The sequence below is a fragment of the Corythoichthys intestinalis genome, chromosome 12 (genome assembly GCF_030265065.1).
Source record: "Corythoichthys intestinalis isolate RoL2023-P3 chromosome 12, ASM3026506v1, whole genome shotgun sequence".
NCBI lineage: Eukaryota > Metazoa > Chordata > Actinopteri > Syngnathiformes > Syngnathidae > Corythoichthys > Corythoichthys intestinalis.
In genome coordinates this window covers 34,268,845-34,340,933 of record NC_080406.1, presented here as the reverse complement: position 1 = coordinate 34,340,933, position 72,089 = coordinate 34,268,845, and positions in this window count along the sequence as shown.

Below are 72,089 nucleotides of genomic sequence, written 5' to 3'. Positions count from 1 at the left end.
TAAAATTTGACAATAACAACAAATCTGCTTATCACTCAAAAGCAACTGGTGGTTGCGAGGAAAGCCCAATCACCAACTTGACGTCACATCCGTTCCTAATATGGCTTTGCCCATTAACATTAACCAAGGGGATAATTTTGTCGAATTCAAGACTAGATTCAAACATTTTAGCATCAGCTATTCATTAAACTGTATAAAATAGCTCTGGAAACCTTTTTTTTTTTTTTTTTTTTTTTTTTTTTTACCTCAGCTGACCGCAGGAGGTATGCTTTAAATCTGGTCGCTGGTCACAATTTCTGTTCGCTTGCTGTAGGTGTTTTTGTCTGAATACAAAACAAAATGCAAAGTTCCGCTTCAGAAGCACAGGTTGATGACATAGCTATCAGATAACGAGAGCGCAAACAACATAGAAAGATGGAAAACTAAAAAGTGTTGAACTGAACTGAAAACTTAAAATTTTAATGTGATGGCACATGACTCGGTGGTTTACGACGACATCACTACCAAAAAAAAAAAAAAAAAAAAAAAAGATATTTCATGTAAATTATGGGTCACTTACTCACTTTACACGATAACATTGCTGTATTTATGTGTGAAAGCAGGTTGTTTTCTTTCATGTGCCGTGCAATTGCTTGGCAACCAGCGCAGAATGTACCCTCTCTCTCACTGGATAGGCTCCATCTCCCCCACCACTCTAATGAGAACAAACACTATAGAAAATGGGTGGATGGAACAACGTGACTGTTGCACACAGTAGTATGGCAGCATAACATCAGCACTGAACTTCAACATTGTTGTTTCCACAGATGATCATTTTCAGCATTTAGATGGTAATAGTCATTGTTGTGAACAGTAAACAGCGAAAAACAGTGTTGTGTAAACGGCCCCCTAATGAGCACGCATTTATAGATAATTCTGTTGCTGTTTAAAGGAGATGTTGTCTTATTGTGGTAACTTAACACACAAACATATCCAATTAGGAATAAAAAGTTGCAAAACGAGGCGCCGAAGAGGGCGCCCGGGGTGTGCCAGAGCGCCTGAGTGGAGCTCGGAGATAGATTCATGTCGGGTGGGTGGGGGGCGTCGGCTCCGAGGCTGTTTTGTTTCTTTCAGTGTGCCGAGGGCAGGGGGAAGTGAGGGGGGATGGTGGGTGAGGAAACGGGGGGGTTAAGGGATTCAAATCTGCTAGTCGAGTCCTGCGGTGTTCAGAATGTTTTGGAGTGCGCTTTGTGATAGTGGACTCCATTAGGCAGCGAGTCTCAGGGTAGGCCGCCATTGTGCCAGCATGCGATGAGGTTAATCAGATGCCAGCTCCATTATGAACGCTGCTAAAAGGGTCTCTATGAATAGAACACTGTAAATTATGTTAAATGAAAGGAAAAGCAGCCTTGTGCTTTTACAGAAGAAGGGCTGGTGAAAGAATATTGTTGACGTGCAGTTGAAAGAATCCCAAACGAGTGTTTTAAGGCGCTCTAGTTATTAATTATCTGCGATTAAGAAATTTCTTTTAGGGCTTTACGGCGATGCTTTTCCGTGTCTCCTTTGTTTGTTTTAAATGGCAGATTAGCGTAATTGATTTTTTAAAATCCATTTTCATGTGGTGAGCAAATGACATCTGTTTGCTGAGATGCTATCAGTCGCTTCTCATTACCACACAACAATACAACAAGCTTACTCAGGGCTATTCTGTTAATGTTGCCTTTAATTAGTTTGGGTAAAGATTTCTTGTTGCGGTTCAGGTGCAGTTTTGGAAAGTGAAAGCACCCTTATTGGCTGCCATTGACAGCAATAGACGTGCAATCAAACTGAAAAAAGTTGGACTAAAACAACATTTAACTGTTTTCATTTTTTTTCCAACGCACAAATTTGCGAATATCTCATTTGTCTTTTTCCAAAGAGTTTTCCAAAGTCTGCTTTCATGGAGGACTACAATAATCACAGAATATTTTCTGTTTTCAACGATCACTGCCAGCCTCTCCCAGTTCAAATGGTTTGGAAGTCTATCAACGACAATGGCAGTCAATGATTTAAGAAGCTCAAGAGTATACACAATATACAGTTTTCCAATCAACAATGTCTCTAAAAGATTTATCAAATGTCAAAATAGCTTTTGATTAATTTGACAATTAATTTTCCGATTAAATGGTTTTCCACTTATTTGCCATTCATTTCAATTAAGAAGGTTTTATGGTCATGAAATAAAATTGAACCAGCATCTCAAGACAGAAAATAACTGCAAATATTTGTCTTTACAAGGCCGCTCAATACCGCTCCAGTGGTACAGTGGCAACCTTTTAGATCTTGTACTGGTATTGTGTGTGTTTGCGTTCGACAACTTATACTGTATTTTTTTAAGAGACGGACTAAAAAGTGAACCATTCAAGATTTGTCAAGTATTTTCACTGAAGAGATTGTTCGCTTAAATGAGACGTTGGCATTGGAGCCCAGCCTACCGCACCACTCCCCCAAAACGAAAATGCAAAATGTGTTTAAAGTTCTTGACAGTGACATAGAGAAAATGCTGCATCATCAATGGATTCTAACTTAAAATTATCTTGTCAAGGCCTGTAATTGTCAACATGGGTAAACATCAACCATGAGAGACAGAATGTGGAAAAAAAAACAGAAAATTGCATTGTTTGATTTTTAAAGAATTTATTTGCAAATCACGGTGGAAAATAAGGATTTGGTCAATACCAAAAGTTCATCTCAATACTTTGTTATGTACCCTTTGTTGGCAATAACGGAGGCCAAACGTTTTCTGTAACTCTTCACAAGCTTTTCACACACTGTTGCTGGTATTTGAGCCCATTCCTCCATGCAGATCTCCTCTAGAGCAGTGATGTTTTGGGGCTGTCGTTGGGCAACAAGGACTTTCAACTCCCTCCACAGATTTTTTAAGGGATTGAGATCTGGAGACTGGCTAGGCCACTCCAGGTGATTGAAATGCTTCTTATGAAGCCACTCCTTTGTTGCCTTGGCTGTGTGTTTGTCATCATTGTCATGCTAAAAGACCCAGCCACGTCTCATCTTCAGTGCCCTTGCTGATGGAAGGAGATTTTCACTCAAAATCTATCGATACATGGCCACAATCATTCTTTCCTTTACACCAGTGGTGTCCAAACTATTCCACATAGGGCCGCAGTGGGTGCTGGATTTCATTCCTACAAAACAAGATGACATATTTTCACCAATCTGGTGTCTCACAAGTGTAATCAGTTGATTGCAGTTTGGTGCTGCTTGTTTTAGCACAAACTTCTTTGGTTAAACTGTCTGTGCTCGATTGGTAGGAACAAAAATGAGGACCCGCAGCGGCCCTTGCGGACAGGTTTGGACACCCATGCTTTACACAGATCAGTTGTCCTGGTCCCTTTGCAGAAAAACAGCCCCAAAGCATGATGTTTCCACCCCCATGCTTCACAGTGTGTATGGTGTTCTTCGGATGCATTTCAGTATTCTTTCTCCTCCAAACACCAGAACCTGTGTTTCCGCAGACGGGCCTGGACGTGTACTGGCTTCATCAGCGGGACACGTCTGGCAGTGCAGGATTTGAGTCCCTGGGGGTGCATTGTGTTACTGATAGTAGCCTTTGTTACTGTGGTCCCAGCTTTCTGTAGGTCATTCACTAGGTTCCCCCGTGTGGTTCTGGGATTTTGCTCACCGTTCTTGTTATCATTTTGACACCACGGGGTGTGATCTTGCATGGAGCCCCGGATCGAGGGAGATTATCAGTGGTCTTGTATGTCTTCCATTTTCTAATAATTGCTCCCACAGTTGATTTCTTTACACCAAGTGTTTTACCTATTGCAGTATCAGTCTTCCCAGCCTGGTGCAGGTCTACAATTTTGTCTCTGGTGTCCTTCGACAGCTCTTTGGTCTTGGCCACAGTGGAGTTTGGAGTGTGACTGACTGACTGAGCTTGTGGACAGGTGTCTTTTATACCGATAATGAGTTAAAAGGTGCCATTAATACAGGTAACGGGTGGAGCCTCGTTAGACCTTGTTAGAAGAAGTTAGACCTTTTTGACAGCCAGAAATCTTTCTTGTTTGTCGGTGACCAAATGCTTATTTTCCTCTCTAATTTGGAAATGAATTCTTTAAATATCAAACAATGTGATTTTCTGTTTTTTTTCCACATTCTGTCTCTCATGGTTGAGGTTTACCCATGTTGACAATTACAGGCCTCTCCAATCTTTTCAAGTAGGAGAACTTGCACAATTGGTGGTTGACTAATTACTTATTTGCCCCACTGTATATACATTTTAAGCGCCTTAGTTTTACTATTACTGAGTATTACTAAAAAATTACCCAGTCTATAACAATGCATGTCATTTTCTCAATCGCATTTGTCCACATGGAGATTAGAATAAATGTCTTGATTTTTTTAGAGACTGTTTTTCTATTCCATGCAATGCATCAACATGCAAACACTGTATACATATTTACAAGTGGCCTGCAAGCAAGAGGGTGTGTGTTGTGCCTATGTGTGTTTGGGGTTACCAAGGAGGTGCCAAGTAAGGAAATGGAATTCAACCCCTGACTCACCGCTGGCTCGTGCCACAAGCATTACAATAACTATTATTTTGAGGGAAATTTTCGAAAAATGCTACAGTGTTTTTAAAAGTATGTGTTGAAATTGTGGGATCAATTGATTTCCACCAATTGGGATGTGGGTCTGAAATGTCTTCTATTGTGTTTGCAGGCATTCACTGTATTGATTGTTCAGCAATTTTGACAGTAATGACAGCAATCATACTGACTACTCATTTTCACAACAAAATAGTCCGAACAGGAGAATTTATTTCCAGGAGGAATTAGATTGTGCGTGTGCATGCTTTCACGTCAGTCGAGACACACGTTGGTCTCTCCCGATTGATTTTGGGTTACTTCATGTTGATTCAGGGGCACTTCTTTTTGTCTTTGGGGCAATTCCTGGTCAGTTATTTGGATTTCAGGTCAAATCGTGTTGATTAGGGGGCATTTTCAGGTCACTGTTGATTTGGGGTTAATTCCTGTTGATTTTGGAGCAAATGTGGTCAAAGTTAAAAGTGAACAAGAGTTAATGGGGATCATTTTTCGTGCGTTGCAAGTTGAAAACAGTCGTGAAAACGGTCGGTATAGCTTTGTTTTTGTTTTTTTGCTGGTCGCAGGTCTCGTTGACCAATTTTTTTGGGTCAAAATTACATGTTTTTGTTGGTCTCAGGACAACGTCACCAAAATATTTGTCAAATAATTCCAGGCTGGGTATTTAATCGTCAGCTAGATTTTGCGTCAGAGATGAACGTGAATGGCAGTAAATGGCAATCATTTTTTGGTGGGTTACAAGTTGAATGGCACTGAAATGTCAATTAATATGAATGAGCAAGACATTTTAAAGTCAGAAAGGTTGAAATCGACCAAAGAACAGTTTTTAGTTAGCTCCCGGTTCAAGGGCAACAAAAGTTTTGTCAAAAACACACATTTTTGGTGGTCCGGGGTTAATGTCACCAAATTTTGGTCAAAACACAGTTTTTTGAATGTCTCCCAGTTAAAAGAAAACTCATGTGGACCGTTTTCAAAAAGATTTAGATCTGTTGTCGACTTGTCACGTGATATTACTCATTTGTTGAATTGAATGTATACTTGGGACATCAGAAGTGTTTGTACCAACAGTGACTGATATGTAAAGTGCTGTGAAATCTCTCCACCTTAACTAAACCCAATTCCAGGCACGACGTTGTTTTTGAAACGTACAACACAGGAAGTTTTTGAATGATTTATAACACTCTGAATTCCCCCCCCAAAGGGTTGTTTATTTTCCGTATACACAGTAAATAACACGCTTTGTTGAATGCTGCACTGCAAGTCTGCTGGGGTTTGGCAGGTTAAACTCAACCAAACATCAGTAAAGAGGCACAGAAACGCACACACAAATGAAGCTGACAAAAGCTGTTCGTTGATTTAAAGGCAGCGTGAACTCGCGTGTAAACCATCTGAGAAATCCAATCAGTCACAATCCCGTATGGAAGATTGCCCCGGACACATTTCTATTAGGCTGTGTTTTATTCCTGCGTTCAAACTTTTATGGCTCCTTCTTGTGTTTTTTCCCCCCCTATTTTTTAACCTCTGCCAATGAGGCACTTTAAAATACAATTTGAAAAGGAGAACAATAAATACAAGAGCATTACTAGGAGGGGTGCAAAACATAATGTGCTATCATGTATGAGTGAATGGCGAGGATGATAAGATGTGACTGCGAGAATTAAAACGGATGTGCGGCTATCAAAACAACAAACAATAACTTTGATTTAGAGAGCAATAAACACGGGCCTAATAGGACAGTTCGCATTTCATACAATCTGCAGAAAATCTCATTTCTGGATGAAGGCGGACGAGTTTAAATTCGCCCAAGCTGTGCCCAACAACAAAGCCCCTCTACGGGAGGAAATGTGTTAACACACTAGACAGTCCAATTCGCTGCAAAGAGGTTTTTAAGTACTGAAGATAAAGTGAGATGGAAAATCTCATTTCCATAAAAGAACAGAGGAAACAGTCTGGCAGAAGGTGCTTTCTTTTTTTTCTTTCCTGTTGAATTATCAGAGTAATCATAGCTGAGACGCAGCCAGGGCGGCAGACTAAAGGGGAGTACGAGGGGTCCGGGCGGGGGGAAGGGTGTCGAAACCTATTTCCCCAAACACATACAAATGAAGTTGAACACGCACACACACGCGGATAAACACATAGATGCACAAACAGGGCTCAGTCTCTGAGGAGCAGACCGCGAGCACATTATGCAAACAGAGGCTTCTCGCATATGCCGCCGAACGTGCCTGCGTGCTGGCGAGAGAAATTAGGCTGATTAAAACTCAGGAAGGGAAAGGAGGGCGGGGGGACAACAAACTCTTAGTCGAATCTCCTAGGGGCTAATTAGTATGTTGAATCTGGAGCCAAAAACACTGTGTTTAACAAATCTACAAATGCAGCCATGTTTTGTTTTGGGTTCCTTCTTCAAAAAGAAGCGTCGGACAGCGCCAAGTCTTGATATGCAAAACAACGAGTGACTGAGGCGCAAATGTGTTATGCATGTCGCCGCCATGACATTTTGTTCCTCGCACGCAATCAAGTTTATTTGCCGTACTCCGGCTGAATTTGTAATGTGACACAGTTACAGGAGTGACAACAATACGGTGCAGAGGGAGAGACAGCCAGTTACTGAATGACAACATTCATAATGAAAAACAAGAACACTGCCAGAAATGAGGTTACAATGGGAGTTAGGAGTGCAGTACACAATTTGTTGGATTCCCCTTCCCTACACTCACCTTCAGATGCTACTTTTCGATCCTGACACTTGTTATATACTGCAAGTGTAAGTGAAAGTACTCCAAGTGGAAAGTGAAAGTATGAAATATGAAAACAATCAATTGTACTCTCTCAGAGAGAGATTTGACCGATTGCTTTGCTTTTTACTAAACATAGACCTGTTTTCGGTGGATGTTCAGTTAATCTGTCACTATTAAGCCCCTTTCAGACATAAACTGAACTCGGGTAAAATCCTGGGATTAAAACAGGTAGCCCTTATGTCTGAAAGCAATTTCCCAGGTCGCCTGACACGGACATTAACCGAAGCGTGTCCTAGTACGATGTCAGGGACTTACCCGGGAAGCGGTATGTGTGAAGGCAGCCGTTTAATTCCCGCATCACGGCGCAAAGGCTGATGACGCAAATATAATTGCGGGGCGATCGTCATTTCCTTTCTTCGCAGTAAGACAAAAAGTGGTAAATAAACATCTCAATTATCAACATGGCAAACTTGGAAGATAGCAAAATTAAACAGAAAACACAACTAAATTAATTTGCTAATGGATCTTAGAGCCGAGGAAGAGACAGTCCATCGTACATATTTTGGAAATATGTGGTTTATTTTGTTGCTGATGCTGACCAAAAATGAGGTAATGTCCGTGTTATAAAATCCGGCTCTCCCCGTGCAGGGAGCGCCGAGTCGCCAACACGGGACAAGTCTGAAAGTGTCCAACCAGGGTAATTCCAGGTACATCTCCCCACGTCTGAAAGGCATGACATGACATGACGCGTCACCTTACACAACACAGAATTTTATGGGAATATAAGTCTAAAAGGAGCCTTATTGAACTTTGCAGCCACAGGAGAGAACTTTTTGTACTACTTTGATAACAATGTCATTTGCCCACTCATTTGGAAAACAGTTCTTAAAGATAATGTCATAATAAATTTCAGCTATTTATTGTGATTTGTACTAACAATGTTCCCGATCCAATCATGTGATTTGAAATCACAGAGGCCCAATCAAGTCATTTTCAAAGTATTGAAATTGGATGAAAAAGATCAAGTTTTCAATAAGCACTTGTTTTACTAGCACGGTGTAAAATTGATGTATTTACCTTTAAAAAGATGGAATGTCCATCTCTATGTTGGACAAGTGATGTGGAATGAAAAGTGATTTGTGTATACAGTATCCCGTTTTCATTTTGTTTCCTTTGTTTTCCACTGGGCCTGAGTGCAGGGGCGTAGGTTTGGTCTCAATATTGGTAGGGACGATATAACAGCATAACCTGACCAAACAGATTGGGTGAATGGGGTTCAGGGCTACATTTCTCACAAATATGAACCTAATTAATAATAGGCAAAATGATCGATGCAAAATAAATCTTTATGGACTGAGACTAACGTTCATGTGTATTGGTTCAGGAGATACACCGTTCGAATGAAACCTTTGTTGTCAAAAAGTACTAAAGAAACATTTTGAAAACTTCCAGAATAAATGTCTGTATTTCATTAGTAAATTTATATTGCAATATTGGAATATAAATTATTGTATATTAACATACACAATGAATACAAACTTGTTATTAATGTCTTAACTATCCAGGAATGGGATTTTTTTTTTTTTTTTGTTAATTCTTAAGACCACTCAACTGTCTAAATAAATAAATTGAATGTAACTGAAAAAAACCTTCTTAGTCAAGGAATAATAAAAATGGAGCCTTCCTTCGGGCATAACACTCCTGCTTTTGTCCACAAGCATAGCCAAACTCAACAAAAAAATGAAAGATTCTTTGGGCTGCTTTAATAGCACATAGATAAAATAAAAATGAAAATTGGGGAGAAGGGGTAAACCTCCCTTCACTACATTTCTTACAGTTTAATTAATGTTAACAGTAGAAAATGCATACAGGAAGACAGTTCTCTCTAAGCAGCTTCCTACTCGAGTTTTGCAGGTTAGCAAGTTCACACACTTCAATGTTATGCTAACTCTGATGCAGGTCAGATTTTCAGTAGCAAAATTAGTGGTGTGTTCCCCACCTCCAAAACATTGACGTCTTTTTACATTTCTTACAGTGGCTGCTTTTGGCCGAGAAAAAAAAAAAAATCTAATATCCCTCCTCTTCGAAAGGGGCGGCGGAGGTGCCATGTTGTCGATGTGTTGTCTGTGTCGCGGCTGTATGCGTATGTGTCAAGTCATCAGCCAATTAAATGTACGTTTAAAGGGGGGCCGGCACATTCAGCAAGTGAAAAGGGGTAAATGTGAGTCTGAACATTATGAAAATTTAATTCACTTAATAATGTTAGGGTCAATTCTATTTTTACAACATATAAGAAGCAAATCTAAATGACCTATGTAACTGAAGTCATTATATAATGCAAATAAGGTTGCAAAAAAGCTGGTGAGCACAATTTGAGCTTCCTGAAAAGTTGGTAGTGTTATGTCCCAAACCTACGCCCTCGCATGAGTAGTTAGCACGTCCGCCTCACAGTTCTAAAATAAGTATCTGCACTTTTGTTCTAATAGCTTGTACTGTATATTGGCTGTACGGCTTTGCATGCTATGTCAGTGTCTAGATGCCGCCACCCTCCGTGCTCGTGGTAGGTTTCTGCATTGTCACCTCAGTGCGCTTTGCAGTTTGACGTAAAGGTGGCTAGACCACGCTCCAGTTGCACCAAAGACGAGCAGTGATCTGTAATCCGTTTTTTGTGGTCGGTAGGTGTTCCAGGAGCTGAAATCCATAAAATACTTTCATACAATACGTGAGTATAGCACCGGTGGATTGAACAGTTCGACGGGAAACGAGCAGGACGCCTAGCCACATCCACTACTCATGCAAACATTGAAGAAGTCCGTGCCCTGATTCTCAATAACCGACGACTGACTATTGATGATGTGGCAAAAAATATGCACATTAGTTCTTAGTTCATGGTTCTGCATATGAAATCGTGCACAACAAGCTTAACTTTCATAAAGTCTGTGAGAGATGGGTCCCAAAACAACGAACACAAGCAACATTTTTATTCAATTGCAAACCTTCTTAGAGACAAACTCCACCCTTGACAAGTTCCAATCAGGCTTCAGGTCCAGACACAGCACTGAGTCAGCATTGTTAAAAGTACATAATGACATTGCCCTTTCTGTGGATAATGGAAACCCGGCTATCCTTGTTTTACTGGACCTCATAGCAGCATTCGATACAGTTAAACATACAGTCCTCGTGTCTCGTTTAGAACATGTCATAGGTATCCGTGGTAACGCTCTAAAATGGTTTGAATCGTACCTACAACATAGAACATTATCGGTAATGATTGGGGAATTTTCCTCCTCACAAACTTCTCTGTCTTACGGGGTACCGCAAGGCTCTATTTTAGGGCCTGTTCTTTTTGCGCTTTATCTCCTACCTTTAGGATCAATGATAAAAAAAAACATAATATCGCTTTTCTTTTTTATGCTGATGACCTGCAGCTTTATCTGCCCCTGAAACCTAACAAAAAACTGCTGTTGCTAAATTGATGGAGTGCATATCTGATGTGAAGCAGTGGCTTGCACAAAACTTTTTACATCTTAACGAGAGCAAAACTGAATTCATTACTTTTGGCACACCTTCCATGATGAAAGCCCTTGAGCCCAACTCTGGCGCTCCGGCTGACATTTTTAAGACACACGTTACAAATCTCAGAGTGATATTCGATAACAGGCTTAACTTTGAAAAACAAATAAGTTCTGTTGTAAGAGCAAGTTTTTTCCAACTCTGTCTCTTAGCAAAAGTGAAGCCTTTTCTTAGTCGCCACGACCTTGAAAAAGCTATTCACGCTTTTATAAGCTCAAGGCTGGACTACTGCAATGCACTTTATGTTGGCCTCCTCAAGTCCTCGATTTCTCGGCTGCAACTTGTTCAAAATGCTGCTGCTCGATTTTTAACAGGTACACCTAGACGTGAGCATATTACGCCCGTGCTATCATCACTCCACAGGCTTCCAGTCCATTTTAGAATTCATTTTAAACTTTTACTGTTTGTTTTTAATTCTATTAATGGCCAGGCTCCATCTTATTTATCGGAAATTTTAACTTTTTGTAACTCTGGCAGGACTCTTCGCTCGACCGTCCAGCTTTTTTTAGATGTTCCGAGGTCAAAACTTAAACACTGGGGAGACCGATCCTTTGCGGTTGCTGCCCCCAGGCTGTGGAATAGCCTTCTCCCCGAAATCTGCACCACCACGGATGTAGGTCTTTTTAAGTCTCATCTAAAAACGCACCTTTTTAGACTCGCCTTTCACACAGATTAGGATAGCCTGGTTTTATTTGCTTAAGGGTCTTTTTAATGTCTTTGGATTTTATCGGTTTTATTGTTTTATTTGTTGGACCTTTATCGCTATGCGCCGTCTTTGTTTTATTTTTTGTTTTATTTCTTGTTTTATTTTTTAAAATGTCATTGTATAATATTTTCCTGCCTTTTATTTATCGCCTTTTATTTATCTTGAGCCATGTTTTGTTGTAAAGCACTTTGAGGGCCTTTTGGGTTTTGTAAAGGGCTATATAAATAAATTTGATTGATTGATTGTGTGAGAATCTGAAGAGGTGGTGAGTACGTGGCTTGCTGCTCAACCGAAAACTTTTTATTTTCTGAGGGTATCAAAAAGCTTGTGCAATGATGGACCAAGTGCATTGAAACTGTAACTTCATGTAACTTTTGTGTGGTTGTCATATCAAATAACAAAAATGGAGTGCAGATACTTATTGACTCACCTACATATTTAAGGAACTTAGTCATTGTTTTTTCATCTGCTTGTAATAAATACACCAGTACAAGTCAGAAATATTTAATATAACTCAAAAATCTTTTGGCAACTCAGTTGTTATTGTCAAGTAACAGCTCAACTGAATGAGCATTAATGACTTTGAATGACCATCCTCATTATCTCATGCTCAACTCTCTAACGTTTTTGCTAATTCATAATTTTGCACGCTAACTTGTTGTGCCAGAAAAGTGAACTCTACCTTGTCCTGCATGGATTTTCTGTCATCTCACAATTTTGAGCACCTTTGTTTGTTGAAAACTTTTTTGGGTCCAATAATAGTGTGGACTTGATAAGCTGAGGTCAAATGGGATGGCTTAACTATCATGTAATTGATCTGCACATTACGTAAAAGGTTGTGACAGTCAGAGGTGGGTAGTAACATATTAAATTTACTCCAGTACCTTTACTTGGCTAAATTTTGAGAAAAATGTACACTCAAAGAGTAGTTTTAACACATCATACTTTTTACTTGAGTAGATTTATGAAGAAGAGACGTGACTCTTACTCCGCTACTACATTTTCCGTCTTTACTCGACATATTAGATTTGACTTTATTTTTGCCACCGATGCCAACAGCGGCTCTACCGGTTTTACCAATGAGATATTGCAACAATAATCACATGACTCCATGATGCCAGTCAGATGTAACAACAGTCACATGACCACACACAAGCTTGCAGTCTGAGGTCCTTGGCGCTCTAAAAATCAAATTATTTTACAGACCCAACATTACCCGAAAGTGTATACTTTGACCTCTCTCCCCGTTTTTATTTTGCACTGATAGAGTATGGAAAACTGAAGATATGATCGTTTTAGTTTTATGGTGGGAAATATGTTTTTTCTCCACTGAAGGACACTCATGCTCTTTACATGGGTGATGTTTTATTTTTCTTGTCTGAATTCGATGGTTTTTATTTATTTATTTGTCCTAATATGGTCATGTCTTAGGTTATAATACAGTATAATAATAACAGTAGTTCATACAGATGATGGTGTGCTGAAAACAAAATATACCATTTAAAAATATATATATTTGACATTGTAAGCAGTTACAATGTTACTCATTTCCTGAGTATTGTTTTTTAACAAAAACTTTTTTACTTGTACTTGAGTAGATTGTTTGGGTGGCTACTTTTACTTTTTACTTGAATAATATTATTTTGAAGTAACACTACACTTACTTAAGTAAAGTTTTTGGCTAATCTACCCACCTCTGGTGACACTATACCGATATGCGGATACACTGCTGGCCAAAAGTATTGGCACCCCTGCAATTCTGTCAGATAATGCTCAATTTGTCCCATAAAATGATTGCAATTACAAATGCTTTGGTAGTGATATCTTCATTTACCTTTAGACAAAACAACTGCGAACAACCGCTTCCGGTATCCATCAATGAGTTTCTTACAATGATCTGCTGGAATTTAAGACCATTCTTCATTGGCCAACTGCTCCAGAGCTGTGAAATTTGAAAGGTGCCTTTTCCAAACTGCCATTTTCAGATCTCTCCATAGGTGTTCTATGGGATTCAGGTCTGGACTCATTGGTGGCCCTTTAGAAGTCTCCAGGGCTTTCTCGAAAACCATTTTCTAGTGCTTTTTGAAGTGTGTTTTGGGTCATTGTCCTGCTGGAAGACCCATGACCTCTGAGGAAGACCCAGCTTTCTCACACTGGGCCCTACATTGCACTGCAAAATTTGTTGGAAGTCTTCAGACTTCATAATGCAATGCACACGGTCAAGCAGTCCAGTGCCAGAGGCAGCAAAGCAACCTCAAAACATCAGGGAACCTCCGTCATGTTTGACTGTGGGGACCCATGACCTCTGAGGAAGACCCAGCTTTCTCACACTGGGCCCTACATTGCACTGCAAAATTTGTTGGGAGTCTTCAGACTTCATAATGCAATGCACACGGTCAAGCAGTCCAGTGCCAGAGGCAGCAAAGCAACCTCAAAACATCAGGGAACCTCCGTCATGTTTGACTGTGGGGACCGTGTTCTTTTCTTTGAAGGCCTCGTTTTTTTCACTCACACACAAACTCTATGTTGATGCCTTTTCCCCAAAAGCTCTACTTTTGCTTACGTTTTTGGCTTTTTCTCAGGTAAGTTTTGGCAAACTCCAGCCTGGCTTTGTTATGTCTCTGTGTCATAAGTGGGGTCTTCCTGGATACCTACCATAGAGTCCCTTTTCATTGAGACGCTGATGGATAGTACAGGTTGACACGTTGTACCCTCGGACTGCAGGGTAGCTTGAACTTGTTTGGATGTTAGTTGAGGTTCTTTATACACCATCTGCACACTCTTTCGTTGAAATCTCTCGTCAATGTTTCTTTTCCGTCCACATCTACGGAGGTTATCCACAGTGCCAAGGGTTTTACACTTTTGATGACACGGCGCACGGTAAACACAGGACCATTCAAGTCTTTGGAGATGGACTTGTAGCCTTGAGATTGCCCATGCTTCCTCACAATTTTGCTACTCAGGTCCTCAGACAGTTATTTGGTCTTCTTTCTTTTCTCCATACTCATGTGGTACACACAAGGACACAGAGGTTGAGTCAACTTTAATCCATTTTAACTGGCTGCAAGTGTGATTTAGTTATTGCCAACACATGTTATGTTCCACAGGCAAGTAACAGATGCTGTTAATTACACATGATTTTACACATGACATTATCACATGATTTTTCAAAGGGTGCCGATACTTTTGTTTGGCCCATTTTTGGAGTTTTGTGTAAAATGATAATGATTTAAAAAAAAATTTCTCCATTCTATTTTGTGTTTTTTAATTTCAAGCAAAATAAATGAAGCTATTACTATCAAAGCATTTGTAATTGCAATCATTTTCTGGGAGAAATTGAGCATTACCTGACAGAATTGCAGGGGTGCCAATACTTTTGGCCAGCAGTGTATATAAAAAATAATTTGTATCCTAATATGTTTACGATGAACTCCCACCAGGAATGTGTAATAAAGCTAATAAAACCAACAAGTTGCTTCTAAAATTTTCTACTAGAATAGTCCATGTTAACTCTTTGCGTGCCATTGACAGCCTCCAATTAATTCCGATCTGTTCCTTCGCCCCCTTCACAGTCAAAATGAATTAGACGTCATGCACCTTCAATGGCACACAAACATGAGCATTTCAAGCCAATCGTAGAATATCATAGATTGAGTTCCTAACCCTTATATCGATCATCGTTGTATCGCCATATTGTGGGAGAATAATTATCTTGACCCTTGTACTGCAAATTGTGTCAGAAGGTACACAGAGGTTCCCACCCCTGTTCCGTATTGGATGTGTCACTTATAATAGAAGCTCTCAGTTTTGAATTATTGCCCTTCATTTTTGGCTGTAGGTCTCCGTACATTTGCAATTGCTTCTGGTTCTGACCCCTGTCCATCAGTTGAAGACAATGTGCTTAGTGTTGGGAAAGTTCGTTTTCGACATGAATTAGTTCAAATTGCAGTTCAAACATTTCAAAATGAACTGCTCAGTTCATAGTTAAACATTCAAAATTGTGAACTAAAGTTCACGTTGCAGAAGTATGTTTATGATGCATCTTGTTTAAATAAATATTTGAATAATATTTATAGTCCAACTGGATGTAAAAGAATGGTTATTCGCCGCCATAAAAACTTCGGGAGCAAAAACTGCCATGTTTGCTAAAACGACACAGCCGCGACAGCCTCAGGCAGCTTGAGTTGCCAGATTGGATAGTTTTCCGCTATTAAGTTGTTTTTTTAATAGTGCTTTTAGCCTATGGCTTTATCTGCAGTTTTGTCGGAGGGCTCTACTTCTGAACTCATGAATTGGTATACGGATTACGTATTCCATGATCAGCCTGGATTCACACAGCAAATGTGATGATATTTGGGGGATTTGGGAAATCACTGTTCTGGTATATGATATCTAGTGAGATGTCCATGAGAGTTACGGTTGCCTGGAACTCCAGACTCACCGCTGTTCCAGCGATGGAGTGTGGCGAGAGGTCCGATAAAATTCCCAGGGTGGAGCAAGCCACAGCAAACAAACAGAGGAGTGGACCAATCCGCGATGGGCCGACGTGACGTTAGTAAAGCGGAGAAACTCTAGCGCGAGGAAGCACATCTTCTTTTGAAAGAAATGCTTCCAGTGTTGTCAGTTGCTGGGGTTTTAGCAACTCGATTTGTTTATGGTCATTTAAAACTGAATTCACCGCGGATTGGAACATTTTTTTGGCTCTCCCGTTTGCCATCTGTGTTGTTGTGGAGACAAGATGCAAGAGTTACAGTACATTGCTCGTTAAGAACACGTTACGCAAATAAACAAATTTGATTGCACGGTTACTTTCTTTTGAATACAGGGAGAACAGTCTGGCCGTGCCAGGCAAGAGTTTCGGAGCATAAAAAAAAGAGTTGGCATATAGGCAACCGCAGTGGTCGCGTATGTTCTTTGCTGTACAACAACTTGACAAAGAAAGAGGTTATGAATGCCGCTCAAAACCGCTAGAGTAAGCACGTTCACAGTAACGTTCATGAGACAAATGCTGATGCGTTCAGTTCATGTTCGCCTTTATGAACGTTAATTGAACGAGTTCATGCACAACACTGTCTGCGCTCCACAATATTGGCTGCGAAGGTGAGCAGCTGTGCTATTTTTGGATGCACACTACGGCTGAAGTCAAAGAATTTTGATCACAATTATGGTAACTACAATTAAATATATTTAATTAAATTGGTCATTTATACATTTAAAAATGTAAGACTTTGGCACTCTAATCAAGCACCTCCTTAACCCAACCATTCTCTAGAGCAGTGCTTGTCAATTATTTTCTGTTACGCCCCCCCTCCACGAAGACTTAAACGTTTCGCGCCCCCCCAACTCTCTGCCGCCACTGTAAATAATACCATTTGTCTGAAAATTTATTATTAAAAGTACACCTCTTCATAACATTGTCCTTTTACTGTATATCAAAGGGGAAAAGTACTATAAATCAACTTAGAATAAAGTATAACTTTATTAACATTGTTTTGTCTGTTACAGAAAAGAGTTAAGACACATCAATTTGCTTGAATAAAAAAAGTCACATTCAAACTGTAAAAATACACTCAAGGTACACTTTTGACCATTTGATACTGAAAAATAAACCTTAAAATCAATCAATCAATAATACATTCAAATTAAACGACAGTGTCATTGGACAGAGGGACAGTTTTTATTTTTGCTGCAGGCAGTATCAGCTCCTTTGCTATGTGTTGGGTTATTTTGCACTGAGCATGCTAACAGTGTGTGCTGGTTTACTGCTGTAACATTGACAAAGAGGGACGATTGCAATATTTGGCACGTTTTCACTGAAAAACAATCAAGCGGCTTATCAATGTGATCGAGTTCTAATATCTTCAAGTGAAGTCTTAATTGATTTGACTTCCCGCTGTCTGCTGCAAACATTTTTACACACAGTAAACAGACTGGTCTTTACTCGTCTCCTACTGTATTCTTTTCTGTGTGCTCGTATTCTGTTAAAAATACTGTGCACACTGTGAAAATGAGAGCGCCACTGCCACCTATTGAGTAGGTGTGGAAGTACGCTTTATTCTCGTACAGCAAAAAAAGTATGTTTCCCCGAGGTCACATGCGCCACCCTCGGGGGGCGCGCCCCACTATTTGAGAAGTACTGCTCGAGAGGGAGAGTGTGCAGTTCAGGCTGCATTATTCTCATGACAACAGTTCACACTTGTATTCATGCCTATGAGAAGTTTCAGTTTACATAAAGTGTTTTTTATTTTTATTTATTTATTTTTTTATAAAATGTGGATATCTCTTACAGCTGAAATCAAAACTTTTGTTTCTGCGATTGGAACTGAGCCGTGTAAATGACAGCTATTCACCACTTTTTTGAAGTAACATCATTTGTAAGGCATATTGAGACGCTACACTCCAGTATAATGATTGCTTGACATTGAATCATAATATCAATGAGAGGAGATTTGCAAAAAATAACAGTCCTTCAAAATTCTGAGTTTGGTTGTAATTGCCGATTCAACTTGAATACAAAGCAGCGAGAATGTTGAAAATCGGATAATAGTTTCCATTCTAGGGAAAAGCGATATTTGGGTGTATGTTGAAGAAAACTTAAGAGGTGCTCCTTCTGTTTTTGTATATAAAAATCCCACTTGAGAAAGAGTTAGTAAAAGTTTTGTCATTAGCTTTTTTTGGATAACTGCACATCTCTGTAAAGAGCCCAACTTTAACGAACCTCTTCACATCTCATTGTAAATATTTAATCCAAACGTGCGTATTGGGGGGAAAACAAATACAACATGGAAAGCACCTCTAGCCAAACCGACCCTGATAGTATTACTTCAATTACGACTTCACAACTTAAGAAGAACTTAAGCGAGGCTATTTTCTGTTATGGACAACGACTCCCAACCCTAAAAGCATCGACAGGTTTTTCCTAACAAACTCATTCACTCGAAATGTGTAAAAACATGCACTAATGCCCTTCGTTCTTCCAGTTGTACAACAATGTTTCTAAATCACTTATGTATAGTTGCCACCACAATACTGATGAAGTGGAAAGACAACACCTACACCGGGGTCAGCAAACCACGGCTTTAGGGCCGCAAGCAGCTCTTTAGCACTGCCCCAGTGGCTCCCTGGACCTTTTATAAAAATGTTTGAGAAGGAAAAAAATTGGGGGAGGGAAATATATTTTTTGTTTTAATACTGTTTCTGTAGCAGAAAAAACATGACAAAAACATTCTTCTCATTCATTAATATTGTAATGAAGTTCAATTGAGACAGTATCATACAACAGAGTAGTCACGTGGTGAGTCATTCTCTATAGGAGGCACTGCAGGGAAAAAACATTTAATCATGAAGGCTCATTATGTATTTGTAGCCAACTTAATCATTTTGATAGTAGGCTAATCCTAGTATATCTAATATAGATACTTACAGCATGTGTTGCCTTCATTATAAGGCTTATATAAGCTTTTTAATTTTTTGCGGCTTCAGACAAATTTGTTTTAGTGGTCCAATATGGCGCTTTCAAAATTTTGGGTTGCCGACCCATGACCAATAATAATAGTATAAATAATCATTCATGTGAAAGGGTAGTTTGCTGATTGAGTTCAACCTTTTAAGGTTCGGGCCATTTTTGTCTGATTTTGCATGCCTTTGATGTTGCCTTTATACTTCAAAGAAAGAATTGTTTGGTTCCATTTTTTTAGGACACCTTGAACTTCATGTCCAAACTGTTGTTTTCTTCACTGACCATTTATAAATCAGCATTTTGGGACTGAAGGAATCTGGCCTTCTAGCCAGACTGCTGGAATCGTGCCAGCCAAACCGCCGGACACGCGCTGGCACAGCTCCAACAACCCGGGCCGGCAGGACCCTGGCAATTCGGCCAGAAGGGCAAACTCTGCGCGTTTACCTTAGTCTTAATCTTAATCTTACTGACTGCATTTTGAAAGGTTTCAAGAAGTCTCAGTGAGAACAAGTTGACAATTTATTCGGGTCGGCAGCAAAACAGAAAAGCGAAACACACACAGACTCAGGCGAGGAAGTAAGTTCGTTCCAAGGTCACCATATCAGAAGTCAACAAAAGGTATCTGAGAAAAATGACAACGCTTATTTAAACATTCAATCTTTTGAAGGCTCTCGCGGGGCAGGCCGTGGGCAGGACGAAGGGTATGCAACGAGAGTGCTGTGTTTAAACCTGCGACAAAATGGAACTTGTAGATTGGGCATTGAGTTCTATGGACAAAATATTTTCTACGATGAGACCGACACCAAGCCAACGCTCATGTCCAGTCAACACCTTCACGTCTGGTCATGTGGAGGATGCCTGGGGAAAATGGAGGCCGTTATGCCTAACGTCCCTCCAGATAGAGGACATAGAGGACCTTTTTATCTTCGGCTCTCTGATGGCTCTTGCCTTCCTGTTGCTTCTGGGTGCCCTCTGGGTTCGCCGATTCTTGATGAGGATGAAGAATCAACTCAACGAGATATTGGAGGTTACTCGTCACAACGGCGACAAATTGTCAAAGGTGACGAAGGAACAAGCAGCGCTAAGTGACGCCGCCGCTCAACTGGTCACAAAAATCAACGCGGAGCTACGTGATCATGAGAGACTCGCTCGAGCAAACCGGGCAAGGGAGGATGATGACTAATCTTCTGAAGTGGATACAGCAAACGCGAGCCTCCATATCACCCCAGGCCTTCCCTCCCTTCACCTACTTGGACATCAACTGATACAATGAACTCAAATTGACAATATGTGAAAATCCATGGCAATCAATGACTTTTGAACGAAATGTGTAAGATTATGACTGGACTGATACACAATATGCTGTTTGTGCGTCCCGGGCTGATGGGGGACGGGTTTCGATAAGCATCTGCTTTTCCCGTCTTTCCTTGTCTGTCTTCGTCTTTCCTTCGAGTAAAATTCCACACTCTGAAACTGTCAATGATTTGATGATGATGACAATGACAATAAAATTCATTCATTCAGTCATTCAGTCATATGTTTGGGATTATTGTCTGATTGTGGATTGGATTGGAGGATTCGGTAGTTACTGTTGTCCGGGCAACGAGGGTTGTGGATTTTGCCACCTCAGCGTCAAAGGGGCTCTTGGAGTCTTGTCAGTCGGTTTATCAGTTAGATATCGGGTGTTCTCCGGTGCTCCTTGTGTTGCGACAGAGCATCCCACCAGAAGAACTGACTGCGAGAGTTGGTGTCAATCTTGCTCATGACGCACACGCTGGGCTTCCGTGATAAGAACGTGTCGTGTATCTTTTATGCTCTATGTTCTGATTGTTTTTCTTAAACTACAGTATGGTTTAAGTGCTATTTATTTTATATTGGGTGTGTTAGAGTAATACAAGCAGTTAGATGGTGCCTACATGAAAAGGTCCAATCTCCCTCCGGACCAAAAACACACAAAACTCCAACATTTCTTTGTCAAAATTCGTAATAGTCCTATGAACAACCAAACGTGCTCAACTGTTTTGAACCTTAATAATATTTATTCAACATGTTGGGATGAACATCCAACCCAAAAAATTTGAATAAATAATTTTATATTTGATAATTCAACATAAACAGCAGGTATAGTCATAGTTGTTTTGGCCTTTGTACATGCTCTGGTCAAAATAGGTTATGTACATAGAGTACAGTACAAAACAGTGAAAAAATATATACCATCTAACACAAAAGAGTTTGGAGGACATCTCTTTGTGAGTTTAGGTATTGCATCAATCACCTAATGAAAACTATGTACACACAATTAAGCTTCTTAACACACATTTATATACACAAATTGAAGAGACTGACTGTGGGAAAACAAATATGTAGGCTGAGCTAGTGATGATCGACTTCTGCCATGCTGAATTCTCCAGTATTTCCTGCGCTGACATCTCATCCCTCTTCCATGCTGACCCCTTCTCCTCTTTCCAGTGGGGCAATGGGTGTAGATCGCTCATTATCACTACGCATGTACAGTGCATAAAAAGAAAAGTGTTCATGAAACTAACAGAATATATGCAGCTGTACTAAATAATAATAATGGGAATCCATAAGAAAAAAAAAACGTCGCTGAATATCTGCTACATCCCTAATCTTCACATAGAAAGAAGAAAAATATAAACTGTAAATGCCTGTCTGAGATACACATATAATATACTACACAAACGACTTTGATCTAATATGCACATTTTATTATTACATATACAAATACACATATAAAGCATCAAAAGTAACTTTGTCTTATAGCATCAAAAGTAAAGAAAGTTGTCTTACAATTGCTCGTCGATGGCATTGCCCACGTGTTCAAATCCGTCACTCTCTTCACTCGTGGCTCTTCCGAAGAAAACCATGACAAATTTGCTCCATCCTCTTCCACGAGCTGATGAAAAAGCGCAAATGCTTGTGCTAAATGTAGTTTTCGATTCATTCACAAAGTCGCTCGCACAATCTTTCAACAATTTTCGCATTGTGTGCTTCCATTGTGACGTCAGAAGGGCTCCTTGGATATGTGACGCTTTCATTTTGAAAAAAGACAAGAAATGATGGAAATATGGACATAAACAAATGGTCCATGCAGCGTTTTAAAGTTTATTTGAAAGGACAATAAAACTATAAAACTTAAATGACAGTATCTCACATTTTACTTCGTTGACTGATTTCGAGAAGGACGACAGTAAACCTCAACTTCCGCACTTTCAAACGAGACCAACCAGCGGCACATGGGTGACGTAATTACAATGTGAAGAGGCTTGAAAGAGGATATGTGATGAGGATGCGTGGGCGTGTCGTGCGACTTATAAAGGTTACGTATGCAAATAACAAGTTTCTTATACATTTCATAATGTAAATTGATGTTTAAACACAAAAAATGACAACACTTATCAGTGCAGCCATTTTGTGACATCAGTTATACCCATGCACCCACACACTGATAGACTCGAGCACAGGTGCATGTGATAATGCATATTTCTGAAACAACATTATTAAAAAGGATTCTTTCTACTGGAATGTACTAGTCCTTCTAAAAAAATTAGCATATTGTGATAAAGTTCATTATTTTCTGTAATGTACTGACAAACATGAGACTTTCATATACGTATTTTAAATTCATTACACACAACTGAAGTAGTTCAAGCCTTTTATTGTTTTAATATTGATGATTTTGGCAAAAAAAGTCAAGAAAAAACAAAAATCTCTATCTCAAAAAATTAGCATATCATGAAAAGGTACTCTAAAGAAGCTACTAACCTAATCATCTGAATCAAAAAATTAACTCAAAACCCCTGCGAAAGATTCCTGAGGCTTTTAAAAACTCCCAGCCTGGTTCATTACTCAAAACCGCAATCATGGGCAAGACTGCCGACCTGACTGCTGTCCAGAAAGCCATCATTGACACCCTCAAGCAAGAGGCTAAGACACAGAAAACAATTTCTGAGTGAATAGGCTGCTCCCAGAGTGCTGTATCAAGGCACCTCAGTGGGAAGTCTGTGGGAAGGAAAAAGTGTGGCAGGAAACGCTGCACAACCAGAAGAGGTGACCGCACCCTGTGAAAGATTGTTGGAGAAGGGCCGATTCCAGACCTTGGGGGACCTGCAGAAATCTGGAAATGGGCTACAGGTGCCGCATTCCCCAGGTCAAACAACTTTTGAACCTGAAACAGCGACAAAAGCGCCTGACCTGGGCTACAGAGAAGCACACTGGACTGATGCTCAGTGGTCCAAAGTACTTTTTTCAGATGAAAGCAAATTTTGCATGTCATTCGGAAATCAAGGTGCCAGGGTTTGAAGGAACACTGGGGAGGAGGAAATGACATAATGCCTGAAGTCCAGTGTCATGTACCCACAGTCAGTGATGGTCTGGGGTGCCATGTCAGCTGCTGGTGTTGGTCTACTGTGTTTTATCAAGGGCAGGGTCAATGCAGCTAGTTATCAGGAGATTTTGGCGCACTTCATTCTTCCGTCTGCTGAAAAGCTTTATGGAGATGAAGATTTCATTTTTCAGCACGACCTGTCACCTGCTCACAGTGCCAAAACCACTGGTAAATGGTCTACTGACAATGGCATTACTGTGCTCATTTGGCCTGCCAACTCTCCAGACCTGAATCCCATAGAGAATCTGTGGGATATTTTGAATAGGAAGTTGAGAGACACCAGGCCCACCACTGTGGATGAGCTTAAGGCCACTATCGAAGCATCCTGGGCCGCCATAACACCTTAGCAGTGCCACAGGCTGATAGCCTCGATGCCACGCCGCATTTCTGCAAAAGGATTCCCGACCAAGTATTGAGTGCATAGCTGATATAATTAATTGAAGGTTGACTTTTATTATTAAAACACACCTTTTTGTGTTGGTCGGATGAAATATGCTAATTTTTTCAGATAAGGAATTTTGTTTTTTTCTGAACTTTTTTGCCAAAATCATCAATATTAAAACAACAAAAGGCTTGAACTACTTCAGTTGTGTGTATTGAATCTAAAATATATGAAAGTCTAATGTTTATCAGTACATTACAGAAAATAATGAACTTTATCACAATATGCTAATTTTTTGAGAAGGACTAGTACATGAAAAAGGTTTTGTCGCTAATCAGTCCCTGTATTCTTCCATTTTCATTCTAGTCACACAAATTTAATTAATGTGTCTGGATTTGCTGTTAGATAAGCAGGTAGATGTCACATTCTCACAAATTTGCATTTTTGCAATATGAAATAGACAAAAAAATTACTGCCTGCATAAGCGAGTAGATACAATATTTAATTTGACGAAAACCGATGGAAATTAGTGTTTTTAAGATCATTTTTGACTTCTTGGTGCATTATCTTTTACAAAATAGATTTTTTAACACTATTTCATGATCATGGAATTTTGAATCGGTACAAGAGGTGATGTGTAACATCAGACTGATTTTGCTATACTGGGCCATACATAAAAGATATCTTGGTGCATGACAAATGATTGGCAATTTCCATCTATATAAGAGGAACATTCAAAACAACCTCCTACTTGACAATGTATCATTTATACACTGTATATGTTTTTTTCATGCACTTGCTATCAGAAACGCCAAGAAAGCTCCAATGAATATATTCAACAACAGGGAGAGATGGTGAACAGCAGGAAATCTGTTTAAAGTTTGCAGCAACTGAAACCGAGGTCTAGATTAATATTTAAATCATCTTTCTGCTGCCTGAGGTAATCAATCAATAATGGCAAATCAATAGAACAGCTGAAGCACATGGAGCTGAGAAGGGAAAGGGGTGCATTTTATAAAAGCAGCTTTAATTTTACACCGACACTTGTGGTGCAATATGGTGATTACAGTCTAGTGATTACAGCCGACTTTACTTCTTGTCTGGAAGACTTTTTTTTGCATATCTTTTTTACATCTGATGTTTGTTTTGAACGATTTCATCGGCTGCCCGTGTGTTTGCAGCAAGCTGAAATGTGGCCAAAGCTGTGTCGCTCACAGGACACAAGCTGAGCTTCAGAAGACTCTCCAAGCCATGAGAGCGGGTTGTTGAAGTACTGTACACCTCTGGGAGCGAGTGGGTGTGAAGAGACGCCCGGGGAATGAAGTGCACGCGTCTGCTACTGTTAAACATTACATTTCCAGTTACTAGGAAGCAGTTGTGTGAAGTGACGAAGTCAACTGTGTTAAAGATTTTGTTAATTGACCTAATGTAACTCATTAGCCGACTTTGACGGGGTTTATTGGCAGATTTACACGGGGCCAACAGGGGCCAGTACCCCTGTAAAATTGATTCTAGCCCCCGTCGTGGCCCCTGTGCTGAACAGATAATAAGTTAATTCCAATTTACAGCAACACGTATTGTCTTGAATACAGGAACCAAAGACAGGTCGACAGAGTGCACGGAGCGAAACACACACTTTAGACTCATCCAAGTAGTGGTGGCCTCTAGTTGGTGCCGCCATTACTGGGGTGTTTACACACCTCAGGAGTAGCCAAGCGTCAGTCAAGGTAAACACTAATGGGGTCCTTCCGGGTCGTTTTGCTGTATTACCACTTTATTTGACAGCGGCATCATACGACTGACAAGACCAAATGAACCACCATGAAGCTTTGACCCAATTGGCTGCAAAGCTTCAGTACTTCAAGAAGATTCATTTGGCCATAACTGCTCCCTTGGGGGAAACTGTCAACCTCTGCTGCCACCTGCTGTCAACACTGTTGTCATCCAACATGCCTCCTAGCATGCACTGTGGCGCTACAGACAAAATTCATGTTCTGTGCTAATTATTTCTTCAGTTACTGTTCCAGTTGTTTCATTAACTCATTTGCTCCAAAAAACGTATAAATACATTCTATTTTTAATAGTTTCAGTGTCCCAAAGACGTATTTATACGTCTTTTACGTTTTTAATTTTCCAAAAAAGACATCTCTGGGTCGTGATTCAATTTACATCCAAAGCACAAAGCTGAAAATCCATTTTAAAGCAATAAAACTGGCCACAGGAGGGCAGTAGCGCATTTAGTAAGACCCACAAACCAATTCAACGGCATCGAACGGCCAAGCTGGCGGAAGACGACCGAATGGATGCCAGGCAGCGGACGACCGAGCAGAACAACCGGTAGGACGCCCGGGATGCCAGGCGCTGGACGACTGAGCAGATCGACCGGGACCACAAGTGCAGCGGACAATGCCTTTGAGTCCATGCTGCTCGCGAGCAAAGCCCGCAGAGGCTCAAAAAAATTCATCTTTATGAGACTGACGGCAATGAGGGAAAAGTTTAACTGGCTGTCGCAGCCAGAACAGCGTCATCTTTCACGTGTAAATAAATTGTTACTTTGCTACCAAAAGCTCTATTTGTCTTTTTGTTTATGTTATTTTGTAGAGGTAAAACATTATTCAGATGTTTGGGATATCACAAAAGCAAAAAATAGCTGTGTATAAGTCAAAGTTATGTTTGAAATGTATGCTTTCACAAAAAGCTCAATTTTTCCGTTTTTTCATCAGAAATTGGAAAATTGCTCAAACTAAGCTATTTTCTAATGCTGATTTCTAAAGAATGGAAAAAGATATGGACTATGAACTTTTTTTTCTGCTGAAAGAAGAGAGTCTAATCTTTCTTTTGGTGGGTTCCATGTTTATATAGCAATAGAACAGAATTTTCTGTGGGCCTTGCAAAATCAGTCAAAATCCAGTAAAATGGCAGGGAGCGAAGGGCCTTGCTCCGGTGAAAATGGCTTGGAGTGAATGAGTTAATTGCTAGTTATGGTATATGGTAACACTTTATTTGATATTGGCGCCATAAGACTGTCATTGGACAATCATAATTATGACATGACGCTTTCATGAGCATTTATGAATGCTTATAACAGATGTCATTTAGTGTTATCCGGCAAATTCTCACCTTTGAATGGATGTAAAAGATCCGAGATGGACATACATGGAGTTAATGACATAATTTCCCGGATGACACTTAATGACATGTCATAAGCATTCAGTAATGCCCATGATAGTGTCATGTCATAATTATGATGGTCTTATGACAGTTTTATGACACCACTGTCAAATAAAGTGTTACCTATTAAACCAAATAAATCAACAAATAAGCCGCACTGGTCTATAAGCTGCAGGATTCAAAATGAAGGAAAAAAGTGGTGGCTTGTAGTCCGAAAATTACGGTATTTGTTTTCTTGTTGTTCACTATCATATTAAAACTCATTTTTAATCACATCTTGCTCTTGCTATGTTTGTGAAAAAGCAAGCAAAGCCATTGAGGACCGAAAACATATGTGCACCTAGGAGTACTATGCAAGGGACTTTTTTTGTGTGTGTACAACTTGCACAGCAGTAAGTACCGGCATGATTGTGCTGTTTATGGAACCACAGATCTGGAATGAGCACAGGCAATGTCAACACTAGGACAGATAATTTTCTCCAGAGTATTTTCCATTTTTATACCTGACCTCACTTACGTTTAAGGTGCGTTTAAGGCCCTCCCGCTTCTGCAAGGTACGCCTGCAGTTGCGCAAATTACGCATGCGTAGAAAGGAGCCGCCTCATAAGTTAAATCATTTACCTCTAAACCGGAAACTCATTACTCGCCGGTGGGACATTTCAAAATTACTACACCTTCTAGACCAGGGGTCGGGAACTCCGTTTTGAGATCAGTTTTTTTTTTTTTTTTTTTTTTTTTTGTGAATGCAATTGAACGCATCATGCGGGAGTGAGAGTGAAGGTAGAGCATGCACGGCTTTTACGAGCAGTCGCCGAATTCTGATTGAATTAAATCTTTAAAAAACATCGACTGACATCGTTGATTGGGATGTTACAATCAATGCTCAGTTACGCTCTCATCACTTGGAAAATAACAAATAGAAACATATGGTGTGACGCTGTGTATATTTCTTGGAAGACCCAACCAGGACTGCTTGTGCATAACGGTGGCAATCCTGGAAGTGGCGACAGTTTTGATTGGGAGAAATGTCATGAAAAAAACTGATTACGTGCTTCTTGGACTGGGAGTACCATGCAGGTCACTTTTTGGGCTTTAATTTTCCTCTGCGCATTTTTATATACTCATGTTCGGTCGGCATTAAGTTGGGAGGGGCCAGCCCCGCAGTTGGCTGATTGGAGACAACCCGGGAGATGAGCTCTGTAAAAAAACGCTCATTTCCGCATCATCTGCGATGGGAGGACCAAAAAATGGCCACTGAATTAAAGCATATTATTGCTACGTAGTTTGAAGGTTCAAGAAGTGGGAATGCCACGTTGTGATCTTCCCCCTCCATTGTTTAAAATGCGCGCCCTGACGTTACTTCCTTAGTATCCGATTGTTGTACAGAGACAGCAATCCATTTTAAGTGGCGGGTAATATTACCTGCCTACATTATCCGTGTAACAGCTAATCCGGATAACAGGCATACTAGTGTAGCCGACATGCTAGTGTCATCGACATCTCATGCTGAGATGAAAAAGTCAGACGGGGATGACATTGTCGAGTGGCTGACGCACATTTTTAACAAGGTGTGGGAAACAGAGCAGCTCCCCAGCGACTGGACCAAAGGGATCATCCTACCTTTCTGGAAGCGCAAAGGCTCGTCTGTGGGAACCACAGAGTCATCCCTCTGCTCTCCATTCCTGGAAAGCTCTTCACAAAGATCTTGCTGACCCATGCTCTCCCAGTAATCAGAAGTGTCCGCTGCCCCTAGCAGGCCAAAAGCTCCACATCAGATCACATCTCCGCCGTCCGTCTGCTCATTGAGAAAGTCTATGAGTTCCGGTAAGACCAACATCTTTACATTGGATTCTTAGACCTCAAGGCTGCATTTCATACAGTCCACCACTCATCACTGTGGAGTATCCTACAAGCGAGTGCCGCACCCCTGAAAATCACAACCCTCTTCAGGCTGCTTTACAGTACGCAGAGTTGTGTTCGCGTCAATGGCCATGACGCTGTCTGATTTTCCATCTCCAGTGGTGTCCGCCAAGGCTGCATAGCTGCTCCAGACCTTTTTAATTGCATAATCGACCACCTGATATGCAGAGTCTGTGAGCGACTACCAGGAGTGTCCCTTGGCAACCACCAACTGACCGACCTGTAGTACGCCGACGACACCATCTTGCTCATCACCTCCTACAACCAGCTAAGGGACGCACTGAGTATATAAAGCGAAGAGGCAGAAAAGCTTGGTCTCCACGTGAGCTGGACCAAGACCTAATTCATGCATGTCGGTGAGGGACCTGATCCGCCTCTCATCCTGCTTGGCGATGACACTGTTGAACCTGTGAAGAGCTTTGTTTATCTGGGGTCCACGATGACCGATAACGGGGATCTAAAATCAAAGATTCTCCGCAGGAGAGCCCTGGCAGCCTCTGCTCTGCAGTCTCTCTGGAAACCACTCTGGTGGTACCAAGCCATCTCACGGAAGACGAAGCTCCAAATCTACAACACCGCCGTACTCTCTATTCTCCTCTATGGCTCTGAAACATGGCCACTAAACAAGACACTGGCCACAAGAATAGACGGCTTTGACAGCAGGGCTCTCAGAACCATCAGGTGGCCCCAGCAAATCTGCAACGAACCTGGACCAATCAACCCAGAGCCTCCCGCCTGGCTGCACAGTGCCGCATCCGCTGGCTCGGCCATGTTCTTCGTCTTCCTCCTGACCACCCAACAAGAGGCATCATGGAGTTTGACCCAAAAGCTGCAGGCTGGAGACGACCACGATGAAAGCACCGCACTCGATGGCTTGACACCATCGCGGACGACCTCCAACAACACGGAGTTACCCTGAACGATGCACATCTGCTGGCACAGGACCGCCAGTACTGGAGGAGCCTAGCTCACCTGGTCAGCTCTACGCAATGGGACCGGAAACCAGCCCCAACGTAAGAGCCGTGATGATGATGAGTTTAGCCAACATGCCGTATAGTACAACTAATTACACGTTTAAGGCCATTATCTGTCCTAGTGTAGACGTAACCTCAGTAAAGAAATTTAAACTGTCCAGTCGTTCTCATCTTCAAAAATAGATGTCTTAAAAATTACTTTTAAACTCTTATTAATTACTACACTTGAAAAAAGGGATTGTACTGTTATTCTTGTCTGCTTGTCTGTTATGTCATATCTGTCTGTTCTATCCGTCCCTGTTGTATAGATTCGATGGGCATACTGTATATGTGAATTGTATGTTCAAGTGTGTTCTCAAGCTCATATAACATTTAGCCTTGGAATTTTCCATTCTGTAGTTCCACCATTCCATCATGAACATCAGAAAAAGAGCAGGAAGGACATTATGTCCTTTTTCTTTCTTTTTTTGCACGATTTGGCCTTTTCTAAGACAAATACTCATGATCCAGAATTCTCTGGGACTTCTATTAAGAAAAAAAAGTCTATAGAGAGAGCCAGATGACCAGAGAGAAGGACAACCCTAGAGTGAGGAAGAAGACTGGCAGAATCAGGTCGAGGGACAGAATGAGGGACCACGCACCTCGAGTTGTTGTAGTGTTTCAGTCAGATGACTGTGCGGTAAATAGTAATGTTAGGGCTATCAAAATTATCGCGTTAACGAGCGGTAATTAATTTCTTTAATTAATCACGTCAAAATACTTGACGCATTTAACGCACATGCCCCGCTCAAACAGATTAAAATGACAGCACAGTGTAATGGTTACTTGTGTTTTTTTGTGTTTTTTCGCCCTCTGCTGGCGCTTGGGTGCGACTGATTTTATGGGTGAGCATTAGGTAATTGTTGACATCAACAATGGCGAGCTACTACTTTATTTTTTGATTGAAAATTTTACAAATTTTATTAAAACGAAAACATTAAGAGGGGTTTTAATATAAAATTTCTATAACTTGTACTAACATTTATCTTTTAAGAACTACAAGTCTTTCTATCCATGGATCGCTTTAACAGAATGTTAATAATGTTATGCCATCTTGTTGATTTATTGTTAAAATAAACAAATACAGTACTTATGTACCGTATGTTGAATGTATATATTCATCTTGTGTCTCATCTTTCTATTCCAACAATAATTTACTGAAAAATATGACATATTTTATAGATGGTTTGAATTGCGATTAATTGCGATTAATTACAATTAATTAATTTTTAAGCTGTAATTAACTCGATTAAATGTATATATCCGTCTTGTGTCTTATCTTTCCATTCCAACTATAATTTACAGAAAATATGGCATATTTTATAGGTGGTTTAAATTGCAATTTATTACGATTAACTAATTTTTAAGCTGTAATTAACTTGATTAAAAATTTTAATCGTTTGACAGCCCTAAGTAATATATCATAAAACTTTATAGATTTACTTATTTAATTTAGTGGTACAGACCACTGCATTTGAATGTGGTTTGAGACAGATGATGCTTCATTAAACACACTTAAGTTTGTTTATTTATTCATACGTATATATACAATCATTACGTATTGAATGTAATAATTGTGTATTTTGTTTAAACTTCAAAGAAACAAAACATTAAATATTGCCTTGTTTTGTCCTTATATGTGCTCCCTGAAAAACCCCTGGCCTCACCTTGGTATTTTGGTCTAGACAGGGATAGACGTTTAATCCATTTTGACTGCAAGGGTTGCTGCCAACCCTCCCAGTTAGGCAGACAATGAGTTAATCTTGTTTTAAACAGAAAAAAACTTTAAAATTTAAAAAGCAGAAAAAATACTGAGGAACTTGATTCAGGGAGCCTTAACGATGACCATGTAACAGATTCGAAAGAAGACTTTCATGGCTTTGACAGAAATGTTTGATGTTGCTAGAGCCAAGAATGATCTTAGAAAACACTGGCGTCTAATGTTCAAATATCTTCAATCTACTTGGAAGAAAAAGAAAAAAAATAGGTCATGTGTATTTTTAAATGATCGTTAGCTATCATGAAGCATTTTTTGAGTCTGTTTACGAAATTAGCAACGATATATCCAGTGATTTTGATTCTGACAGTGAGAGCAAAAAAAGAAATATTTTGTCAGCTAAGATTAATTTTTTAAGTTGAGTACAGTTATCATGATTGATACCGGGTGGTGGTGGCTGTGTGTTTGAGCATTGCATCTCACACTGATTGTTCTAATAGTGAGAAATTAGTGAGTTTTACTATTTGTTGCCAAGTTTAACCAGGAGGCAACATAGTAATCATTTTCTTCCAGCGCCTCCCACTTCAAATGAATTTGACGTTTATTGCTGTCATTGGCAACCAATGAGTTAATAGAACTTCTTTTATGACTTCATCCAATCCCCAAGACAAGAGCATTTTATCACAGAAAAAAAAACAGACCAAAGCCAGGATACATAGGGTTGAATCAAATAGACACCCCAGACACACATACTCCTCCTCTGAGTCAATATCGTGCCCAAGTCCTAAATCAGTCCTTCTCAAATATTTTCTGTCACACTCCCTCCCAGGAATAAGTAAGCATTTTGCGCTCCCCCAACTCTCTGCCGCCCCAGTAAATAGTATCATTTGTCTATGAAATTTTTATAATTAAACCTTGGATAAGATTGCGTCCTTATTAGCATTAAATTAGAAAATTAATAAAGATCAACATACAATAAAGTATAACGTTATAAACATTATTTTTGTTTGTTTGTTTGTTTGTTTGTTTGTTTGTAACAGAAAATACATATTGTAATGCATATCAATTTGCCTGAATTAAAAAAAATAAATAAAATAAAATAAAAAATAAGTCACACTCACTACACATACACTCAAGGTACATTTTTTTGACAATTTGATACCGAAAAATCTAAATTAATAAATAATAATGAATTCAAATTGATTATCAACATTTACTCAGAGCACAATATGCCAAACAATTTCACCCCAAAAAAACAAAATAAAACAAAAACGACAATGTCATTGGACCGGGGGGTAGTTTATATTTTTACAGCACTTGTATCATCCAGCATGACTGAGACCATGCCTAATGCTGCAGGCAGTATCGGCTCCTTTGCTATGGTGTGGGGTTTTTTACACGGAGCAACATGCCACCTTATATGATGCTACTCTGTGATCGCCAGTTTACTGTTGTAACACTCACAAAAACAGGAAGACTGTTGGCAATATTCGGCACGTTTACGCTGAAAAAAATCAAGCGATTCCCAAAATCAATGTGATTGCAGTCTAATGTAAAGTGTGAAGTGACGGCTTAATTGATTTGGCTTTATGCTGTCCGCTGCCAACATTTTTAGACATCGTAAACACACCAGCCGGACTTTCCTCGTCTTTCACTGTATTAAAAGTGAAGCCAAATGCTACAAATGCTCGGTCGTATTTTCTTGTCTTAGCTTTCGAGAGACATCTCTGACACCTCTGTCAAATACATTTTCATCGTGTCGCTGAAGGTTTTCATTTAATAAGCTTTATATCTCCTGCTCTTTGCTGTGTGCTCTTGTTTGGTCCAAAAGTACTGTGTACACTCTGAAAATAAGAGCACCACAGCCACCTACTGAGTGCATGTGCAATTACACTTTATTCTAGTACAGTAAAAAGTATGTTTCCCGAGGTCACATGCGCCCCAAAACTGGCATCGCTTTGCGCCCCCCTGGGCGTGTGCGCCTCACTATTTGAGAAGGACTGTCCTAAATGGAAAGTGTCCCCAATGAACCTGCAGTGTGCCACCAGGAAACCCCTCATAGGGTTTAAAATATTAAAAACTCCAGCGCCGTGCTTAAAAACTATTTAGAAGATTATATTATGCGGCAGAGCGGAATTAAGCGGCGCTGACAGTTAGACAGGAGTACAGCATGAAAGTAAATTATTTCACATGCCCCCTGGCTTGTACATACTGTCACTTTCACAGATTTTCACCCAAGCCGGGCAGCCACAGGTCTGTGTGGCCTTCAGGCGCTACTGCAGAGTGAAAAATCAACACAAAACCTTACAGACTGATCATTTAAAACACACATTTAAGACACGGCTGGACCTCTCAGCTCCAGTATGGATCCATGCGGCGACAGAGCAAATTTCTGTTTCATTTTAGCACAGTACCATATTCTTAAATAGTGATTGTCTAATACTGTACATGCCTTGCTGCAATTCCATCCACTTTAGATTAATATCCACCTCTCATATAGATGCCTATATTTTTCTTCTATTTTTCTAGAGTACGTGTCTTCAGAAGAGTAGTGGATATGAATTCTGAAACATTTCAGTTTATGTGCATCGGATATGACTTTTAATAGCTTGGACTTTTATTAGATGCTTTTTCCAGACTTTGTGTTGCCAAGGAACAATTTAGTCTCCAATTTACTTACTTGGTGCGAAATTTGCACTTGAATAGTTGAACATAAAGCTAATATACTGTATTGACATGGCATCATGACTTATTCTATTGTATGAATGTCGGCAAGTGGATACACATGTTTAAGTATGAATTGCAATGCGTGGATAAACATCTATTGAGAAAGAATGTGAAATGTCTGTATTAGCCAAATTTGTTAGAAACATACAAGCAATTTATTTCTCAGGCTTAATCTCAACAAAGAACATAAAAAAAGACTAATACATACACTGAGAGGACAGGACAGTGAGAACTGAGTCCCTAGATGAGGAAAAAGCACCCAAAAAATTGCGGAAGAGTGAAAAATAACCTGGAATTCGAAAAAAAACACCCCAGCACATAAGCACCAGAATGAAACATGACAATACATTATATTATAATAAAACTCAAAGATATGTGGACAAGGGGCATTGGAAGTCACTCACAGCAGGGGATGGTGAGGATCTTATTTAGTTTTTCCCCATTCAAAAACAGCCATTTTAGTCCAAATTTGTCATGCTCGCGCTTTTTCTCCATACAAGGTGTACACAATGGCAGTACACACTCATGCTGGATAGTTTACATATTAGGCTATTACAAAGACAGTGTTCTATTTCTCCTACAGTGTGAGTTGGAGTTTTTTTTTATTGGATATAAAAGTGCCCGTGTATTATAATGCAAATGGCGCAATGACACACAAACACTTTTGAAAACTAAAAGGTCCAATAAGTCTCAGTTTAACACCCACTTTTCACAAACACTAAATACATTGCACACAAATAGCTAACAGAGCTCTGCATAGCAGCAGCTCGACAGCAACAACAAACAATGATATGGCTACAATGCAAGCGGTTTACAGTTCTCCACAGTCTAAATCTGCTGCTAACTATTCCTCGCTGGGGACTATTATAAACTATCATTATCATCCTCATTTTCGACCTGAATTGAATTTTAGAAAAAAATCACTGTTTTTGTAAAGAAAAAAATAACTAATTTGTTTTTAAGCCATGGTAAAGTGCGTATGACACCAAAAGCATGTTTATTTCATATTTCACGCTGTGTTTTATGCTCCTGAATGAAATGGACTGCTTAGATGTGTGTGGAAGCAATCGTTTTTTATATATATACACTGAATATATATATATATATATATATGTATGTATATATATGTATGCATGTATATATATATACATATACATATATATATATAAATATATAATTTTTTAATCCCCCACCATGAAAATGACTGATTTCCGGCTTCAGTCTTGGGTTTAGGATGAATGCGAATGTGACAGATGGACTGCGGATTCAGCTGATTTTGTGGATTAATTCGTTTATTTTTCGCATAACGCCAGCTAAACGGCTGCAGAAAATTTTTGCTGCACCAGGGAGAGGCGTGTGAGCCTTTTTGGGTTTCAAAAGGTTCCCGTTCACCACGGATATTGGCCAAAACAAGCCCTACTACTGTGGGACCATACTGTGGGACAGGCACATGCAGAGGAGGGAGCGGAGGGTGCTTGAGCACCTGCCCCTTTGCCCCTAATTGCTAAAGTGCCCCTTTTGACTTTTTTTTTTTTTTTTTTGTGCGTATGTGTTTGCTGGCCGACTGTGCAGGCACGCCACTGAGTACTTTACTTGACCACCGAAAACACCTTTAAAACAAAACAAAAAAATGTAAAATGGGGCACTTTTGGCATGTAGGGGCGTCTGTGTGCCACTAAGCCGCCGCAATAGACGCAGAGGAACAAGAAGTGGGTGAAAAATATTAACGTAGAGGACATTGTTCCAAATCATAACAGCTGGTTCAGTTTTGATCAAAATGAATCTTGTTGCAGTAGGATCTTTTCAGTGAGTGGTCTTTCCTTATTATCACGACACCAGCAGTAAACCCAGGTAGTAGGCTACTGTGTGCCTAATGTTTAATCGAATGAATAATAAATGAGAGGGTGAGACTGATGATTGGGTGTCTTTTATGATCAAACCTTGCAAAACGTTCCTTTCAACCATAAGAAAATAAAACGATCACCGTAAGAGCCTTTCCTCTTGCAGAGGAACTAGATGAGATAAGAAAAATAAAATAAAAATAAAACACATTTGACACCTTCGAGCTACAAACATTGCAGAACACTTGAAACAGGAAGTATACCAAAATAAAAGTGTACCCGGAAGTCATAGCGAATTACAAAATAAAAGACAATTGGTAGACAGAAAAAATTAGGCTTTTGTTATTTACGTTTGAATGGGGGAAAATACGTAGACAGAGCTTTTTCATCTTTCATCGTTTTTTTTTTTTATCTGGGCCAGTGGGAATGGGAATTTAATGGTGAATTGTTGGGATTAACTTATTTACTGATTGCATAATTATTTACTGATATACTGATTCTCTGATATAGTTTTCTACTTTAAAAACTGTAATGACCCCCCGCAGCCCCATGGCTATTTCAATCCATGTGTCGCTACTGTTTATTATATTTGTCCGTTCTCTTCACAACGTTATCAAGAAAAGTACACATCTTTCAGTTCTCGTTTTAATGTAAATCAAAATTTATTATTTGCAGTCCGTCCCTATATTTAATGTTCTGTGACTCCAATGTTTGCATGAATATGGTCATTCCATTTTTATGTTTTTTGTGGTAATATTTATATTTTTGTATTGTTCTTGCTAGCCACCCTTGTTAAGTGTTCTGTCTTCTCTCTCCCCCTTACAACGTAATTGGGAGAGAACGAAATTAAGAAAGCTTTTAAAATAGCCTTCGGGGAATCTGATTTATTTTATTTTTTTAATTTAAGGTTTACATTTCATAATGTAGACATGCCCCTCAAGGAAAGGAGGTTTAGGGATGAAAAAAATATAAGGAACTGGATGAGGCTGCTAAAGGCAGTGGATCCCTCATCAGCTGAGTAAAGAGCACAATAGTTAAGCATAACAGTTTGCAAGGATATTCAGGTATAAAAGTACAACAATTCTAAACACAATTACAATGTTATTGTTCTATAACATTTTTATATCATGACTTTATTAATTATTAGGTACTACAGTTGTCAATTATGGAAACTAATGAAATAATAGTTCTGAAAAAACTGCTGATTGTGGCTCAGTGAACATCTGATGTGGTTTATACAGAGGTTGAAGGAAGAAAAGAAGACTGAGTCACAGCCAGAAAGTGTTGATGACAGTGTTGTTTTCTATTCGCTATTCCCCGCTCCCAATGAAAGTCTTGTCACATCCATCCATCCATCCATTATCTTCCGCTTATTCCGGGGTCGGGTCGCGGGGGCAGCAGCTTCAGCAGGGAAGCCCAGACTTCCCTCTCCCCAGCCACTTCAGCCAGCTCCTCCGGCAGGATTCCAAGGCGTTCCCAGGCCAGCCGAGCGACATAGTCTCTCCAGCGTGTCCTGGGTCGACCCCGGGGCCTCCCGCCGGTGGGACATGCCCTGAGGAGCTTACCAACCGCCTCAGTGACTTCAACCCCAGAGATTGAAGAGCCCACCTCAGAGTCCCCAGACTCTGCTTCCTCAAAGGAAGGCGTGTCGGTGGAATTGAGGAGGGCTTCGAAGTATTCTCCCCACCGACTCACGACGTCCCGAGTCGAGGTCAGCAGTACACCATCTTCAATATACACAGTGTTAATGGTGCACTGCTTTCCTCTCCTCAGACGCCGGATGGTGGACCAGAATTTCCTCGAAGCCGTCCGGAAGTCGTTTTCCATGGCCTCGCCGAACTCCTCCCATGTCCAAGTTTTTGCCTCGGCAACCGCCGAAGTCGCAGTCCGCTTGGCCAGCCGGTACCTGTCAGCTGCCTCCGGAGTCCCACAGGCCAAAAAGGCCTGATAGGCCTCCTTCTTCAGCTTGACGGCATCCCTTACCGCTGGTGTCCACCAGCGGGTTCGGGGATTGCCGCCACGACAGGCACCAAACACCTTACGGCCACAGCTCCGATCGGTCGCCTCAACAATGGAGGTGCGGAACATGGTCCACTCGGACTCAATGTCCCCCACCTCCCCCTGGGACAAGGGAGAAGTTCTGCCGGAGGTGGGTGTTGAAGCCCTTTCTGACAGGGGATCCTGTAATTTTCTCCATCATAAGGGGTCTTGTGAGCCATTCTTTGTCTGGCCCCTCACCTAGGACCTGTTTGCCATGGGTGACCCTGCCAGGGGCTTAAAGCCCCCAGACAACATAGCTCCTAGGATCATTGGGACACGCAAACCCCTCCACCACGATAAGGTGATGACTCAAGGAGGAGGACTTGTCACAGTCACACCCAATTATACTGTAAAGCTGGTTAAACGAAGTTATGATGTTGAAAGGTGTGTCAAATTCTTATTCATGTCCCCCTTTTGATCTATTGAGCACCTGCCTCTCCATCGGTCTCTGCACGGCCCTGCTGTGGGACGAGGAAGTGATTAAACATCGTATTTTGTATTATGTCAAATATTGGGATCATGGCACACATTTTAATATGGAGGTGGCTTGCATTTTGTGGTGGATTTTCCAGAATGCCACTCGGCCGACGACTGGCGGCTTGTTTGCACACACCTCTCTATACTCGGCTTATTGCCCTCTTTGTGCGCCCGGTGTTCTGTCAAAGTTTCAACCCCATCAGAAATTGTATCATTGTCTTAAAAATGGCCGCGAATACAGCGATTACAAAGTAAACACTACAAACTTTATTTAAATAAAGGACTATTTACCTACGTTTGATCATGGATTGACATGTAGCGAAGTTTTCCACAGACATATGTATCCTGCCATGTTAGCTGTAAAACAACTGCAAGCCGCTCTCTGTTTATGTCTTCGCTGTGTAGTAAAGCATTTTTTTACGCCATATTCATGGTGAGCATGTGGCAGCTACGTGCTCCTCCGACGTCGGCCGGTTTGTCCGGCGGTACTCTCCAACTGCTTCCCTGGCGAGCTCTCCTGTCCATAGCAGGGCAACGAGCTGTAACTTGCTCGCCGCCGGGCGGTTTGCCGATCAACTTGGTCCAAGCTAGTTTTTGGTGATTTTTCGCTTCGAAAAGCAAAAATAAGACTTTGAGATGTCACTCATTTCGGGTTGGCATGTCAGCTAGCTGTCACACCTCGTGGTTTGTTTACATTGTCCGAAGCCGAGGCAGGGAAACGACAAAAGCCTAACTAACTACGGTGGCATAAAATATCATTTGGGAGGTACGACAGTAAAGGTGAAGTCGACAGTTTTGACTATTGTAATTTTGCCATCTTTTACTGAATAAATGCATTTTTGTTATTTCATATTCCATTTAGCACAAGACTGTTATTCGTCATGACCATACCATTTATTTAGCAAATGGGGAAAAATACTTCGATAAAAACAAAATCCTGTAAAAATATTGGAGTGACTGAAACAATGACATTTTGCGGATTTCTTCGGCGCATTTTCCTCATTTTGAATAATTCCCCCTCAATGGGCTGAATTGTAAATCAGATGAAACCATTACCCTGCCGACGTCATCCACCTGTCGGGGACGCTAGAGCCCTATAATGGTAGGCGTGGCTAAACGGCGGATTAAAAGACTAATTTCTCGTCATCTGTGCTTTGCCAAATTGTTGTATGTAGTCAAATTGTCTCAAAATATGATTCTAAGTTACATAATGCTGCTATTTAAGACTTTTCTTATCCTGTCGTACGCACTTTAGCGCTTCCTCCATCAACAGTTAACGTTTCCGTTGCAATTGCGCCTTATCCATCGTGACCTAGTTCAGGTGGTGACCATGTTATAAACAACAACAAAAAAAACATTTTCAACATACCGTGTTTTCCCGAATATAACACGCACTTTTTTTCCCCAAAATCAACTTGTAAAATCATGGTGCGCATTTTAAACGGGTACATGGATGGAGACAGAAATATATATATATATATATATATATCTTTATACATATAAAAATATATATATTAGAATATATATATTAGTCCTGTCAACAATAACGCGTTAACGACCATGATTAATCTGGAAATATTAACGCATTAAAAAAAAATAACGCAATTTACCGCTCACACTAAGTTTGGCCACAACCGCCTCCCGTAGTCCCACACGGTGATGTTTACATTCTCCGCGCGGCAATGCAGGACAAAATGCAGCCAGCCACGATGAGTGAGGATGAGACCCAGGACTGCTTCATGGCAAATTCCGTTTTAAAAAGCTGCCGAATGGAAATCTGGATAAAAGAAAAGTTGTGTGCACATACTGCCGTGATGAACTATCCTTCCATCGAAGCACAACCAGCCTAAAGTACCACCTTCGGGCTAAGCATATCTTCGCTAGTGTTAGCAATGACGCTAACACCGCAAAAACAAGCCGCAGTCATCAAACTACACTGGCAGAGTGCGGACTCGGACTTGTCAAGAAAAGGACAACAAGTAGGTTGACAACTGCTATCGCTAGATGGGTAGCCAGAGACTGTAGAGACCCATTAACGTAGTCGAAGACAAGGGCCTTGAAAATCTCATCCAGATAGCATCGGGTGACCCAACATACAGAACACCTTCACGGGCAACTATTGCCACAAAAATTCATGAACTTTTTGAAAATGAAAAGGCAACGAAGGTGGAGCAACTAGCCAGAGTTACGTTTGTTGCACCGACAGGAGAGCACTGGACAAAAAAAGGGTATGACTGGCTAACTTAAGCAGTGTTTTTTAAACACCTTTACACACATTTTAGTATAATGTTTTTCAGTTAATTGTGTGAAAATTGACAATTTTTTTTTTTTTTTTTTTTTAAATATCACACACCTTTAGGCCACTTAGTGTAAAACTGCAAATGCTGCATTTATTTGTGTGAAATGTTTTATTTAACAGACAAGTTGTTTACACATTTTTTGAAACACTTGCTATTGTTACTGCATTGTGCTTGTCTGCTCTTTAAGTTGGCAGTTAATTTTGGGCAATAGGGAATGGGACGCACTACGTCATTGTTTGGACGCGCCTCCATGCTGATAATATGCTTTACTTCCGGTCCGCCAAACTCAACAGGGATTGTAACGTGTGGTAGTGCTAAGCTAATTCCTTCGGTGTATTAGAAAGAAATTATGGGTGTGTATTGTTGTGTTACCGGGTGCAACAGCTTCTCCTACGACAAAAAAAAAGGGCGAGGAAAACTGGACTCACTTTTCACCGTTTTCCTGCATGGAGGACCAAATATCAGATCACGAAGGTACGACGGATGGCTGGATTGCAGCGGTTTGTCGGAAAAGCATTTCTTATGATCATATTTCTGCTGGAATGAGAGTGTGTTCCTGTCATCTCTACTCTTGTAAGTTGAACGATTTATCCACTTTTGGTTTCAATACGTTTTTGGTTTTTTACACCGTTGTGTAAATCTGCCTCGGTAGCAATGCTCGCCTACTACGACTCACCTACCTGTTGTGTTCCTAGGTAAAGCTGCTGACAACACATCCCAATTGGTCACCATCTCTCTTCTTGGATCATTTGACAAAGAAAATTTGTTCAATGGAGTGGTTCCATTTGTCCTGTGTCGGACTCAAACAAGCCCCTGCAGCAGACGCCATCTGGGTCTGCCCTTCTTGTCGATAAACTGCGGGCTTTTAACTTGTGAAAATGCAAGAACTTTAATGCACATATTTATTCTGCCTGGCTATTTAACTAAGGCCAGTGAAGTGTTTTTTTTTTTTTTAACCACTTTGACAAAGACACGTTTCATTGTAATGTTGAATTTATATATTCTATTATTATTTTTAATTTATAATATTCTTGTTTGCACTAATGTAGACTTTAGACTGTCAATTCAAATAGTGTTGGAAAAGTTGCAATACCTAAAATAGAAATGCAAGAACTGTAAAGTACATATTTATACACCTTTATTTACCTAAGGCCACTGGATGTTTTTTAACTGCTTTGAAAAATACAGGTTTTGTTGTGATCTTGTATTTATATAGTATATAGCTTTTTATAATGTATTATATTATGTATTATAATATTTGCTGCCCCCTGCCAGAGTGTGGGCCATTTTGTACTAAAAGGATTTTAAACTGTCAGTTCAAATACTGTGTTGGAGACTAGTACTTGCAATACTTAAAATGGAAATGCAAGAACTTTAAAGCACATATTTATTCTGTCTGGCAATTTACCCAAGGCCAGTAAATAGTGTTTTAAACTGCTTTGACAAAGACACGTTTATTGTAATCTTGTATTTGTGTATTACTTATAATTTATTATATAATATTTGCTGCCCCCGTCAGAGGGTGGGCCTTGTTTGCACTAATTTAAAGATTTTAAACTGTCAATTCAAATATCGTATTGGAGAAATTGCATTACTTGAAATAAATTTATTGCAACTTATCAGTCCCAGTTCTTGTCTACAACACTGTCCAAAAATTGTCAATGCATATTCCAAATAGAATAACAAAATTAAGTCACCTGACTTTGTAATTATTACACCTGTTTATTATGAAGACCTGAAGTAAACAACCAGCAGTTACAGTTTGTCAAGAAGTTGTTCAAGTCATGTTTTGGTATTCAAATTTTATTGACTTTTCACAACAACACTTGGGCTCGTGTTTGTAAGAGCACAGCAAACAGAAGTTTCAGCGTGCACTCTTCGCCTTTCCAACCTCTCATAACGCTCCGATGTGGTGCGCTTGACCTCAGAATAACCCAAGAAGAGATATGGTGACCAATCGGGATGTGTTGTCAGCATTTCATATGCAGGTTTTCCTAGGAACACAACAGGTAGGTGAGGAGGAGTAGTAGGTTAGCATTGCTACCGAGGCAGATTTACACAATGGTAAAAAAAAAAAAAAAAAACGTATTGAAACCAAAACGGATAAATCGCTCAACTTACAAGAGTAGAGATGACGGGAACACACTCTAATTCCAGCAGAAATATGATCAAGAGAAATGCTATTCCGACGAACCGCTGCGCCCCAGCCATCCATCGTGCCTTCGTGATCTGATATTTGGTCCTCCATGCAGGAAAACGGTGAAAAGTGAGTCCAGTTTTCCTCGCCCTTTTTTTGTCGTAGGAGAAGCTGTTGCACCCGGTAACACAACAATACACACCCATAATTTCTTTCTAATACACCGAAGGAATTAGCTTAGCACTACCACACATTACAATCCCTGTTGAGTTTGGCGGACCGGAGGTAAAGCATATTATCAGCATGGAGGCACGTCCAAACAATGACGTAGTAATCATGATTAATCACACAGTTGACATATGATTAACTAGATAAAATTTTTAAATCATTTGACAGCTCTAATTTATATATATATATATACAGTGCCTTGCAAAAGTATTCGGCCCCCTTGAACCTTGCAACCTTTCGCCACATTTCAGGCTTCAAACATAAAGATATAAAATTTTAATTTTTTGTCAAGAATCAACAACAAGTGGGACACAATCGTGAAGTGGAACAAAATTTATTGGATAATTTAAACTTTTTTAACAAATAAAAAACTGAAAAGTGGGGCGTTCAATATTATTCGGCCCCCTTGCGTTAATACTTTGTAGCGCCACCTTTTGCTCCAATTACAGCTGCAAGTCGCTTGGGGTATGTTTCTATCAGTTTTGCACATCGAGAGACTGACATTCTTGCCCATTCTTCCTTGCAAAACAGCTCGAGCTCAGTGAGGTTGGATGGAGAATGTTTGTGAACAGCAGTCTTCAGCTCTTTCCACAGATTCTCGATTGGATTCAGGTCTGGACTTTGACTTGGCCATTCTAACACCTGGATACGTTTATTTTTGAACCATTCCATTGTAGATTTGGCTTTATGTTTTGGATCATTGTCCTGTTGGAAGATAAATCTCCGTCCCAGTCTCAGGTCTTGTGCAGATACCAACAGGTTTTCTTCCAGAATGTTCCTGTATTTGGCTGCATCCATCTTCCCGTCAATTTTAACCATCTTCCCTGTCCCTGCTGAAGAAAAGCAGGCCCAAACCATGATGCTGCCACCACCATGTTTGACAGTGGGGATGGTGTGTTCAGGGTGATGAGCTGTGTTGCTTTTACGCCAAACATATCGTTTTGCATTGTGGCCAAAAAGTTAAATTTTGGTTTCATCTGACCAGAGCACCTTCTTCCACATGTTTGGTGTGTCTCCCAGGTGGCTTGTGGCAAACTTTAAACGAGACTTTTTATGGATATCTTTGAGGAATGGCTTTCTTCTTGCCACGCTTCCATAAAGGCCAGATTTGTGCAGTGTACGACTGATTGTTGTCCTATGGACAGACTCTCCCACCTCAGCTGTAGATCTCTGCAGTTCATCCAGAGTGATCATGGGCCTCTTGGCTGCATCTCTGATCAGTTTTCTCCTTGTTTGAGAAGAAAGTTTGGAAGGACGGCCGGGTCTTGGTAGATTTGCAGTGGTCTGATGCTCCTTCCATTTCAATATGATGGCTTGCACAGTGCTCCTTGAGATGTTTAAAGCTTGGGAAATCTTTTTGTATCCAAATCCGGCTTTAAACTTCTCCACAACAGTATCTCGGACCTGCCTGGTGTGTTCCTTGGTTTTCATAATGCTCTCTGCACTTTAAACAGAACCCTGAGACTATCACAGAGCAGGTGCATTTATACGGAGACTTGATTACACACAGGTGGATTCTATGTATCATCATCGGTCATTTAGGACAACATTGGATCATTCAGAGATCCTCACTGAACTTCTGGAGTGAGTTTGCTGCACTGAAAGTAAAGGGGCCGAATAATATTGCACGCCCCACTTTTCAGTTTTTTATTTGTTAAAAAAGTTTAAATTATCCAATAAATGTTGTTCCACTTCACGATTGTGTCCCACTTGTTGTTGATTCTTGACAAAAAAATTAAATTTCATATCTTCATGTTTGAAGCCTGAAATGTGGCGAAAGGTTGCAAGATTCAAGGGGGCCGAATACTTTTGCAAGGCACTGTGTGTATATATATATATATATATATATGTATATATATATATATATATATATATATATATATATATATATATATATATATATATATTAGGGCTGTCAAACGATTAAAATTTTTTAATCGAGTTAATTACAGCTTAAAAATTAATTAATCATAATTAGTCGCAATTAATCGCAATTCAAACCATCTATAACATATGCCATATTTTTTTGTAAATTATATATATTTTGTAAAATAAATTGTTGGAATGGAAAGATAAGACACAAGATGGATATATACATTCAACATACGGTACATAAGGACTGTAGTGGGCATTTCACTCTACTGTCATTTAAATCTGTCTATGCTGTCCTCACTCCGAAGCGTCTACTTTTTCCAAAGCTAGACAGCTAGTGAACGACGCCATAATAATCAGACTTCTCCCTTTTTCATCTGATTTATTAATAAAATGGCCTCAAACCATTGTCCTCTTTAGACCGTCGTAAAACTACAAAAAAAAAGTACACAAGCATTGCATTAGCAACAACGTTAGCTTAGCACGCTATACAGGTTCACTAAACAAACAAAAAGCGTCTCATACAAAAAATATAACATTTTGCTTACTAACATAATATTTACATTCTTTACAACCACCATACTTACGGACAAATCTTGTCCAAGGATCATATAAGCACAACATTATCAGCCCGAGACGTCGTGCAGCCATATTGAATTGGATTGAAAACAACAAACCATGTCGCAAAGCGACCACAAGAGTTCGCTGTTGGACAGCACAAAAAGCCTTGCTGTAAAACAAAACAGAATACTTTCTGAGCGGGACATGTGCGTTAATTGCGTCAAATATTTTAACGTGATTAATTAAAAAAAATAATTACCGCGCGTTAACGCGATAATTTTGACAGCCCTAATTTATATATATATATATATATATGGAAGTCAGTTACATGCGATGACACTTTTCGGACACCGGGGGGGCCTGGCACCCCTGCCCCCCTTAAAATCCGCTTATGGGCCAAAAATAATAAATTTAGAAAAAAATATATATATTTATGACAACATTTCAAATCCTGTGGGAAATATTGCTGAAAAAATATCAAGGCAAACTATCGATAGAAAAGAACAAAAAAGAACTTTCATGGAAAATGTCCATTATAGAGAGACTTAGAACAAACATACAAAAACATGATATTTCTAATAAAATCACATAAAAGAAAAAATATTTTAAAATACATGGTCAAACATGTATAAATGTTAACATATATACCTTATGAACACACACACACACACACACATATATATATATATATATATATGTATATATATATATATATATATATATATATATACACATATACATATATATGTATACACACACACACATATACATATATATGTATACACACACACACACACACACACACACACACACACACATATATATATATATATATATATTTTTTTTTATATATATGTTGTGTTGAAGAAACGTATGCGGCGATCCTTTGCCGACCATTACGGTACGTGACGTCACCATTTTGTTTCGGTAATACTTCACTCTGATGGGCTGAATGATTTCGTCTCTGTTAAATTCTGCTTTTTTCACTCTTCATAAAGCACAGAATTTAGTTTCTTGAACTCATTAGAATCAACGTTTATTGCAGCTCCGCAACTCGGACCATAACAGACGTAACAACACAGACTTTCTGTGTCCGTCAACTATATCTGTCTCGGGAAACTTAAACCCAAATAACAATAGTTCCAATTGTTACTGTCGTGTCAACAGCAATGAGTTCTCTCGGATTTCCGACTTACATTCTCACTTTCATTTTACTGTATCAGTCCATGGAGGAAACATTTATTCATCATGATGAAACGAGCAAGTTATACAGCAGCCTTTAAAAGAAAAGTCACATCTTTTTTGTTTTCTCCTGGATTCTGGTAAGTTCAACAATTTATCAGATCATATTATTACCGAACATATTGTCAGTTTATGGTAATGTTTTGAACTACCAATGTGCTATGCTTGTGCTGCGTTTCACCAATCAAGCTGTTTTCTTGTATTCTTCTATTTATTGGTGCTAAAACAGGGTCCCCCCAGGATTGATAAATCTAAATTCATTAAGACCTTTTTTAATGCCATTTCAACTGAAAATTAATACTTTTCTCGCACCCATTATTTAGATAATATTGAATCATAAAAATAAAGTACTGAACATCAAATTTAACCTCAATTACTAAGTGTGTTTGACAAAAGAATGCACATTTATTCAAGATACAATTAAAACACGTTTAAATATAAGGTCTTTCAGAATTTTTTCTCCCAGGATAAAATGGATTTTACACTATTATTGTAAAGCAACTTCAGAAATTACATTTGCAATACAACAGGTTTCCCTTTTAAGAGGACCTAGTCAAGGTGGTAGGTAGGTGATTGTCAAGTTGGCCATCTTAACTGTAAAGTGCTTGCAAATGGCATTTGGCAGTGAAAGTTTAAAAAATGGCAGTGGTTTACCACTAATTACCACAAAATAAAAAAGCCACACATGACCATTTCCCTTGGTAATTGTTTTTTTCTAATCACATTACAAGAAGTATAAAAAACACGTTAATCCTTTGTTAGCTATTGAAGACATTTCTTTTAATCAGATAGAGAAAATCCATACTCATATTTAATCAAGAAAAACATTTAAATATACCAGGAGGTGTTTTACTATCACCTACATTATAATTTGCCTATCACCATGCCATGTCATTCAGATCAACGTTAGTACGTTACCCCGCACTCGTTCCAATAATAGACAGTGTCAACCGTGTTGTGTATCTGAGAGTGATGATGAATCTACAACTCCGTTTTATCCATACTAAGGCTAGTGCACCTGCCAATACCCCATTGAACATGGCTAACTCTTGAGGTAAAACTGCAAAATTCACATTCATTCGAAATGCAAACCGTGCAGAAATACATTACTGCATCTAACACATTTTAGTTGGAGAAATTGGCAACTTACTTTGAAATGTTAAGCAGGTCCACTGCCTTCGCATGACACATAAACTACGACCCAAAGTACCTGGATGCGACTTGGTCGCTGATCCAATACCTCACATGCTGGTCCAACTGTTTGGACTTGGTTGTCTTGTTGAGGCTTTCTTCGAACATAACAACTAAGGCATCTGAGCAGTTCCTTGCGTTAGCACACAGTACCTTGCGATGTGTTGTGATGTTGATGCTAATGATGCTAACGGCGCGCACGCACAAGGTGCAGCGCATCGTAAAAATTCAATGCGTCATCTTCGTTATGGATTGAAAAAAAAAAAAACTTCGTCACGGATATAATTTAGGTTGCACTGAGATGTTCTTAAAAATTAAAACCACGGTAAAAAAAATCCAGACTTACAACAGCTAATTTAATGCTTTTAATACCTTTAATAATGGAAAACTAAATTCAATGCTTTTTTAATACTTTTAATAACCTGCGGGTACCCTGTAAAATTTGGGTGCGCCGTTATACACGGGTACAATAATTTTCTCTAGATTTTACAAGTAAATTTGGGGTGCGTATTATACACGGGTGCGCCTTACACTCGGGAAATTACGGTATGTATTTAATCCCCAAAGTTAAATACACGGCGGCACGGTGGCTGAGTGGTCACATCTGCCCCACAGTTCTGAGATCAAGGGTTCAATCCCGGGCTCCGACCCTCCTGTGTGAATGAATGAATGAGTTAAATACACTATTGTTTCAATATGTTATTGATTCAAACAAACAAAAAAGATTTTACCAAAGCATGTTTTTTTTCTCCCCAACAACAGGGGTGCTGCAACACCCTCAGCACCCTACTTTCCACGCTACTGCATGCGGACATTTCTTAGAGGAAAAAAGGGGAAACAAAGGGTAGAAGAGGGTAAAAAACAATGATGCTTTTATGGGTAGGGGATCACAGTGTATAATTTGAAAAATAAATTAGCACATAAGTAAAAGAAGGGACATTACAACAAAAAGTCAGACTTGCACATATGGACATTCCTTAGAAGTTAAAAGGCGGGGGGGTGGAATATGGAAAAGAACCCCTCCAACTAGGCTCATATAAGTGAGGGATCACAGTGTAATTAGAAAAAAACAACATCTCAGGAAGCAACAGATTGAAACATTACAACAACAAAAAAAATCATTTCTAAATTTCATGCCTAATTGTTCTTGCCATACTTGGAACAAGAAAATGATCATTTAGAGAATAGAAACAATAGTAGAAAATATTTGTAAGGCTGTGAACGCATACTTTCCCTTTCAGCCTAAATCTGCAAGACAGAACAAAACTAAAAGAAATACAGAATACATACAAAAACTATTCAGACTTTGGCTATGCCTGAGTGAATGTTCCAGTCCCAGTCTAAAAATATTCCTTACAAATTCAATGTCACCGTAGGTTTAAAGCAGACAAAACCACAAGAATACCGTATAAAAAAGTGTGATGATGTTACTGTTCTCTGAAATAATGTTGCTCCTTGGCTAGCAGCCAGCTCATCTTCATGCAAACCCGTTTGTATCAGCTTTATGTAACATTAACAGGCTAAATCCTGCAGTTTAAGTCTTTGTATGCAGAGGTTATAATCTCAGGAGGCAACCGGCGGTTCCTCAGTTGAATGCTGCAGGCACCATTTTGTCCTCCCCGAGACAAGGCTTCCTTCTCTGCTTACCGCTCACGCCGCTTGATTGGCGTGTGGCAGACCGGTGGCGTCTTACAGCTTCATTTCGGGGCGCAGGGAGAGTATCGAGTCCGCCGAAGCTAAAGTGCAAGTCAAGTCATCAGTCGATAGGGTTCTTGGCTGGTTTCAGGGCTTTAATGAACTTGTCACGTCTAAAGTTAATTTGCAACTCAGTTTACAATCAGACGTTAACTCGCTCGTTGCCATTGACAGCGCTAGCCGTCTGATCCATTTGAACTGGGAGGGACTTGCAGCGATCCCACTTAAAACGATTTGAAATAGCTTCCTTTGACGACGATAGATGTCTAATCCATTTGAACTGGGAGAAGCGAATGATAGCTTTCAAATCTGTCATATCCTCAAAGATCACAACAAACAGGCAGTAATTAAATTGAGGAAAAAATTGCACTGGCTGTAGTTCATGTTCAAAGAGAAAGTAAATGTGGCGAAAGATCCCATTAAATGTCAGTTCAAACATTCCTCCAATGGTGGCCGAGAGGTGTCAGATTAACCTATAAAAGAGTTATACAGTAAATATCTCGAACAATAGCAGGACAAAAAAAAACTTTTTATAGCACAAACGTTTGACATCATGTTTATATAAAGTTTAGACTGATTGGGGGGGCCAACTTCACGGAGGTCCGTAGAGATGGTCACAAAGCACGTGCAGTGGTACCTCTACATACGAGGTTAATTTGTTCCAGTACCTTGCTTGTACGTCGAAATGGTCGTATGTCGAGCAGGATTTTCCCATAAGAATACATTATAATTCCATTAATTAATTCCACAGCCCAAAAACCTACACGAAATCCTTAATAAATACTGCTGTTACTATTGCAAGTACCAATTACAAAGAGCAAAAAAAAAAAAAGTATAAAAATTGGAATAACAATAATATAATAATAGTAATAATAATAATAATAATAATCATTATTATTATTATAATAATACCTGTAATAATGTGACGAATTGGGTTCTAATGTGGCGGACTTTTTTGCTGTACCTGAACGCACCATGGGGCTGATGTTACGGTGAGCAAGAGAACGCGGTTCTATTTTACTTTCTGTTTTGATCTAGCGACAACAGCAAGAGACGATAGGCGAGTTGATGGAATGAATGATTGCAAAATCTGACGAAGCTAGCGATTTCTTTGGCGATGTTACCACAATAAGAATTGTCACCTTAACTTATAAAGACTGACGAATGGAGGAGGACCGCCGGACGAGATTGACATTCTACGGCCCTATTGTCGACCCAGTTCATGGATGCACCCACCATGCTCATATTTTGCTATCATTTACATCTTCATTTCAATAGTAAGCGTCACCTTTTCTTTTTTTTCTCCACATGCACTAACCTTTTTTGGATCCAGTGTTTATTTCTCTCACAAGAAAATCAGCCATGTGTCCGTCTTCAACAAAACAAAGACATTGCGGCGCTGTCAAAAATCATCGTATTTCGAGCATATCGTCGGATGTAGAAACAAATGGCAGGTCAAATTTTACGGTGGATGTCGAAAAGATCGTGTCAGGGAATGCGCGGGCAGGCAGGTTGTATGGACCCAAATGCAGGGAAACAAAAAATGCAGCGAGGCAGGTGGCAGTGAACTAAAAAAAAACCTTTTAATGATAACTAACAAAATCACAAAGTACAAACAAAAGGGCTAGGGCTCAAAAGGCAATGTTCAAACAAAACTTACTTAAGCGAAGGGACGGGTACACGAGGACTTGGACGGGGCTTGACTTGACGTTGATGTAGACACGGACATTGACATAGACATTGACAATGACGCAACAAGGGGTGACAAGAAACTGGGTCTTTATATACACATGCAGACAAGGGGTAACGAGACGAGGATCAGCTGGGTAACACAGGTGGATGTAGATTGCAGGATACACTGGGAGAACACACACAGGTGAAATCAATGGTTAATCACAGAGACAAGTCACACTAGGAAAAACCCAACACAAAACCTAACAGTACCCCCCCCTCAAGGGACGGATCCCAGACGTCCCCTGGAAAGACAAAGTCCCAAACATGGCGGGCAGAAAGGGGCCGGAGGAGGGAGCAACAACAGCCCATCAAAGCCTGTCAGGCGGGCGTCCTGGTCGCCAGACATGGTCCGACCGCGCGGGTCGATCAGGAGGGCGCCCGGGGCGCCAGACGTTGGGCGACCGCACGGGCTGGTCAGGCGGGCGTCCCAGACGAGGCAGTGCTCGGTCGTCCATGCCGCCAAGCCGTGGCAGGAAACGGGGAGCAGCATCGTCGGGGCGAGGTTCAGGAACTTCGGAGTCTGCTGGCGGGACAGCAGCGGTGTCGTCTGCTGGCGGGACAGCAGCGTGGTCGTCTGCTGGCGGGACAGCAGCGTGGTCGTCTGCTGGCGGGACAGCAGCGTGGTCGTCTGCTGGCGGGACAGCAGCGTGGTCTTCTGCTGGCGGGACAGCAGCGTGGTCGTCTGCTGGCGGGACAGCAGCGTGGTCGTCTGCTGGCGGGACAGCAGCGTGGTCTTCTGCTGGCGGGACAGCAGCGTGGTCGTCTGCTGGCGGGACAGCAGCTTGTTCGCAGGAATCTGCTGGCGGGACAGCAGCTTGGTCGCAGGAATCTGCTGGCGGGACAGCAGCGTGGTCGTCTGCTGGCGGGACAGCAGCGTGGTCGTCTGCTGGCGGGACAGCAGCTTGGTCGCAGGAATCTGCTGGCGGGACAGCAGCTTGGTCGCAGGAATCTGCTGGCGGGACAGCAGCTTGGTCGCAGGAGTCTGTTGGTGGAGTCGGCCCGGGCACAGGACTGCGTGGAGTCGGCGCGGCAGGCACTTGACTGCGTGGAGCCGGCGCGGGAGGCACTTGACTGCGTGGAGCCGGCGCGGGAGGCACTTGACTGCGGGGAGCCGGCGCGGGAGGCACTTGACTGCGGGGAGCCGGCGCGGGAGGCACTTGACTGCGGGGAGCCGGCGCGGGAGGCACTTGACTGCGGGGAGCCGGCGCGGGAGGCACTTGACTGCGGGGAGCCGGCGCGGGAGGAACTTGACTGCGTGGAGCCGGCGCGGGAGGAACTTGACTGCGTGGAGCCGGCGCGGGAGGAACTTGACTGCGTGGAGCCTCGGGAAACCGAGCCGTCAAGACGTGCCCACGACGTCGGCGTGGACGAGATCGCCGAGGCTTTTTGACAGGGTTCATTGACAGACTGGGTGGTATGGAATGAGGGAGGCCTGAAAAAAAACGAGAGGGTGAAGAAAAGGGCATGGAAAAAAATTCTGGGTCGGAGTCAGAGTCAGAATAGAGGAGGTCATATAAATTGTGATCCTCCTCAAAATCTGAAAAATCAGAGTCCAAAAAAATGTGTTGTGGTCTGTGGGTGGGTTGAGGGTGTCGACGTGCCGGCCGAAAATGAATCTTTCCCGCTGAGTCCACTAGTGGTTGTGTCATTCTGTCAGGGAATGCGCGGGCAGGCAGGTTGTATGGACCCAAATGCAGGGAAACAAAATATGCAGCGAGGCAGGTGGCAGTGAACTAAAAAAAAACCTTTTAATGATAACTAACAAAATCACAAAGTACAAACAAAAGGACTAGGGCTCAAAAGGCAATGTTCAAACAAAACTTACTTAAGCGAAGGGACGGGTACACGAGGACTTGGACGGGGCTTGACTTGACGTTGATGTAGACACGGACATTGACATAGACATTGACAATGACGCAACAAGGGGTGACAAGAAACTGGGTCTTTATATACACACGCAGACAAGGGGTAACGAGACGAGGAACAGCTGGGTAACACAGGTGGATGCAGATTGCAGGATACACTGGGAGAACACACACAGGTGAAATCAATGGTTAATCACAGAGACAAGTCACACTAGGAAAAACCCAACACAAAACCTAACAGATCGTGTGCCGAAGTGATTGTATGTCGAGGTACAACTGCATAGCAATATATAAAGTCCTTTTTTTTTTTTTTTTTTTTTTTTTTTAACTTCCGAGTCGTCCTCTTGCAGTTGTGCTGTGGCTTTTTGCATTCGTCTTGCGAGCGATTTGCATTCGTGTTGTGGCAATTGGGGTTCGTGCTTTTGCCAATTTGCAGTCACGCTTTAGGAATTGGGGATCGTGTTGTGGCAGTTTGCATTAGTTTCGCCTGACACGTCTCGACCGCCGTACTTTCCTCTTCCATCAAACAAGTTCAAATGGACAGGCATCAACAACGTTAAGTAAGTTAACTCATTCATTCTCAATGTCAGCAAATGCGTTAACTCATTCACTGCTATCAGGGGCGGATTGGTAATCTGTGGCTTCTGGAGGATCACAGAACGGCCGGTGCCCTGGACGGCCGGCGTCATTCATAATATACATCACTGTTTTTATCCCCCCTATCCTCTGATTATCTACAGTTCGCATCCAATCCGACAGGTGGCAGCAATGCGCCTGGCTGTTCACCGCCAATCTGATAGAAGAACGAAGAAAGCACAGAGTTCATTGGTTCCTTGTGGAAGCAAAATAGCGACGAGCGTTAATGCACAATACTGATGGTGGTGGCAAAAAAAGAAAAGAGAAGGGTGGCGCGGAGAAGGTTAGGGAGAAAAAAATTAAAGAAACTGGAAAGCGAAGCATTAAAATGTCATAAGTTGACAAATATTTTCGCAAGCAGCAGTCTGGCTGCAACGGCCGCGTCGGGTAACAACTGCCCAGCCCCCGGCGGTGGTGAGAGTGGGAGCGGCAGCCGCTCTGACCTGCAGCCGGTGCAGGGAGAGAGAAAAGAAGAGGGAGGTGGTAATGATAAGCTGGTGGAAGTTCCCCAGACAAGCGCAGAGCAAATAAGAAGGGATGAAGAGGTTTACTTGCTCGGTATACTGGCAATTGTTATCCATCAGGTAGCTACATTTTAAATGAAATAAATGACAATTAAAGGCTTAGTGCCAGCTAGTCCATGTACCCGTTTGAAATCGTGTCAAGTTACAGTATGCTAGTCCTACAGAAAAAATATTTTAGCTGTAAAACAACGTATGCACACGCAGCAGCAATATTAATTCAGAAGAAATATAAAATATTAATGAAATGAATGGTTTTACTTTAAAGTTTAGGTAGCTAAATTGATATGATATATATTTTCAATCATTTATATATCGTTTTGTTTTCTGGTTAATACTTTCCAATGAAGGTTATGTATAAAGGATTTGTCTTGATATGTTTATTGTATTTTCATTGATTTTTTTTATTATTTGTGTGGTAAGATTAATACGGAGGATAGATGCTATTATAATCAATTGGATACATAAAACTTGCTTTAAAAAATAAATTATTTAATTTGTTTGTTCAGGTGTATCATAGAGCTAGGGCTGAAGATGAATCCAATTCCAGTTCAGCCTTGCAGTACTTTGAGCGCCCCAAGTCAGACAGTCACAGTCTAGACACATTTTTTACTTACCACCCTCAGAAGACAAAACACCTGATTGTACAAAGAGTATTCATACGCAAAGATGGCACAGATAGAAAATGGCTAACATACTGCGAAGAAAATCATAAACTATATTGTATATGTACAGTATAATAATGCAACGTGTAGTTCTTCATAGCCGCTTAATTTTAGTCTCAAAGTGCACGAAATTGATGCATTTTACAATAAAATGTAAAAAAAAAAAAAAAAATTCTCACAGGGGGCATGCCCCCAGACCCCCCTAGAGGGTCTGTGTTTCCCTTCGTACAGCGATTCTGGTGGGCTGGGCTGAGTCAAAGTCCAGGGCTGCTTTTTGGTCCCAGTCCGCCCTGCTGCTATCTCTCCCATTTCAAATGGATTGGATGTCTCTTGCCGTCAATGGCGTCCCATAGCAAAAATTTGCTACTCAACTGTTGTTTAATTTCGTCTCGTGAGACTAAATTTGATCATCTCAAATTTATCTCATTCTCTGCTTATTTGTTTCTGAGTTTGTGCTCCTAAGGGTACCCTTAAGAGCAAGTGATGAGCCAAAATGAGCAAAGACATCATTGAGACAAAGGAGATTGATTTGAGAAAACCAGATTTGAGCAATATTTGAGAAGAAAAATTCTCTTCATTAAAAATGGAGTTACACTTGTACAGCACAGTTGAACTCACAACCTCTGAGTTGGGGAACGACTTCTCTACCACTGAGCCACGCACAGTCTGAGATGCACTGTGCTCGAAGTGACGCGACACATCAATGGAAAGCAACTTAAGAAAATGCGTGTAGCAGCGATGAAGAAAATGTATTATATTTTGGTTCATTTAATAATATATATATTTATTTGATATTTCCAAAAAAAACTTTTAAATCACAGACATGTTGCCTGTGAGCCAGTAGTTTTAGCAAGTCATCGTCAGCCGGCTTGTTGCCTGTTTTGATTACGTCATCAAACCAGAGGACTAAGATTCTTCACACTATTTTGTGGTAAACTTTCAGTCTTTGAAACCAAAAACCAATAATGCATTTGATTTGATTTGATTTGATTTGATTTGAATAATTTTATTGTCATCATCATCGGTATCATTGACAATCATTGACAATTACAAAATGTGATATGATTTGCCCGAAGGAACCGAAGAAGAAGGAAAAGGCGGACGGGAAGAAGCATATGCTTACCAGTTTCCCGTCCCCCATACAACTAAAGACGCACATTCAGACATCGTACATACATCAGATGGCCACAAAACTGTGCGTTAAACAATCTGGGTTTAGAAACTCAGCGTCCAGTCAAGCAGCTCGATTAATTTCAGGGCGTACAAGGTTATGGCTTTGTCATGTTCCTGACATTTTTGCATCTGTTTGCTGTGGGAACATTTTGTTGTGGCTATGTGTGTAGCAAAAGTGATTATGTGTTATCACAGCTGGTGTGAGTAGCGACTCAAAATGCTTTTCTTATAAGTCTCTTAAAAGGATACATTGCTAAGGTGTACATGGTGGCAACAATTGGCACACACAAAGATCACTGTAACAGTTTCATCACACATGACGTCTCCACAGCGATAAACAATTTGTGGCGGCCAACAGTTTTCGGTAGGGATGGGAATCGAAATCCGATTCCAATTCTGAACCGGTTCCTAGTGTTTCGAGGCCTCGACATCACAATGAAGGAGCCTTAACGATCCCTTTAACGATTCCTAAAGGCGCGTATTGCGTCGTCACGTGACGTGACATGTCTTGTTGTCCAGACGCATCAAACTAGCATGGCGCCAAGAACCACTCGCTCCAAAGTTTGGCTACACTTCACCCGGAAAGTGGGTGAAAATAAAAGGTTACGATGGTTTAGCACGAGCATTGCAGCCGTAAATATAACAATGACAGCACGTAGGTTCAAACGCTCGAAAGTGTGTCTTCACTTCACGGAGAAAAATTACAACAAAGCGACTTGCAGTCATTGCAAGGTGGAGATAACTGCATCGGGAGGGAATACGACTGTACTGTCCTCACCGAGACGCAAAGGGTCAGTCCTGGCTATACAGAAACTAAACCCCCAAATGACGATACAGAAGACGTTGGTACAATATGCTGACTTTATTCAGCCGTCGTTATGACACCATCACTTGAAGAGTGAAACTAAAAAGAGAAACGAAACAAATCAATTTCGTCCCCAATAACAAACAGGTTCGCATCAACGTAAATCAGCAATGATTAGCTGCTAATACAAACGGTTAGCATGCCTTCGCTAGCATTAGCACATCGTCAAACCACTACACAACTGGATTTAAGTGTCTGATCACTAGTGGAAACACACAACAACAACACAAAAGATGATACATACGGGCGTTGCCGCTGAAGATATTTTAGAAACATGAACAGAAAACGTAGGCTGGTAGCAGTGTTACCCGCTCTCACTAACTCGCTCACTCGCTTGGATTCTTTTTAGCTGCACTTCTTCGTCGCTTGTAAGCGCGCTCTTCTTCATGTGACCGCGTTCTTCTTCGCTTGAGGAAGCGCAAAGGTGCCCCCACTTGAGCGTGAAAGCACACGAAAAACGGGTACGGCCCGCCTCTACATTTGGTCTGGCCCCCAGAACAATACCAGAGAGCATTTTGATTTTTTTTTTTTTTTTTTTTTTTTTTTTTGTCCAATAGTGTTATTTATTTCCTGGCTTTTTTCTGTGAAGAACCCAGAGAGGGTTATTAGGTTATTATCTATTATATTATATTATATTATATTATATTATATTATATTATATTATATTATATTATATTATATTATATTATATTATATTATATTATATTATATTATATTATATTATATTATATTTAGGGCTGTCAAAATTATCGCGTTAACAAGCAGTAATTATTTTTTTAATTAATCCCGTTAAAATATTTGACGCAATTAACGCACAAATGCCCTGCTCAAACAGATTAAAATGACAGCACAGTGAAAGCTGTACTTGTGTTTTTTGGAGTTTTTCTGCCCTGTGCTGGCGCTTGGGTGCGACTGATTTTATAGGCTTCAGCACCCATGAGCATAGTATAAGTAATTATTGACATCAACAATGGCGGGCTTCTAGTTTATTTTTTGATTGAAAATTTTATTAAAACGAAAACATGAAGAGGGGTTTTTGTTAGGGTTCCTTGATTGCAGGCTGGAGACCAGACGGGGGGAAGCGGCGACAGGTGCCAGCCATTAACATCAGCTGCCTACAAAAGCCTGATCGTCGTTGCCACTCGTCGCCAGACCAACTCTTTCGGCATTCCCGTCAGTCACGTCCAGCACTCAGGTATTTACCAACATATATTCTCCCGGCTAATCTGACCTTTGCTCCGTCCCAGGATTCCTCGTGCCTGCTCCCTGACCTGTACCGTTGCCTGATATCACGTCTACGCCTGCCAGCGACCACACGACGTGCACGTGTGCTACAACGACTCTCGACGTGCCGCTGAAAATAAACCTTGTTAAATAATAACGGAATTCTCCCTTGTCTGCTTTGGGGTCCGATTCCCAGCGCTCCCTAACAGTTTGGTCTGGCCACGTGGACCCCGCGGACATGGATCAGAGTTCCGCTTCCCCGTCGTCCCCCGCCCTGGACCGCCACGTGCAAGCCCTCGAGTACCTTTTCCAAAAGGTAGGAGAGATCTCTCTGGCTATTCAGTCTATCCAGACGCAGTTTACGCCACTCCCCGAGCGACCGACATCGTCACCCCGCCGAGGCTTCGTCTCCCCCCCGCCGACGCCACGTGAGCCACACGTGCCCCCCCCTGCTCCCTACGATGGCGACTTGGGCTCTTGTCGTGCATTTTTAGTGCAGTGCGGTCTCGTGTTCGATCAACAGCCGCATACATACAGTAGCGAGCGGGCCAAGATCGCTTACCTGATCGGGTGCCTTCGTGGGAGAGCCCTGAGCTGGGCGGCAGCCTTGTACGAGAAGGGCTCAGCGGCGTGCGCCTCGTATGCCAATTTCACAGCGGAGATGCGCAAAGTTTTCGATCACCCAGTCCGTGGTAAGGAAGCCGCCAAACGCATAATGTCCATCCGTCAGGGGGAACGCAGCGTCGCAGAGTTCTCCGTGGAATTCCGCACGCTTGCGGCGGAGAGCCATTTCAATGACGCCGCGCTTCAAGAGGTCTTCACTAACGCTCTCAGCGAATCCCTCAAAGACGAGCTGGCTTCCAGGGACGATCCAGGAGATCTCGATCAGCTCATTAATCGTTCGATTCTGATCGATAATCGACTTCGCGAGAGGCGACGACAACGCTGCGAGCTGCCGTCTTCCGCGTTTCGCAGCTCTGTTGCCTCAGGTTTGGCCCCTCCTACTAGGGTTCCTCGACCTGCTGGCGCCTCCTCACTGCCCTCTGCTGAGAATCCGGAGCCAATACAGCTAGGGCGAGCCAGACTTACTGAGGAAGAACGCACTCGGCGGCTCACTGCCCAGCTATGCATCTACTGTGGCCAGGCGGGACATTTCCTCCGCCATTGTCCGGTACGTCTGGGAGGAGGGGCAGGTTCTCCAGTAGATGAGGAAATACTGCTGAGTCAGGCGTCTAACAATCCTGCAGCCCGGCTCCAGCTCCCAGCCACTCTTTCTTGGAAAGACCAGTCCTGCAGTTTGAAGGCTTTTATTGATTGTGGAGCTGATGAAAGTTTTATCGATCGCAGGTTGGTGAAACAGCTGGGCGTCGTAACACGCCCGTTGCCCGCTCCGTTAAGAACCGTCGCACTCAATGGACAGGTGCTGTTTAGTGTGAGGGAGCAGACCGACCCAGTTAAACTTCTCCTTTCGGGTAATCACCAAGAAATGATTAGCCTATTTGTCATTGACTGCCCTCGCACGCCGTTGGTCTTAGGCCTACCCTGGCTAAAGACTCACAATCCGGTGGTGGATTGGACCCACCCCAAGCTCACCTCATGGAGTGCCCACTGCCACAATAATTGTTTACGGTCTGCCCTAGCTCCGACCTATCCTGTTCAGGATCCAGTCCAGGCCGACCTCTCGTCAGTTCCAGTGTGCTACCATGACCTGGGGCTGGTCTTCAGCAAGGACCGCGCAGGGGCCCTGCCCCCCCACCGTCCTTATGACTGTGCCATAGACCTGCTTCCTGGCGCCGTCCTGCCGAAGGGGCGTATTTATAAGATCTCTGAGCCTGAGAGGGAGGCGCTGCAGTCTTACATCACGGAGTCCTTGGCCACTGGTATAATCCGTCCGTCCTCCTCCCCCGTCGGCGCCGGTCTCTTCTTTGTGGGAAAGAAGGATGGCACGTTGAGGCCCATCATTGATTTCCGGGGCCTCAACAAAATTACAATCAAGAACACGTACCCGCTTCCCCTGATGGACTCTGCATTCACCCCCCTTCATGGTGCGCACGTGTTCACAAAGCTAGACCTGCGCAGCGCTTATCACCTGGTCCGCATCAGGGAGGGAGACGAGTGGAAAACTGCATTCAATACGCCCCATGGTCATTACGAGTATCTCGTCATGCCTTTTGGACTTGCCAATGCCCCCGCAGTGTTCCAGAACTTGGTCAATGACGTGCTGGGGGACATGATCAATAGGTTTGTGTTTGTTTATCTTGATGATATTTTGATTTTCTCCTCCAACCCCACAGAGCATCAGCAGCATGTGCGCCAGGTCCTCCAGAGGCTCCTGGAGAACCGACTGTTCGTTAAAGCGGAGAAGTGTGAGTTCCACGTTCCGGAGGTCTCATTTCTTGGCTACGTCATTGCTGGTGGAGAACTCCGAATGGACCCCAGCAAGGTAACCGCGGTGGTGGAGTGGTCTCGCCCCACCGATCGGAAACAACTACAACGTTTCCTAGGGTTTGCTAATTTTTACCGGAGGTTCATTAGAAATTACAGTCAGGTCGCCGCCCCACTCTCGGCCCTGACGTCAACTACGTTGCCCTTTCGCTGGTCCGACACTGCCAACACCGCCTTTGAGGACCTTAAGCGACGCTTCACTTCAGCCCCCGTGCTGGCGCATCCTGACCTCACCCTGCAGTTCATCGTGGAGGTGGACGCCTCTGAAGTGGGCGTGGGAGCAGTCTTGTCCCAACGCCAGACCAGCGATGGCAAGGTGCACCCCTGTGCGTTTTTCTCCCGCAGGCTCTCCCCCGCTGAGCAAAACTATGGCATTGGTGACCGTGAATTGCTGGCTGTTAAGCTTGCCCTGGAGGAGTGGCGACACCTGCTGGAGGGAGCTCGCCAGCCATTCATAGTTCTGACAGACCACAAGAACTTAGAGTACCTCAAATCCGCCAAGAGACTCAATCCACGCCAAGCCAGGTGGGCCATGTTTTTTGAACGCTTTAATTTCTCATTTTCCTACATCCCAGGGTCACGCAATATCAAGCCTGATGCCCTGTCCCGCCAGTTCCTGCCCAGCAAAACTAAAGAACCGGCTCCTATACTCCCTTCCACCTGTTTTCTCCACTCAGTGGAGTGGGAGATAGAGGCAAAGGTCAAGGAGGCCCTTGATGAGCACCCTGACCCCCGAGAGGGACCTCAGACTACCTTGTTTGTTCCCGCCTCAGTCCGGCAACAGGTGCTAGAGTGGGCCCATTCGTCCCGCCTGTTCTGTCACCCGGGTATCCGCAGGACCCTGGCTGTATTGCGTCAGCGGTTCTGGTGGGCCACCATGTCGGAGGACACTCGGGCTTTTGTCACGGCTTGCCACGTCTGCGCCCGCAGCAAGACCTCCACCAAACCCAGCTCTGGTTTGCTTTGCCCTCTTCCCATCCCTAGCCGCCCGTGGTCTCATATCGCCCTGGACTTTGTCTCCGGTCTCCCCCCTTCCAAAGGTAACACCATAATACTCACTGTGGTTGACAGATTTTCCAAGGGGGCCCATTTCATCCCGCTTCAAAAACTCCCATCAGCAAAGGAGACCGGAGAGTTACTGGTTCAGCATGTTTTCCGCCTGCACGGCATTCCGGCTGAGATTGTGTCAGACAGGGGTCCACAATTCACCTCCCAGGTATGGAAGGCTTTCTGCGCAGCTCTGGATGTTGGGGTGAGTCTCTCCTCAGGTTACCATCCTCAAACCAACGGCCAGTGTGAACGCACAAACCAGCAGCTGGAAGCGGCCCTTCGCTGTGTCGCACAGTCATGTCCCAGCTCCTGGAGTGACCATCTTCCCTGGGTCGAATATGCCCATAACACCTTGCCGAATGCCTCCTCAGGCCTGTCCCCCTTCCTGTGCTCACTGGGCTATCAGCCCCCTTTGTTTCCTTCCCAAGAGCAGGACATTGCGGTACCCACAGTGCAAAGGCACATCAGCCGGTGCACCAACATCTGGAAAAGAACACGGGCTGCACTTATCCGCTCTTCTCAAAGTTCCCAGGCTCAGTCCAACCGCCGCCGTGCACCAGCACCTGTCTACTCTGTGGGTCAGAGGGTATGGCTCTCCTCAAAGCACCTGCCATTACGGGTTGACTCCAGGAAACTGGCTCCACGGTTCGTTGGCCCCTATGAAATAGAGAAGGTGGTGAATCCCTGCTCCGTCCGCCTCAAACTCCCAAAGTCTCTCCGTGTCCACCCCACCTTCCATGTTTCCCAGATCAAGCCAGTCTCGTCATGCCCCTTGTCCCCACCAGTTCCGACTCCCCCTCCTCCATTGTCAATTGACGGGCACCCAGCTTTCAAAGTGAGGCAGCTCTTGGACGTTCGCCGCCGTGGCCGTGGGTTGCAGTATTTGGTTGACTGGGAGGGCTATGGGCCTGAAGAACGGAGCTGGATCCCTGCCAGGCAGGTGTTGTGCAAGTCCCTGATACGAGATTTCCATCGTGCCAATCCCGGTCGCCTGTCTCGGACGCCTGGTGGCGCCCGTAAGGGGGGGGGTACTGTTAGGGTTCCTTGATTGCAGGCTGGAGACCAGACGGGGGGAAGCGGCGACAGGTGCCAGCCATTAACATCAGCTGCCTACAAAAGCCTGATCGTCGTTGCCACTCGTCGCCAGACCAACTCTTTCGGCATTCCCGTCAGTCACGTCCAGCACTCAGGTATTTACCAACATATATTCTCCCGGCTAATCTGACCTTTGCTCCGTCCCAGGATTCCTCGTGCCTGCTCCCTGACCTGTACCGTTGCCTGATATCACGTCTACGCCTGCCAGCGACCACACGACGTGCACGTGTGCTACAACGACTCTCGACGTGCCGCTGAAAATAAACCTTGTTAAATAATAACGGAATTCTCCCTTGTCTGCTTTGGGGTCCGATTCCCAGCGCTCCCTAACAGTTTTAATATAAAATTTCTATAACTTGTACTAAAATTTATCTTTTAAGAACTACAAGTCTTTCTATCCATGGATCGCTTTAACAGAATGTGAATAATGGTAATGCCGTCTTGTTGATTTTTATTTTATTTACTTTTGTTCCGTGAAGAATCCAGAAAGGGTTATTTGATTGTGGCTTTCTGAAAAACATTTTTACATTTAGGCACTCCTGCAATCGTCACACTTTTTCTGTTCATTCTGTCATCAGAGAAGGGAAAAGTTATGTGGCCCTCACAGGAAAAGGTTTGGGGACCCCTGCTAAAAACTAAAAGGCATGCATTTCAATATAATGGTAAATAATACACTTTGACACATATTACCAAAGGCAGAACAACGACCTATATGCCAATTTATACCTTTTTTTTTCTTTATTTCTATTAGAAAAATGTTACACATTCTTGTGTATTTGCCACTTATTTCCACAGTTGACATTGAGACCTTGGGCCTCTTTTGACCTCGTTGTGAGTTTGTAAGGTTGTGACTTGTGATTAAGCAAACTCGATGCCAATAAAAACGTTTGTTCTTATTTTTCCCCAAATTAGAAGCGACAAGAGAATCGATGAAGAATCGAATCGTTAAGCAATATGGATAATGGAATCGGAATCGTAAAAATCCTATCAATTCCCATCCGTAGTTTTCGGTGCCAAATTTTCGGTCACATCTCTAATTTTTACATTGAACAAAATGAACCAAATGAACCAGATGTTATTTAATTATTTGACCAATTATAATGTTTTCTCGGATTTTGTCAACAGATAAATTAAGATGTGATTGGACATGTCAGAGCAGACACTACTCTTTCTTACAATGAAAGAATCTCGAAAACCCAAAATGAGGATTTGCAGCCTGGAAGGAGATCAAATTGAGAAATATTTGTGACTGGCACAATGTAAGGTTGCTACGCGAGATCAGTATAAGAGGCAGCTTTGAGGCAAGTTGAAGAAATAAAATACTTTGCTCATCCATATCTTTTATTGAGACATTACTGAGATCATGACTCCAAGTAAGGTGATAAAATTGAGACACATTTGAGATCGACACAAGTACTTATAGTTGTCTCTTGGTGAGATTTTGAAAGGAGACAACTGTAAGACTTTATTGAAAAATCGTGCCAGTAGAACTATTCTCAAAACCTTCTCATGTAATGCTCACTCTGAGACTTACTTCTCATGAGACAAATTTGAGAAACCCGAGAAAACCACTCTGGTCTTATTATTGTTGATTCATTTCTCAGAGATGTAAATGAGACATGAACAAGATCTCATCTTCAATTTTGCTTTGCCATGGGTGTTAACTCATTAACTAAATTATTTGCTATAAATGGCAGAAAATGGTAAATTCATGAATTAACTAATTCACCGTCAATGGCAGCTATCGTTCACTGCCAGCATTTGCCATCAATGTCACCCAATTAGGTGAATTATTCGCTATCAATGGCAGCAACTCATGAGTTATTTCATCAGCTTTCAATAGCAGCAAATGATTTAACTCATTCACTGCCAGCCCTCACAGTTAAAATGGTTAAAATGTCTAACACCATCAATGGCAGGAATCGAGTAAACCGATTTACCTTCAGTGGCAGCAAATGAGGTAGCTCATTTACTAACGACTAGTTAACTCATGAGTTAGCTTGTTTGCCGTCAACACCAGCAATTGAGCTGACTCATTCACTGTCTACCCTTCCAGTTCAAATGGATTGGTTATATGTTGCCGTCAGTGGTGAAATGATCAAATTCCCCTTAATAAGCATTTTTTGATAATGACTGCAATGGATTCATTCAATTTACATGGTTTGGTAGGGAAAAAAATTAACAGAGTGCAGTGGCGCCACCAGGGGGCGGCCAGGGGTGGCCACGGCCACCCCTGTAGATTGGTTGGCCACCCCACTGGCCACCCCGCTTGCCAGTATATTGTTAGATTGTTGTAGCATCAGTTATGCATTTCATCCTAAATGAATGCATTTATTTTGTTTTGTTAAATGTAGGGCTGTCAAATTTATCGCGTTTACGGGTGGTAATTAATTTTTTTTAATTAATAACGTGAAAATATTTATCGCAATTAACGCATTCGCAGTACGACTCGTTCACGCATTGCCGCAAACAGCCTACAATGGCGCCGTTTTACTTTTATACAGAGATAAGAGGCAGTGTCAAGTGAGTGGAGTAGATGCAAGCATTAATTTGGGCCGTGCTTTTAATTGGCCAAAGCTTTGCCATCCCTCCCACAGCAACTATAAATACTGTGGGAAGCGACGTGGGGAAGAATGGCAGGAGTTGCGCAGGGAAGATATAGCATTTGCAGCCACCACACACAGTCATGGTTGCACCACTTCCCATCATGCATTTGGGCAGAACAGTTAAGTCGCTACAGTATCATTTACTGAAAGCTCAACAAATACACTAGATGGCAATACTTAGTCACAATATAAAAACTCACATTTATCGTTTAAGAATTACAAGTCTTTCTATACGTGGATCCCTTTCACAGAAAGAATGTTAATAATGTTAATGCCATCTTGTGGATTTATTGTTATAATAAACAAATACAATACTTATGTACAGTATGTTGAATGTATATATCCGTCTTGTCTTATCTTTCCATTCCAACAATAATTTACAGAAAAATAAGGTATATTTTAGAGATGGTTTGAATTGCGATTAATTACGATTAATTAATTTTTAAGCTGTGATTAACTCGATTAAAAATTTTAATTGTTTGACAGCCCTTGTTAAATGTACACCTTATGCTTAAAATATACATAACACAATAAAACAGAATTGTTGTGGAACTCAAAATGTTGACTGGACAGTTATGGACTATGCACATTAAATCATTAGTAACATCAAATATTACACAATATACCAAAGTATATCAGTAGCCGTGTCCTTAAGTCTTTCTGATAGTTTTCCCCTGACCTTTTTACTGCAATAATGTAATCAAAACCTGAAATTATGGCTTTTAGTTTTGGCCACCCCAAGAATTTAAGTGGCCCCATCTGGCCACCCCTATGAAAAATTTCTGGAGGCGCCACTGACAGAGTGTACATGTAACCTATTTTGCGTTCATTTCACTATGATGCCATTTCCTTTCCAAAGTGATGAGTTCAACCAAGCAGAAAATTCTGCATCCTCAACACAAAGTTGATAGTCTGACTAATCAACATGAATTAGCCGTGCTTGTGCAGTGAAACCAGGGAAGCTTGTCTGAATTCCTATTTGTGCCCGTTTGCCATCCACCCCCCCAGCTTTATTTCCCCTTCTTTGGAGCCATGCAAATCTTTCAACACCACAGGACATCTCAATAAATTCTTCAGTGGCCTGTCAGAGTGACTTTCCACTCTCCTCACCACCAGCAAGACTCTACCGTAATCTACTATGAAATGGCCTCATTGTGCAGGGCATCAAGGATTTCGACATCTCCATCTCCGGGTGAGCTTTCAAGCGTGACTTTCCGATTCCGACAGCTGAAGGCCCAAGGCCACGAGCCGCTGGGGCTGCTGCGGCACTCTGTTGCTTCACACGTCTCAAACTGGCTGACTTGTTTTAGGCGGCCGCACCTTTGCTCAATCCCCGCGCCGTTGCGAGGTAAAGCCAAGTCACTCAGACCTACATGTGTCAGGGCGATGAAGCGCCCCTTTTCCGAATTTACGCAGCATTTCCCAACTGCCACATCCACGCGTTTTGATGAGAATTACAGTGTATACAGAGGGGCCGGTTTGACACATCAGCATGTAACGTGATAATCTCAAAGGGGATGTTTGACAGATCATTTGGGCTCAGCAACTCGTAGTGGTGTAATCCTTTAATATCTTCCCAATAACTATTAAGGATTTAGCGTCAATCCGGCTCTGTCGGGATCCGTCTCCGTTTACTTGAACTCGAGCTACAACCGAGGCTAACTGAGTCTTTAAAAATGCTTAAACTCTCCAATCATGGGTATTTAAGTTAAGATGTGGTGAGGCAGTGTGACCTGAGCTTGGAAATGGTGGGTAACACTATCATAGCCAACACTGAATCACTGACTGCGATTGAGGGCGCTAGAAGTCCAATCCATTTTGACTAGGAGAGTCTGGCAGCAATGATCGCTCCCAGTCAAAAGCCAATGTTAATTTCTCTTTATCAGTTAGAAAGTGGACTTTAGGTAACACAGATATGGGATAATTTAAGCATAGGCAGAGTTTGACTTTTGGGGCCGGCGCGGGCACAACATGTTGATGACCCGGAAATGCAGCGTCAGCAATAAAATTAACTCACAAGAATATTTATAAAAATAAGTTAAAAATGAGCGTTTTTTTTGTTATCCATCATACTTGGGGGGATTCTAAATCAGGCTGCTTAGGGCAGCTATACTTTTCTCCAAAACCCTCGTCCACTGAATTTAGTTCTTCCGGTGGTGTCGTGCCAATGTATTTACCCTCATAAAAGATTTTACCTCCTGGGCGGAGCCACTGCGCTGCACGATTTTGCTTGATTTCCATGTTTTGGTGATGTTCAGTGGGGCAACCACCAATTGTGCAAGTTCTCCTACTTGAAAAGATTAGAGAGGCCTGTAGTTGTCATCATGGGTAAACCTCAACCATGAGGGAAGGAATGAGGGAAAAAAAACAGAAAATCACATTGTTTGATTTTTAAAGAATTTATTACCAAATTAGAGTGGTAAATAAGTATTTGGTCACCTACAAACAAGCAAGATTTCTGGCTGTCAAAGAGGTCTAAATTCTAACGAGTTCTAACGAGGTCTAACAAGGCTCCACTTGTTACCTGTATTAATGGCACCTGTTTTAACTCACTATCGGTATAAAAGACACCTGTCCACAACCTCAGTCAGTCACACTCCAAACTCCACTATGGCCAAGACCAAAGAGCTGTCGAAGGACACCACAGACAAAATTGTAGACCTGCACAAGGCTGGGAAGATTGAGTCTGCAATAGCTTGGTGTGAAAAAATCAACTGTGGGAGCAATTATTAGAAGATGAAAGACATACAAGGCCACTGATAATCTCCCTCAATCTGGGGCTCCATGCAAGATCTCACCCTGTGGCGTCAAAATGATAACAAGACTTGGTCTATTTCTTCACTAAAATACACAACAACTGTGTCTGCCTCATTTGCAAAGAGACAGTAAATGTTTTTAAAGAGTTCAAAATGTGAGGCAGTTCCAAATGTGAGGCGATATTACCAAACGAGACACGCTGACATGTACGACCAGATTACAGGGAAGATACGCAGTGAGAAATTGAAGCAACTTGAAGCTAGTTCAATTTCACAGCAGCAGTATTTTGCAAGAGCCCGAGAGTCGAAAGAGAACTCCACAAAGGCTAATTGCGAGATTGTTGAAATTATGAATTAAAAAAATAATAAAGCAAATGTGACACACGGAATGGGTTGCTAAAATTTGCTTAAATATATTGTTCTACATAAAGGGCGTCAGCCAAGGTCAGCCCCCTACATTTTTACCACACCAAATCTGGCCCCCTTTGCAAAAAGTTTGGACACCCCTGGTGTAAAGGAAAGAATGAATGGGGCCATGTATCGACAGATTTTGAGTGAAAATCTCCTTCCATCAGCAAGGGCATTAAAGATGACACGTGGATGGGTCTTTCAGCATGACAATGATCCCAAACACACAGCCAGGGCAACAAAGGAGTGGCTTCGTAAGAAGCATTTCAAGGTCCTGGACACGCCTAGCCAGTCTCAAGATCTCAACCCCATAGAAAATCTGCGGAGGGAGTTGAAAGTCCGTGTTGCCCAACGACAGCCCCAAAACATCACTGCTCTAGAGGAGATCTGCATGGAGGAATGGGCCAAAATACCAGCAACAGTGTGTGAAAAGCTTGTGAAGAGTTACAGAAAATGTTTGGCCTCCGTTATTGCCAACAAAGGGTACATCACAAAGTATTGAGATGAACTTTTGGTATTGAACAAATACTTATTTTCCACCATGATTTGCAAATAAATTCTTTAAAAATCAAACAATGTGATTTTCTGTTTTTTTTTTTTTCCCACATTCTGTCTCTCATGGTAGAGTGTCTCTCATGGTTGAGGTTTACCCATGTTGACAATTACAGGCCTCTAATATTTTCAAGTGGGAGAACTTCCACAATTAGTGGTTGACTAAATACTTATTTGCCCCACTGTAGTTATCTACGAGGTTTTAAAACATGGCCCATAGCATTTTTTTTCTTTTTGTTTTTTTCTTTCTGTCGTATAACGTAACATACGTACAGAACGTTAAAAAAACAAGGCAAGGTTTTACTGTTTTATTCGTTGGATGACCTTATAACTCTTATTACTGTAATTCAAGTCCAGTATGGAGTTTCTCCAGTTTAATAAACGTCAATGTCCAATATATAACAGTGGTTCTTTTCTGGGTTCAATTAATTGTTTAAGTCGACATAACTCAGAACTAATGTGTGTGTGTGCGCGCTCCCGCAGCCATTGCATACAATTTTTGACGGGGGTAACTACATTGCCAAGACACCGGTGGTGGCTCTGTTGTACAATTAGCATCTAAGTGGGGCAATTTGAAACTTCGCTCACCATTTTGGCGGTGCTCTCTGGTGGTTCATGGTCCACATTTTCAATCCTTGTTTCTTGCTCAGTAGTTGCTGTCGCTTTTGAAAGCTTAGTTTTGAAACAAATACGTATATCCTTCTTGCCTATTTGGTCTTCGGGTGGTTTTGGCTAAGCAAAGCAAATGACCGTCTAAGGTGCTAGTCACATTATCAGCTCGAAAAAAAAAAATTGTGAGGATGTGCGCCCAGTGCAGTTGAAGAAGCGATGCATTCACAGCGAGTCAATTTCTCTTATCCAATAGTTTATTTTGACGGCGTCTTGTAACTTAACTCAAATGCTCTTTATCCAAATAGAAGTAACAAACCAAAAGACTCCAAAACGTATTCAGAACAGAACAAACAAAATAAGTGCATTACTTTCGAGCACAATGCACTAAGCCACGGTCAAAAACTGTTATGCCCTCCTAACTACCAACCCCTGTGTTGTGATTAGTTGTCATTTTAAGTGTACTAGTCAGGGGGCCAATTCTAAAAAGTGCTTCCGTTAAGACGTTTGCTGCCATGTCAGGGTACAAGATGACAACCTATTTGTTTAGTTAGAAGGGACCCGCAGGTCAGATTCTAGAGTGGTTGTCAGGCTGAAAAAATATTTTTGTGACTTTTAGGAGCTATTTGGGGGGGGGGGGGGGAGTTATTTAGTGTAACGCGACATAACCACAGAAAATGGTGATTATCTTGGGAACCACAAGGGCCACAGACAAAAACTTGGTATCAAATGAAAGCTGACACTTCTGGGATGTCAGAATGTACATCCCTATTACAGCATAGGAGAAAATGGAGCTTGAACATGTAAAAATTAATTTCCGCCTAAAGTGTACCACTTTATAAAATGAATAGCAGCTTGAAAACATACGATACAAACTCAAAACCTCTACCAATCAGTACCCCCATCTAGGGGATAGATTTGTGCCAAGTGTCAGGCATGTATTGTGAAATGGTACAACACTGCACAGGTTTTTAGCATTTAACGACCAGGCGGAAATCCAGAATTCCATTTAAGCCTATACCATTTGGTCCTATTTTACTTAATTCATATACCTGACTGTAAATCCAATCCAATTATATTGATTTGACATGATTATGATCTATAATTATGATATACAGTGGGGAGAATACCGTAATTTCCCGAATATAACGCGCACTTTTTTCCCCCCAAAATCAACTGGTAAACTCATGGTGCGCATTATAAACGGGTACATGGATGGAGACAGAAATATATATGTATTACATATATATATAAACCGATTTTTTTCATTGACACGGCCACGTTGTGTTGAAGAAACGTATGCGGCCACCCGTTGCCGACCATTACGGTACGTGACGTCACCGTTTTGTTTCGGTAATACTTCACTCTAATCGGCCGAATGATTTCGTCCGTGTTAAATTCTGCTTTTTTCACTCTTCATAAAGCACAGAATTCAGTTTCTTGAACTCATTTGAGTCGACGTTTATTGCAGCTCCGCAATTCGGACTATAACAAATGTAAGGACACACACTTCCTGTGTCCGTCAACTATATCGGTCCCTCGGGAAACTCAAACCCAAATAACACTAGTTCCTTTTGTTACTAGTGTCGTGCTGACAGCTATGAGCTCTCACGGATTTCCGATTTACGTTCTCACTTTCATTTTACCGTATCAATCCATGGAAGAAACATTTATTCATCATGAGGAAACGAGCAAGTTATACAGCAGCCTTTATAAGAAAAGTCACATCTGTTTTGTTTTCTCCTAGATTCTGGTAAGTTGGAGAAGTTGTCAAATCATATTATTACCGTAAATATTGTCAGTTCACGTTAATGTTTTGAACTAGCAATGTGCTATGCTTGAGCTGTGTTTCACCAGTCAGTAAAATGACATCTCTGTATCTGTACACAAGCTCTGTTTTCTTG